Raw genomic sequence first — 72,089 nt, forward strand, 5'->3', positions numbered from 1 at the left:
TGTTGGATAGCCCTCTGAATGGCTAGGAGAGTTATCTCCGCCACTGCCACGGGATAGTAACTAATAGATCTAGTAGATGACATTGAGGGATGGATCCAGAGGAGAGGCCCATCCTGCCATAGGACCGCGGTGGGCTGTTTAAGGGTGTCGAGGACCCAAAGAGTAAGGTCTCCCGCAGGGTCCCAACGTTTTAGGGCAGCTTTACTAAGGGCATCGTTGACAATTGACAGTGCTTGTTTGGCCTCAGAGGTGAAGGTTCGGGGGGAAGCAAGATCCGGGTCTCCTTTAAGTATATTAAAGAGGGGCTGCAATGCAGCATTAGGAATGTTAAGGTAGTGCCTAATCCAATTGATATCCCCTAAAAGTTTTTGTAAGTCATTTAGAGTGGAGATAGCATTGATTTTTATTTGAATTTTTTGAGGTCTAATTTGAGTAGGGGCGACTATAGCCCCAAGATAAGAAACTACAGACGACAATTGCACCTTATTAGGTGCAATATGCAGCCCTGCCCCTTCCAGCACTTGTTGGAGTGTACTGTATAAGGCCAGGAGCCTCTCTGCTGTGGGGGCTGCACACAGTAGGTCGTCCATATAATGTAGGCACCTGCAGTCGGAATATCGGTCTCTAAGAGGTTTTAGTACTTGGGCTACATAGACTTGACACATGGTGGGGCTATTAGTCATACCCTGAGGCAAGACTGTCCACTCCCAACGCTTGTCCGGTTGTTCCTGGTTCTGGGTGGGGACAGTAAAAGCAAAACGTGGGGTATCCTTTTTGTCCAATGGAATGGAAAAGAAACAATCCTTAAGATCTATTACAATAACAGGCCATTGGTTGGGAAGTGCCGAAAGCAGAGGAAGACCACGTTGCACAGGGCCCATAGGCTGCATCTGTGCGTTGACTGCCCTAAGATCATGTAAGAGTCTCCATTGACCTAATTTTTTGCGGATGGCAAAAATAGGCGTATTCCATGGAGAGGTGGATGGGATCAAATGACCAGCGTTGACCTGCTCCAAGACCAGAGTGTTGACTGCCTCCAGTTTCTCCTGAGATAGGGGCCACTGTGGAACCCAGACGGGTACGTCCGTTAGCCACGAGATGGGTAAAGGCTCCACTGGTTTAGGAGGCGAAACAGTGACCCCTAGGAAAAACCCAGGCCAACTTTACTTGGTCTTTGTTTTGGCTCAATGGGGGAAGGGTGGCCCTGGAGCTGGACACCGAGTCCCTTGCCTGGGACGTAACCCATATTTTGTAGCATAGATCGTACTGCAGGGGAAGTGGTGACCAAAGCAACATCCATTTCTGCCAGGACGCCTCTCCCCCAAAGGGAAATGGGTAGAGGTAAAATGAATGGAGAAAACTGTCCTCTATGACCCTCGCTATCCTGCCATGACAACAAGGCTGCACTGATTTTTGGGAAATGAGCAAAACCAAGTCCTTGCAAGGTTTGTTCCGCCACATTTGTAGGCCATGTACTAGGCCAGTCCTTTGTTGCTATAATGGATTTGTCGGCTCCTGTGTCTAAAAGTCCCTTAATGTCCTTGCCATTAATCTGCAACACTAAAGTGGGACGTTTATTTAAAAGCATATGTAAGCCGGTAAAATTAATGCCAGAGGACCCAAAGTTACCAGTGCCGCGAACGTGGTTTTTAGCTGGGATTAAAGAGTGAAGACTGGGCAGTAATAACATTTGTGCGATACGGTCTCCAGGATTGATTACTAAAGGTCCCTGAGGGGCCTGAACCATGATCTTTACTTTACCAGTGAAATCAGAGTCAACTACCCCGGGGATCACAGCTAGCCCTCGGAGGGCGGCGGAGGACCGACCCAACACTAATCCAACCGAATCCGGGGGCAGAGGACCGGAGCAGTCGCTCTCCACTAATTGTACCCCCATCTCCGGAGTTAAGAGGAGAGGGGAGGTGGCGCGGAGGTCCAGGCCTGCGGACCCGTGAGTGGCACGGGCTGAGGGTGCACTGGGTGTAGCGCAGACACGGGAGGTGGAACCTGAGAGTAGATTTGATTTTGGGGGCTCCTCGCTGGGTTGGGGAGCCCCCTCTGGCCGTTTTTTGGCCCCTGGGCGCTACCTGTAAGTGGGTTGCCATCGATATCGAAAGCAGAACGGCATACCTCTGCCCTATGAGGGCCCTTGCGGCAACGGCGACAAGGCTCTATGCCTGAAGGCTGTGCCGTGGAATACCCATGGCTGAGATTGGGGCAATCGCGTTTTCTGTGACCCGGTTGATGACATTGGAAGCAAAGTCCTGAAGATATGGGGGGTCGGGTCGATTTAGATTTTGGACTGTTTTCTTTGACTTTTGCCAGCATCGCAGCTAGGCCCGCATTAGTAAGTGGCCCACCGGTATCTCTGCAGTATTTTAACCAGGAGTCCAGAGATTTATGTCTATATTGTCGAAGAATGTTTTTGCACTCTTTATTAGCCTGCTCAAAAATAATTTGTTTGACCAGTGGCTGAACGTCAACCTCGGAAGGGAAAATACGCGACGCAGCCTCAAGTATGCGAGCGACAAAATTAGCGAAGGGTTTGGCCGTGCCCTGAACGATCTTGGTGAGGTGGCTAGCTGAGTCACTTGGATTGGACGCCTGCCTCCACGCACGTTGGGCACAGTTGGAAATTTGCCTGTATACTTGTCTAGGGAATTGGGTCTGGTCAGCCTGATAAGGTCCACGCCCTAAAAGCATATCAGCATTCCACGTAGGGTGGCCGTCCTCAGCATTTTCATCTGCCTGGTCATGACAGCACTCTGTATTCATAGATTGCCACAAAAGAAAGCCGCCTGGACTTAAACAGGCCCGAGCCAATTGGGTCCAGTCGCTAGGTGTTAAAATGGACTGGCCGACTGATTCAAGGAGTGACAATGTGAATGGGGCTGTGGGTCCATAGTCATGGACCGCAGCCTTAAGTTGTTTTAATACTGTCATGTCCAATGGTTCGTGCCGGGCCTCTCGCGTGCCCAAAGCCAAAACAGGGTAAGCCTGAGCGGGGGCAGCGGGAGCGCCAGTTTGCAACTGTTTCCAGGCTTGTTGATGAAACTGTCTGCCTGAAAAAGGTGGCACATTTGGGACGTTTAATGGCCATGGCGGCACGGGTGTTAGATGGGGCTGAGGCACGCCTACATGACCGCCAGTAGGAGGCGCTGCGTCTTTAATCTGATGGGCGGGCACGACATCGATAGGAGGAGCCGTAGGCACTAGAGGGCGTAAACAGGCATCTTTTAACTTTTGCCGCAGCTGCGCATACGTAGGAGGCGGGGATTTAGGATCGCCGTCCCCTTCCCCCTCAGACTCAGAGGAGGCGGAGCCACATTCGGAGCCTGAGGCCAGTGAGGAAGTCTGGCATCCCGTGTCCTTAAATTGTATGAGGTCCCGGGCGCCGTCCGAGCTCTGAGAACGAACTTCCTCGAGAGCCTCGCGAACCGCCGTAAGAGTCGGGCGGTCCGCTCCCACCGACCTCTCCTCTTGGAGGCACGCCCGCAGTAGTTCCCATAAGGGGAGAACAACGGGGTCGATATCGGGTTCCTGGGGATCGTTAACTGTGCGCCGGAGATCCTTTCCTAATTTCTCCCAAGACTCAAGAGTTATTTGGCCCTCGTGGGTGAGCCACGGCGCAAAGAAATCAACACTTCCAAGGAACCTGACAAGTGTGGTCTTAGAAACCTTAATCCCTTTGCTACGCAATAATGCTTTTAACGGATTAAGCAACATTGAATGGCTAGATGAATTTCCCATTTTCAGTTTAAAGCGGGAAGACACGTCCGCTATCTTATTTTCAGTTTAAAGCGGGGGAACAAGTCTGCTATTCTTTCAGTTTAAAGCGGGGAAACAAGTCTGCTATTCTTTCAGTTTAAAGCGGGGAAACACGTCCGCTATCTTAGGGTGCGTCCACCCTCCAACCACGAGATATACCTCACTCGCGGGGCCCAGACGGTAAGACTGACCTCGCTTACCTTCTACTTACCGGGCAACGTAGAGGAAGCTCCCCGTACGGGCCACCAGCTGCTCGGCGCCGTCCTCGTCCAGCAAGAGACAGAGACCGAACACTTTGCACGGGGTTCCTTTATTGCTCGGCAAGCAGGAGATCCAGCTTCGATCTCTTCTGGGCAGGAACTTCCCTTACACCCGCGTAGCAAGGGTTTATATGCACAATACACGTCACAAATCAGGTGATAGGCTAGAAGCGCGGGGATAGGACAATCTCGTGGCAAGGCGGGAAGGAGCGAGCTAGAGCGGGAACTCCCTGAGATGAGGAAGAACCCGGAAGCAGGGAGTCGGCGCCATCTTAGGGGCACGGTTCCTCCGGTCTGGTTCCCTACAGTAAGGTATATTGAGGGTAAAGGGTGGTACCGCATTTCCACAGTGCTGGAAAAAAAAAAGCAGCAAAATTGGAATACAGATATACAGATATATGCCTGAGTAGGATCCTAGTGTATTTTCAAGACAGGAAATACCATCTGCTATGGTTTGGGCATAGTTTGAATATCTCCCAAACCTTGGTGTGTTCAAATTTAATACCCATTGTTGGCTATTAAAATGGTAAAAACTGGGGCCAGCGCTGTGGCACAGTGGGTTAACGCCCTGGTGTGAAGCGCTGGCATCCCATATGGGCGGCGGTTCGAGACCCAGCTGCTCCACTTCTGATCCAGCTCTCTGCTATGGCCTGAGAAAGCAGTAGAAGATGGCCCAAGCCCTTGGGCCCCTGCGCCTGCATGGGAGACCTGGAAGAAGCTCCTGGCGCCTGGCTTCGGATTTGCGCAGCTCCGGCCATTATGGCCAATTTGGGGGTGACCTCTCTCTCTCTCTCTGCCTCTCCTCTTTCTGTGTAACTCTGACTTTTAAATAAATAAATATATTTTTTAAAAAAGATAGTAAAAACTTAATCCAACTATGATGTTTAGAGATGGGTCCTCTGAGTAGTAATTAGATTCAGATAAGATCATTAGTGTGGAGCACCCATGAATGAATCCTGGTTGCTTTATAAGAAAAGGAGGGGGTGGGGAGAGAGAGAATGAGAACATAAAGAAACACGCATGCTCCCTGTCTCTTGCCATGTGAGTCTGCATTGCATTGAGACTCTGCCGTCAAAAAGTTCACCACCACATGAGATTTCTAGACCTTGCACCTCCAGAAACCCAAGTCAAAATATACCTCTATTCTTTATAAAGTTAGCCTATCTCAGGATTTTTTTAATTGTGGAAATGATAAATGAGGGCCAGTGCTGCGATGTAGCAGATAAACTGCTTCCTATGATGCCGGCATCCCATATTGGTGCCAGTTCAAGTCTTGGCTGCTTCATTTCCCATAGAGCTCCTTGATAATGCACCTAGGAAGGCAGTAGAAGATGGGCCAAGTCCTTGGGCACCTGCCACCCATGTGGGAGACCTGGAGGAATGTCCTGGCTCCTGGCTTCAGGCTGATCCAGCCCTGGTCACTGCAGCCATTTGGGGAGTGAACCAGCAGGCGGAATCAATCTCTCTCTCTCTCTCTCTCTCTCTTTTCCTCTCTCTCTCTGAAATCCTGCCTTTCAAATAAGTAAATAAGTCTTTAAAAAAGGAAATGAAAAATGGATTAATACATGATCCTAACGACACTTGATTTTACCCGTGGCTTCACATGCCCTCACATATCCTCTCTTGACGCAGCCAAACCTAAGCTCCAATCTGGTGTTTTTCCTGATAGTAAAATACATATTTAGTTTTTTTTAAAGATTTATTTATTTATTTGAAAGGCAGAGTTACAAAGAGGCAGAGGTGCGGGGGGTGGGGTGGGGGGGGCTTCCATCCACTGGTTCATTCCCTAGATGGCCACAATGGCTTGAGCTGGGCCAATCCGAAGCCAGGAGCCAGGCGCTTCTTCCAGGTCTCTCACGTGAGTGCAGGGGTCCAAGGATTTGGGCCATCTTCCACTGCTTTTCTGGGTCATAGCAGAGAGCAGGATTGGAAGTGGAGCAGCCAGGACTCAAACCGGTGCCCATATGGGATGCTGGCACTGCAGGACAGTGGCTTTACCTGCTATTCCACAGCTCCGGCTCCCAAAATCCATATTTTCTACTTCCCTTTGACCATCACCTGGGACAGCTGGCAGAATTTCACCACCTTCATGGCCCACTTGACTTCATGCAACACCCTACTCATCTCTTCCCCTGGCTCAAATCCTACCAACTTGTCCTCCTCCTTTCTTCTCAATCTCAGCTAAGAGGAACAGCTTCTGCCTAGTGAGCTAACGTTCAGAATTCAGAATCATGACAGACTCTCCCTGACCTTTTCTCATCATCCCTAACTTCCCTCCACGCAAATCTGTCTCTTTCTCACCTTCCGCAAACTCACAGCCCAAAGCAGTGCCTTGTCCATTCTTTTCTTTTGTTTACTGGGAGCTTTCCTATAAGAATATGTTCAGTAAGTGTTTAAGAATTAATCAATCAAAGTGCTAAACTGTGGAGCCTGTTCCTGATGGGGTCTTCTGCCTCTGTGGAGGAATGGCTAAGTGCTATAAATGCTCACCTAACTTGAGAATTCTCATGGGAAAATATCACTGATAGTGTGGTCGCAAAAGTCTGCTTCCTAGACCCTAGCTCCTCCACCTTGGGTGTGGAGATGCTCATAACAGGATGATGTATGATGCTTCCTGTACTGTACACCACACAGCTCCATCACCCCCATCCATTTGACCAGGTGGCATGCCACCTCCCTCAGTTCACCATGTACTCTGCAAATGTCTGCAGCTTGGGCCAGTGCTCTACTTCAAACAGTATCTGGTGGTAATACAGGCCAGCAAATACAACCAGAGGGCACCCACTGTCTGGTGTGCTAAGAACTCATAGACTGGAGAGGCAGTTAGAGCTAGAGACTGTATCTCAATTGTTTGAAAAGATGTGCCCACACCCAGACATTTTTTTTAAAATTATTTATTTATTTATTTGAGAGACATAAAGGTCTTCCATACACTGGTTCACCTCCCAGATGGCCACAATGGCCAGGGCTGGGCCAGACTGAAGCCAAGAGCCAGGAGTTTCTTCTGGGTCTCCCACGTGGGTGCAGGGGCCCAAGCACTTCACCATCCTTTACTGCTTTTCCCAGACCGTTAGCAAGGAGCTGGATAGGAAGTGGAGCAGTTGGGACATAAAGCAGCACCCACATGGGATTCCCGTGATGTAGGTCATGTCTTTTACCTACTACACTGCAAAGCCAGCCCCCTTTATACCCAGGTTTTTATATGTAGAGTTCTTGAAGTAATCAGCATCAGCATATCCCCTCTCCAGTTTCCCCCTCCTTGCAGCTGTACACTTCCTTTCACAGCTCAGGGCTACCCATAGCCCACCTCAACTATTACCACATCATTGGTGAGTGTCCATCATCAGTTAGTAACCATATCCACTGGCATAGCCCCATTTCAGAGGGGAGGGTCCACTGTCCACAAGGGAAGAAGTAACTCTTTCAAACAGGTATCAAGACAGCTCTCAGCTGGTACCCTGGCAAGGGTGTATTGAACTCTCAGGTAACCCAGACACACAGCACTCTAAGAGTTCATCAGTAATGTCAATGAGTGACACAGGAGAGTTAGCTAAACTCAGCCTGACAGTAGATTGGAGGGGGATATAAGAGCAGGTGAGGTGTGTAGCATGCCTTTGGTCCTTTCATCTAGTAGTCTGCCCCTCCTATCACCCTATAACTTCATTCTGGTAACAACTTTTCAGAGATTTACCAAACCGATTCACGTAAGCTGTCCAGGATCTCCACTACATTCCTCGCCCTCTCTCTTTCTGTTTCCTTCTCTGCCTGATGCTGCAGTGTAGACCCAGAACCCTGATTGTTAGTTTCTCTGGACTCTGTGGACTTGGTTTAGTACATGGTGTCTCTCATGGACTCTGGAAATTGCTCTCCCCCCAACTGTCCAGATGCTCCTCAATAACCAAGGTTATCTTGTCTGAAACCATTGCCTTTTATCTGACCAAATCCTCGTCTCCCAAAGGAAAGAGGAATGTTTTGTCAACCTTTTGGAATTTTAATCAATGCCTAGAGAAATTATGGAATGCAAGACTTCACTGCAAAACCTTGCTTAATTTGGGTGAGAGTTTAAGTTAACTTCTGTTATCAACTTGATAATCTTTGACTTTCCCAATAGTAGAGATTGACATGCTGTCAAACCTTAACACAGACAAGGTTTATTGGGGGCTTATGGTCAAGCACCAGGGGGCCGCACAATAGGAAGAGGTTCCACTGACTGGCTTTCTGAAGGAAGCTGAACAGGTTTTTATCAGGTTGAGGAGTATATGCACTTCAGTTTGCACATTTATCCAACAATTCACATTCAAAGATGTTAGTGTCAGTGCTATTAATCATAACAACAAAAGGGAAACAAGGAAGATATTGCTTAATAATGATACATGCATACTTTAGAAACACAGAGGGGTCTTCCATCCACTGGTTCACTCCCCAGATGGCTGCAACAGCTGGAGTTGAGCCAATCTGAAGCCAGGAGCCAGGAGCTTCTTCCTGGTCTCCCACATGAGTGCAGGGGCCCAAGCATTTGGGCCATCTTCTATTGCTTTCCCAGGCCATAGCAGAGAGCTGGATTGGAAGTGGAGGAGCCGGGACTCGAACCAGCCCCGATATGGGATGCCAGCACTGCAGGCGGTAGCTTTACCCACTACGCCACAGTGCCGGCCCCAGCTGGCACCTTCACTTCTAATCAGGCTTCCTGCTAATGTCCCTGGGGATGCAGTTAATGATGGTCTAAGTACTTGGATCCCTGCCACCAAATTGGAATCCTAGATGGAGTTCCAAGCTCCTGGCTTTGTCCTGGCCCAGCTCTAGCTGTTGTAGGCATTTTGGGAATAAGACAGATGGTGAAAAATCTCTCTCTCTGTTTGTGTGTGTCCCCATTTATCTTTGTCCCTCCACTTTTCAAATAAATCTTTTTTTAAAAAAAATGACACACACAGATCATTGTGGTTACCTTTGCAAAAGGCTTTATTTTGGAGGAATGTTGTAAAGGGAGAGACTGTAATTTATTTTGTTACAAATTTTTACACTACTATTAGCTTTGCCACTAAAATAGGTAAATAGGCCTAGAAATAGTAGTTGTATATTACTTAGTAAATACTAAGTGATGCAATGGGAAAATCCTGAAATCTAAATGATTTAACATAACAAAAATTTATTTATTTTTTGTGCATGTAAACACCAATGTAGGTTGGAAGAAGCCGTTTGTTATCAGGTGACCCAGGGACCCAGGTTGCTTCCATTATATGGCTCCTCACTTCACCATGGGTTCTCCTTGTTTGTTGCTGAATGGAAGGGAAAGCATGGACATGTCCAACTGGCTCTCTAGCACTTTGGCCTGGAGATTGAAAGGATGCATAGCATATTTCAGAGGCAAGGGTTAATCACATGACCCTCCCTAAATAGAAGTAGACTGGCAGTGTAGTCTCCCCAGGAGTCCAGGAAGGATAGCAAGACACCATGTGCATAAGTATTTAAAACCTGTTCCAGAAACATAGAAGGGTCACTTCCTGATTTAACATGTCTGAGCACCTGGACAGATACAAGTAAGCATGCGGAAAAAATAGCATTTTCCCTTGGGGCAAGTACAGACAAGAGTAAATGGAAAGCTGGAAAATTTTTTTTTTCTTCTTATTCAAAGTCAGCATGTCTGCCAAGGAATCATTTTCCACTTCTGAAAAGGACTCTAATAAAGATTATAAGGGATTTAGCCTCAGTCGACTTTGCCTACACGGTGATTTCCTTGGTCTTTCCTCATCTACCACTTAGGAGAGAAACTGATTTTTAAAAAAGATTTTATTTATTTATTTGAAGGTCAGAGTTATACAGAGAGAGGAGAGGCAGAGAGGCAGAAAGAGAGACAGAGAGAGACAGAGAGAGACAGAGAGAGAGAGAAGTCTTCCATTTGATGGTTCACTCCCCAATTGGCTGCCATGGCCGGAGCTGCGCCGATCCGAAGCCAGGAGCCAGGAGCTTCTTCTGGGTCTCCCACATCGGTGCAGGGGCCCAAGAACTTGGGCCATCTTCTACTGCTATCCCAGGCCATAGCAGAGAGCTGGATCAGAAGAGGAGTAGGTGGGACTAGAACCAGCGCCCATACAGGATGCCAGCGCTTCAGGCCAGGGATTTAACCCTCTGCGCCACAGCTCTGGCCCTGAGAAACTGATTTTTAACCACATAGGTAAACAGACTCATTGGCAGATGTGTTCTGTGGCCACTCCCAAAGAATTGATCCCATCAAAATTAACCCCATTAAAAACTTCAAATATCAGGATGGTTTCCAAAACCTCCCCTCTAGCCTTGGGGTGTTATAAACTGAGAAGCAGCAGACTCAGTGCCGAATCAAACTCCCCTCTCTAGTAGGTCTGAGAACACTTGGAAAGTGGGGTGGAGGCACCCAGAGGGATAAAAGGTCTCCAGGCTTTACTTCTGACACAATTAGTGGAAGAGGCTGTTGCGGCCAGAGATGAGGGATGGGAACCCTGGAAGCTGGAATCCTCTATGGCGGGGAGAAGGCAGGTAAGTCTGGGCTGTTGGCTCTTCTGGGCATGGTACAGATTCCAGACCAGGGCACAGTGGTGAAGACCGAGGGGGAAGGGTACTGAAAAGCAAGAAATTGCTGGGACTGGGACTGGACAAGTGTGTGCAGCATCAGCTCTGCTGGAACCCTAGGGCTAGGGACAGGAGCACTTCAGACAAACAAGGCCCTCAGAAAGTTCCAAGTTGTGCTTGATTCTCTAGTGTGTCTTCCTTCTTTAGGCCTGTTTTAAATACTTCAGTATGGGATCTTTCTTTTCAATCCCTCAGAGATATCATGGAGTGAAGAGAAGAGAATTAAGAGACAGAAGGGTGGCCTCAGGTTAGGGAGGAGTAGAACCGTGAAATGCAGTCCAGGGGTCTAGTCTCAGCTCTGTCACTCGCCAACCATGCAAACTTTGTGAATATTGTGAGTTCTCCATCTGCCAGGGAGTTTGATAAGTTCCCTTTTGTAGGATTGTTGGAACACATGTAATATACGTAAAGTACCTGGCAAAGTAGCTGGCAGATATTGGATCATTAATGCATGGTAGTTAAAGCTATGATTATATTCACACCAGAAGAGACTACTCTCATCTCCGGGAAGTTCTGGTTTATCCAGGAGATGTTAGAGAATATATAGTGCTCTAGGACAAAGAAAGCCAAATCAGCCAAAATGTTGCTAACCCTAAGTAAATTTCCCCCAACTAGAAAATGTTATTTAATATGGGGATAGCGATTTCACCAGAATTCCACTCTTATGGGTTTACATTAAGGACCAACAATTCCTTTGCCTCCTCCCCCCAAAACCCTATTTTCATTTATTTCACCACCAATTAAATCTAAACTTACCTTGGAGTTCAGCCAAATTGCATGCACAATAAACCAGTTAATAGAATAGCCTCTGGCTCCCCCAGCTCAGCACAAAGAATGCCAGCCCTGTGGCTTCTTGGTATCTCACCTCAAAGGAGTATCACTCTTATTTATCAGAAACTCCCTGCATACAACATGTATAAAACATCGGGTTCGTGCACTGTGTCCTGCTAGTACTGTGCTGCTTTCATTCCTACCCCTCTCTCTGTTTTTAGATTTTTATTTATGGGGTCTGTGTTGTGGGTCAGTGGATTAAAGCCACAGCCTGCAGTGCTGGCATACCACAAGGGTGCTTGTTTGAGTCCAGCTTGCTCCATTTCCAATATAGCTCCCTGCTAATGTGCTTGGAAAAACAGTGAAAAATGGCCCAAGTCTTTGGGCCCCTGCACCCACATGGCAGAAATGGAAGAAGCTCCTGGCTCCTGCCTGGCCCAGCCCTGGTCATTGCAGTCATTTGGGGAGTGAACCAGTGGATGGAAGATCTCTCTCTGTGTCCTTCCTTCTCTGTGTAACTCTCGATCTTAAATTAATAAATCTTTAAAATTTTTTACTTACATAAAAAGGAGATTGTGTGTGCAGGAGAGATTCCTCCATTCCTGGTTCACTCAATAAATACCCTCATAGCTACAGTTGGGCCAGGCTGAAGCCAGGAGCCAGTAACTCAGTTTGAGTCTCCCACATGGGTGGCAGATACCCAAGCACTTGAGCCATCACCAGCTGCCACACAGAATCTTCAATGGCAGGAAGCTAGAATCAATAGCAGAGCCAGGACTCAGACTCAGGCATTCTGATATGGACTGCAGGTTTCCCACACAGCATCTTAACCACTGTGCCAAACACCCACCCCAAGGTTCCCTCTATTTTACCAGAAATTCCAATGTAACGGTTGCAGAAACTTTCCCATTCCAAGTTTAGTCTCTCAACTATTCAGCTCAGCATCTGAAGGCTGGCACCTGCTTGCGATTATCACAGCCTCATCCAGCCCACCATGCAGCAAATATAAAGTGACCTCCCACAGAGGAACTAGCTATGTTCCAAACCACAAAGTGCTTTGGCTCAGGGAATTTACACTTGACTGCTCACATCTGAACCTCTTCTCTACCACTCCTTTTTTTATTTGTACATGTTGGCACACATCACACCATCTTCATTATGCAATAACTGATTTTAGTCTCTAAAAGTCTACAGGCAGGGGAAAGTTGTTTGTTATCATATCATCACTGTGAACACAGAGCCTTCCAAAGAGCAGATATTCAATTAATGATGGAAGTTAAGTCACTAAGGAAGGAATGTAATTTACTACCGTTTAATTTTATCTGCAGTCTCGAATTGGTTAATAGCAACCAGATAAATATCTTTGGATTTCACAAGAAGAAAGATAAAAGCTAATAAGACAAACTAAGAGTTGACTGTGTTTTGCTTTGCTTTATTTTAACACCTCAACTACATTTTGTGAGGTTCTTTCACACATTTCCAAGAAAACCCCCATTCCAAAGCCATGTTTTCTTTCTCTGAAATTGAAAAAAGACTGAAGGATTTTGAAAATGTATTACAGAATACCAAAATCATTACTATGAAGACTTATACAGCAAAAATTTTGTTACATGTCACTCATAAATGTAGATACTGAAACTACATAAGGATTATATTAAAAGAACATTTGAAAGGTACTAATGTACAACAAGAACACAAAAATCTTATTATGATCTATCTAGCCCCATTTCAGCCTCCCAATACTTAAAAAGGTGGGCAGCCTTCCCCCAAAACAAAGTGAAGAATCTGCCTCAGACCTCACAGGCGGCGGCCAGAGGAGCTGGGGCTAGCCCTAGAACTTCCACTGGCTATGGCCATAGTGCCAGACCTGGCTGCAGCTCTAGCTTGGCCTCTCCCTTCTTCATCTCTCAAAGCCTCCTCATAATGGAGTGGGAAGGCAGTAGGGACGGTATCATTGACCTTGGCCAAAAACTCCAGAACTTTCATCTTGCTGGTTTCAACATAAGCTCTAGGGCCCCACAGAAATTGGTAGCAAGGAGGATCACTGTTGGGCACCTGCTGATACTCCAGATATTCTTCCTGCACCAGATCTTGGGTAATGAGCTTTCGGGGCTCTCCAAAGATTAAGTGCTTCCTCCCATCATACACCCCCAAAATATTCAGGAATTCCCAGATCTTCTCCTCTGGGGCACAGTTGTTATTTAAGAAAATCACAGCCAGGAGGGGCATCAGAAGCCCGTTCCTGGGGAAGCCCCAGCAAGTGCTCTGGCTCCCATCATCATTGAGCTCTAACTTACTGACAACGGCATAGGAATTATTGCTGGGGTTGACTTCCTTCAGATCAAGGCCAAAGACCAACTCCAGGCGCTCAGAGGCTTTCCTAAGGATCTCCGGGAAGTGCTCCTGGTACCTTCTGTTGACCACCTTGAGCATTTCTGCCTTCATAATGGGCTCCTTCTTTCTATACTTCTCCAGGAGGAACTGCATCAGCATTCCTGCCTTCCTATTTATGGGATCTTTACCTGAGCCCTCACTGGAGGCTGAGGCCTGGAGAGGATTTTCTCTTTCCTCACCTTGGCTCTTGGCACCTTTATCAGATATTTTGAAGGAAACACCTGCCCCAGCAACGGTGGCGGGTGGGGCCCTCTGAGACTCCTGGGGGAAGCCAGAAGCAGGGGAACTTGGCGGAGTACCCCCCACAACAGAAGAGGACGAGGAAGATGACTTTGCTTCCTCTGCTGCGGTGGCCTGAGCGCCCTTGAGCTCCTGGGTTCCACTTCGGGCCTGGCGGCGTCTCTCACGGGCACGGAGCTTGCTCTTCTGACCCCGAGGCATGATGGCTGTGGTCAGGGACAGCAGGCAGACGTATGAGCAGGAAAGCAGGTGATGCAGACACCTGGGGGAGGGAGGATGAGATTCTGTGGGGACTTTCAGCAGAGAGAGAGACCGCTTTGGCATTTAGCAAACCGCCTCTGCAGGCTTTCTTGACAGCATGGCTCTAGGACCATTGGCCTCTTGTTCTGGGTCAACCTGGCCCCTGGAAACCCAGTGGGGGGGGAAGTTTTAGTATGTTTTGGGCTACAGCCTGTCAGTAGTGGCTGGGGCTGACAGAACGACTGGGTCCTTTCAGTTCATACACAGGCTTATCCTGTCTATTGTTTCCAGTGCTGCTGTGAAGCTGACAGCTCAAAACTCCCTGGAACCCATGGGAAGGAAATGAAGCTTGCCTCTGCTAACTACTTTTGCAGGTGGGACCTCTCTGTCCTGCGCTCCTTGGCCTTCAAGCCTCCACAAAGTCCTCATATTGTCTTTACGTTTAAGGCCCTGCCCCTCACACTTCTGCTGACAGTTGCTACATTTTCAGACCAAGGTTCACACTTCCCTTAGACCTGATACAAAGAAATGAGAGAGAATCGTAGCCTCACATCTCTGCTTTGGGCCTTCAGGGGCTGAGTGGAGGGATATGGCTAATCTCTTTGTTGCTCTGTCTGGGTAGGGACCTGGAGGTTTGGGGGAGCAGTTCCTTCAGTCTTCACTCATGGTCTGTTCTCTGACCTCTGGGAGGGCCTGAGGGCCCCCCAACCCCACTTCTAGACTTGAGAACATCTCATAGTAAGGCCCACACTCCACCCAACACCTGATGGATAAGGTAAGAACAGCTGTAACTGGCCACATTGCCCATATTCTCCAGAGACTGAAAGTGTGGCTGGCAGGTTGAGGCCCTATGTGTGTCTTTTAGTTTGACTCCTGGGAGGGCTTAAATTTTTCCCCTTGCTGACTCATCAGACCAAGACCCTCAGTTCCCTGTTATTACTGAAGAGGGACATTTCTAGCTGACTTCTATGCCTGGGGCCTCCCATGGCTGACACACAGCAACTCTCTGGGACTCATGATGAAATGGGGTGAGAATTCCCCCAATTCCCCAGGATTCTTTCTGTGAGTCCTAGCACAATCCAGAAATCCTCCCTCTACTGACTTGAGGGCTGCTGTATCAGAATAAGATTCTCACTTTGCTCAAGCTGATAGCCCAAAGATGAAGAAAGCCCGAGTCACATCCAGTCACCTCTGCCCTTTATAGGATGCCACTGTTCTGGAGTTGTTGGTCTCTTCAATGCTTTACTAAGGCAAGACTTCAGCTTCTTCCTCAGTCTACCTGAGTCTCCTAGTCTCAAACCAAGGCCCTCACATCTTTGAGACCCCAGGGCTGGGCATGAGAGGGTGATACAACTGGCTACCTCTGCCTGGAGTTTCCCAGGGCTGAAAGGAAATAGGACTTGGTGGACACCAATGGGTATATGTTCATTTCAATCTTCCCTCAATGTCCTCCTTGTCTTGATCTAGATAATGCCTGTTCACTGACACTAAGGTCCCTAACTCCCTACAAGTCCTTAGGAAGAAATGAAATTTTCTCATCTAGCCACAGCTGCCTGTGATCTCCCAAGGTTAACAATCAGGAAGGGATTCTGTGTTGGCCTCATAGTTATAGCATGGGTGGTTTCCTAAGTTCTCAGGGTCCTCTCCTTGACTCCTAGAACCACCTGGGAATCCTCCATCTCGTAACCTGAGGTTGCCCCCTTGATGACGTTCCTCAGCTGTCTTAGACTCTGTAGGAATAAATGAATGAGACTAGTAAGATTACCATGCCCAGACCTTCCAGGTCTTATGGTAGGATAAGATGTGTCACTACTTTCTGCAAGGGGCCCCTTCATACTCAGTATCACTACCTTGACTCCTGTTGGTCACTGGGCCTCCACCATATGCTGAATGTGGGCTCTCCCATTAAACCAAAGCCCTTGTGTCCCTGAGAAAACCTTGGAGGAAGTGAGGGGGCACACCTTAGCCTGAGAACTCTAACCTTGGCATCTCAGGGCTGAACACAGAAGAAAGACCTTGTGTGTTTCCCTTGTTCTGGAACAAATCCTCACACAGGATTTGTACTCTGACATCTGTCATGGCTAGGTGAGATTTTTCTATCTGCTGGACTTAGGGCAGATATCCCTTAAACCAAGGCCCTCATCTGCTGAAGACCATGAAGGCAGAAGTCAGGGGGCACCTGAGCCTGCTAGCTCTGATGTGGGTCTCCTGGGGTGGTATCAGGTGCAGCTCTCTTTATTGTGTAGTGAGTAACCTCCATTTCCTCATTAAGACTATTTATCTTGACTCTGGACCCTTTTGGGGACTCTATCCTCTGTTGTCCAGAGAGCGCCAGTCAAATGTCCTCATACTCCTTGAACCTGAGTTAACAGTAAGCTGCATCTGGGGTGGACTCCTAAACTACACTGTTCTGGAGTCCGTAATTCCTCCACTTCCTTGGAGGTTTTAGGACCCCTTCCTCTGCTGACCTGAGCCCACAAACTCAGGCTAAAGCCCTCTTCTTCCTGAGTAACTACAGGTTAAGTCAGAGTGCTTGAAATCTGGCTACTCTGTCTGGGGTCTCCCAGATCTGAAAGAGTAGCACTGCCCCATGTGGCTGCCTATTTAGAGGAAAGGTCTGTTCATTAACCTTCACTCCTTTACTCAAGACTCCTCCCTCTGTTAATAGGGCTTTTTCCCTTTAAATGATGGCCCTCCCCTCCTGAGATCCTCCAAGTGGAAATGCCAGGCTCCTCAGTCAGAACTCCCAGAGATGACCACAGGGGTGGGACTTTGTGATGCCTCTTCTGTTATGGGTATGGGATAGTCCCATCGACACACATTCAGGGACATGTCCTTGACTCCAGAGAAGTCCTCAGAATTCATTCTCTGCGGACCTTATGCCAGTCCTCTCACATGAGGGCCATAAGCTTCCAAGCAGAAGTGAGGGTCATGGCTGTCCAGCATCTCTGAAGGCTGGCAGCAGGGTGCAGGCGATAAGGGACCCCAGTCTTTTGTAGTTGGTGCTCACTTTGACATCTAGTGGAGCCTGAGACCCATCTCTCTACTGACCCCAACCCATCAGACTATAAAGCACCCCCCTCCTGAGGCCCTCCAAGTGGACACGACAGGCTCGTCAATCATAGCTTTGGCCTGAGAACTCCCAGGGATGACTACAGTGGAGGGACTTTGTGAGCCTTCCCTCCTTTATAAGGATTTACTTTATTTATTTGAAAGGTAGATCTACAGACAGAGGGGTCAGAGAGAAAGTGAGAATGTGCGTGTGTGTGCACCTGCGAGAGATCCAGCTTCCATATTCTGGTTCATTCCCCGAATGGCCGCAGGGACCAGGGCTGAGCCAGGCCAAAGCAAGAAGCTTGAAGCTTCATCTAACTCTCCCATGTGAGTGGCAGGGGTCTAAGTCCTTGGGCCATCTTCTGCAGCTTTTCCAGGCACATTATAAGGGCACTGGAGCAGAAGTGAAGCAGCGAGCAGCCGGGACTTGAGCCAGAGATCCTATGGGACGCCGGCTTTAGGCGTCACAAACAGCTTTACTCACTGCGTCACAACGCCTGCGGCAGAAGCGGCCCCCCCGCCCCGCTTTGTTATGGTTGTGGGATAATCCCATAAGCACATATTCAGTTTCCTCACTGGGACTCCAGATCTGTTTCAGAATTCACTCTCAACCCCCAGATGCCAGACCTCTCACACGCCAGTCCTTCACTTCCGTCTTCCAAGCCGAAGTGACGGTGAGCCATGCCCAGTTATGGCTGCCAGGGGTCTCTTAAGGCTGGCAGCAGAGGGCGAGGCGATAGGGTACCCGAGTCTTCTGGAGTCAGTGGTTCCTAGGGGCTCACTTTTATATCTAGTGGGTCCTGAGACCGTTCTCTCTACTGACTCAAGCCTGCCAGGCTAGACATGAAGCCTTCCCCTCCCGGGAATCTCCAAGCGGAAATGACAAGCCCCTCAGTCATAGCTTTGGCCTAAGAACTCCCAGCGATGACCCGCGGAGGGACTTTATGAGACCCGCTTTGTTATGGGTGTGGGATAGTTCCTTCAGCACCCATCAGGGTCCTCACCGTGGCTCCAGGCGAGTCCTCAGAATTCACTCTCCACCAACCTGATACCAGGGCTCACCCACGACAGTCCTCGTCTTCTGCCTTCCAAGCGGAAGTGAGGTTAACCCACATCCGTCTTCGGCTGCCTGGGACTTCCGGACTGGTCGCTAGGGTCGGTTACTAGGGAACTCCGATCTTCCGAAATTGGTGGTCCCTAGGTATTCACCTTGACATCTTGTGGAGCCTGTGACTCTGCCTTCTACCAGATCTGAGTCTGCCAGGCTCCACACAAGGCCCTCTTCTGAGCAGTGAAATCTGGGGCCTGAGCCTCGAAGCCTGAGAGCAGGGGCGGGGCTCTATGAGCCTCCCTGTTGTCGGCAAGAGGGTCTCTCGGCAGCCCTCAGGATCCTCCCCTTGCCTCTGGTTCAACCCAACTCTCTCTCCATAACTGGGGTTAGAACACATCAGACCCCGGTACTCCCCTTCCCTGAGACCTTCCAGACAGAAATGAAGGGTCCCTTAGCCTGGTGACTGTGTCTGGTGCCTCAAAACGAAGGAAAGGTTCTATGCGATCCCATCTGACTTTGGAGGTCCCTTATAAAACACAGGAGTCCTCACACTGATTCTTGTCACGGCCTGTCTCCTCCCTGTGCAAAACTGAGGTAGCCCCCATCTGACTGAGGCCTTCACCTCCCTGAGAGTCTTCCAACAGAAATCTGACACTTCTCTCTAGCGTATTCTAGGGCTGACAGCAAAAAGGACTATGTGGGGCCTCCTCTTTGGTGTGGGTGCTACCCTTATTCTACATTCGTGCTATCATGTTGACAAGTAAGAAGCCCTGTAATTCCACCCTCTTTATCTGAACCTGCTCCTCTCACATCAAGGTCTTGCCTTTCTGAGAATTCCAAGGTAGAGATCAGGGGAATCATCATGTGATCATAATCTGTTTGGGACTAGAAGTGACTGATAGACAAGGATAGGACATTATATGTCCCCTCCCTAATTCATGGGCCTCATATTTATGTCTATCAGAGCCTGGGAAGCCTTTCTGCACTGACCCTGCACTCCAACATGGGATGCAGGCATCCCAACTGGTGGTTCAACCCACTGTACAACACTCACCCCAAAATATTACTTAACAGGGAAAATTAGAGTTTGTTAGTTACACTTGGAACTGATTTGCTGTTCCATTTCCTGAAGTGTTGTATGCAACTTGCTGGATTAAAAAAAGAATTTGATAGGGTAAATGGTATCTTCTCTGGTCAAAATACTCATAGTAATAACAAACATTGTTTATGAGTCTCAGTGCACTCCATGTACTGTGCCAGGTGCGTTGCACACATTAACCACATTCCACGAGTACTAAAAGAGTGTATCAAACCTGCTTGACATATGCAGAGCCAGAGGCCCACAGAGTTTGGTAATGTTTCCAAGTTCACATAATTAGAGAGTAACAGGGCTGGGACAAGACTTCTGATGTCACTCACTCAAGACCCCATGATTTTCCACTCTTCCAAGACCAAGGCTGACCATGAGCTGCTTTATTCATTTTCTTTTACTTCCCTCAAATGAGTATTCTGTGCCATGTCTTCTGGATTGGAATACATAATCAGAGCAACAAGAATACCAAAGTAATTGAGAGGACAGAGATAATAGTGACAATATGATCATGTACATGTGCAAAATCAGGTAGCCTCAAAAGACTGGGATCACAAAATCATCTGACTCCACCCTTTTCTGTAGAAAATCTTTAAGGACTTATCCTTTGGTTGGCAAAGAGAAGGAATAGATCAGTGTGTTTTTCCTTCTGACAACAAAACATCTACCCTGGGCTCCCGGCCTTGTGATATAGTTTCCCAGCATCACATCACTTGTCAGACAGGGAGACCTTTTTTGTAAGGTTTGCTGAGTAAATGGTTAAGTTTTTTTTCAGAGATGTAAAGTTTTCTCAGAAGCCTTTAATCTAGGATGAGGTCCCTTATGAATAAAAACTGTGGAGACAACCATTCTAAAACACAGGGCTCATCCAGAGCTTTAAGAAGAATATCACCCAAGGCAGTACCAGTCTAGGGTGGATGTTTGGTGCAGCACATAAGTTGCTATTCAGAATGCCCACATACCATATTAGGGTTCCTGGTTCAAGTCCTGGCTCTGTTTCTGGTCCAGCTTCCTGCTAATGTACACTCTAGGAAGCAACAGGCAATGGCTCAAGTACTTGGGCTCCCTGCCATCCACGTAGGAGACCTGTATTGAGTTCCAGTCTTCTGGTTTCAGCCTGTCCTATCCCTGGCTGTTGAGGGCATTTGGAGAGTGATCAATGATTGGAAGATCAATCTCTATCTCTGTCTCTCTGCACCTCTCAAATAATACTGGTTTTTCTTTTTTAAAGATTTATTTATTTCTTTGAAAGGCAGAGTTGGAGAGAGGCAGAGGCAGAGGCAGAGAAAGATGTCTTCCATCTGCTGATTCACTCCCCAAATGGCCACAATGGCTAGAGCTGCACCAATCTGAAGTCAGGAGCCTGGAGCTTCTTCCTGGTTTCCCACGCGAGTGCATGGGCCATCTTCTACTGCTTTCCCAGGCCACAGCAGAGAGCTGAATCAGAAGTGGAGGAGCCAGGACTTGAACCAGCGCCCATATGGGATGCCGGCACTGCAGGTGGCAGTTTTACCCGCTATGCCACAGTGCCGGCCCTTTTTATTTATTTATTTTTATTTTTTAATAAAAAGAGTACTGGCTCAGTGGCTTCTCAATTTACAAACCCAAAAGAGTATCACTCTTATTTTCCAGAAACTCTCTAGAGACACTGTGCATTAAATATCTAACTGGTCCACTGTGTTCACTTGCACTGGGACAAGAGCACAGGACACTTTACATCTCTGCCCTAGCTGGAAATCCCCTCTAGTTTGGCCACAATTCCAAAGTAAACGTTAGGGGAAATTTTTCATTCTGAGCTTGATTTCTCAACTCTGAGACCCACCATCTCAATGTGTGGCCCCTGCTCAGCCTTCACCTTGACTCACTAGCCACAATGCAGCTAACTTAAAACTACATACCATCTAAGGATTTAGCTGCCCAAAGTTGCAAATGACTTTGCCTCAGGAAGTTTATACTAGATTTCTCATCTGGAACAACCCTTCCTTCTTCTCTCCTCTATGACCTTGATTTCGGATCATCATAACTCCCTGACAATCTTCTTTATAAGACAGTTGCTCTTAGACTCTAAAATTCTATTGGCAGAGATTGGATCTACTTAAGTTCTCCAGTACTAGTCAGAAGTCTTCCAAAGAACAGCTGTTCAATTAATATTTGGGCAATTAAAGTACATATAAAAATCAAATTATTAATTTCTCCCATATTCCTGAAAAAGCTAAGCCTATCCAGGTAACATATATACATCAATTTTCAATTTTACAGAGGACTTTTAGGACAATGACAGGATTCTGTGATTCTGTAATGGTATATACATGTTATTACATGTTAATCAAAACCCACAGAATGTAAAAACCCAAGAAAATCCTAATGTAGACAATGAACTTTGAGTGATAGTGAAGTGTCAGTGTAGTTTCATTCATTGCAGCAAACAGCACTCTGGTGGTGGGTGTAGACACAAGGAAATCTGTGGGTCTGTGGAGACAGAACATACATGGGAACTCTGTACTTTCTGCTTAATTCTGTTGTGTACTTAAAACTGCAGTAAGAAAAAAAGTTAGATTAAAAACAAGTGATGGGTGGCAGCTTCAAATCTTACTCCGGGAATTTAAAGGCTGAGTCAAAGTGCCTGAACTCTGTTTTCTCCTTTTTTCAGATTGGTGATTTCCCCTTAGTTCTCACTTGGTTTTCTTGATTTGACTTCTAATAGAGCCTAGGACTCCCCCCCCCCCTTTTTTTTTTAATCCAAACACCTGTCCTCATAAAAGATCTTCCCTAAGATCAAATAGGAGGAAGTGAGGGTAATTTTATCTGGTCACAACTAACCAGTCTCCCAAGAGTGTCAGCTGGGACAGACAGCCTTATGGATTGTCACACTAAGTGTCCTCACTCAGGATCCTAAATCTGACCTATAGGCAGGACTAATACATTTCCCTCTACTATGCTAGGACCACAATCCCCATCCCTGCCCACACACACACACACACACACATGCACAAAGATCCTCAGCTCTCTGTTACTCCTGAGAAGGGTATGAGGGTACCTGCACCTCACATTTATGCCTGAATCTCTCAGGGCTGATAACAGGGAGGAATCTATATGGCTCCCGCTTACAAGCAGTTGATGGTTCTTGTGTACCTCAGGGTCCTCACCTTTCTCAGCACACCTTGGAAATCCTCCCTCTTATGAACTTGAGACAGCCAGCCTCAGACCAATGTCTTCACCCTCCTATCTCCAAAGCAGAAATCAGAGTTAGCCACATTGTGTCAATGCTGTTTGAGAACTCTGTAGGCTGACATGACAGCAGGGTTGGGAGTCCATGAGCCACACTGCTCTCAGGGGGATGCTTCCCTCATTCCTCCTTCAATGCCCTAAGGTTGATATGTGTCAGAAACTGAGACTCTTCTCTGTACTGAACTGAGGTCATCCTCCTTATGGTAAATGAGTGGAGATGCTCAGGCTAGCAAGTCTTTCTGGCATGTTGCTCACTTTAGTTCTCTTAAATAGAGGTCTTCATCTTAGCTATTGCCCTTTGATTAAAAATTTTCTAGAAAATGTCACATCTCTAAAAAATTTTGACCAGTTTCCCCATGAGAAACTTTGCAGAGAATGGGTTTCTAACCCAGTAGTTATATAAGATGAGGAAGATATAATGCAAGGCAGGGGTCCAAGGACAGATGTACTGTCACATGAAGAACATGCTGATCCATTTATTCTTTTTACCAAATTCAACCTCTTATTTAGGGTTGAAGCACTTTTAAGTTTTTCAAAGCAAGGGGTTGTCCCCAAAGACAAAATGTGAGATCATGATCATTTGAGGTTATCTGATTTTGCATGTGTCACTGATCATACTGTCATCAAATATTATGACCTTTTCCCTTTAACTTACCTCTCAATCATTTTCGTATTTCTACTGATCTGGTTATGCAACCCAATCCTGTAGATTGTACCTGAAGTCCTTCTTTTTTATCACCTGAGACACATTTCGGAATAGTGAAATGAATGGTGAATCCAGGGACACAAAGTCAGCCCCTGGTTGGTAGGCACAGAATGGCATGGGCTTTATACTAATTCAGACCAGAGGTCTGTCCCAGCCTTATCACTTGCCGGTCATGTGAAATGGAGCACATTACCACACACTGAGTTTCAGGATTTCTACTTGTGAAGTGGATTTAAAAAACCCTTTCATGCAGGAAAGGTGGAATATATATCAGAATACACACACACACACACACACACACACACATATATATATATGGCATGTTTAAAACAACCCAGTCTATATTAATTAATTTATCCTCTGACATTACAATCTGGGATTTATTTTTCAAGCTGGGAGCTAGCACAAAGAAAACTGTCAAAATGTTACTTTAGCAAGGAAAGTCAATTCCGTAATACTTTCCCATTGCTTGGTAAATCATGCAATATCAGTGTGATATGCACTCTCTGAGTTGCTGTAACCCAAATTTCTTTTTTTTTTTTTTACATTTTTTTTGACAGGCAGAGTGGATAGTGAGAGAGAGAGAGACAGAGAGAAAGGTCTTCCTTTTTGCCATTGGTTCACCCTCCAATGGCCGCTGCAGCCAGCGCATCGTGCTGATCCGAAGCCAGGAGCCAGGTGCTTCTCCTGGTCTCCCATGGGGTGCAGGGCCCAAGCACTTGGGCCATCCTCCACTGCCTTCCCGGGCCATAGCAGAGAGCTGGCCTGGAAGAGGGGCAACCGGGATAGAATCCGGCACCCCAACTGGGACTAGAACCCAGCATGCCGGTGCCGCAAGGTGGAGGATTAGCCTGTTAAGCCACGGCGCTGGCCCTGTAACCCAAATTTCTAAAATGTCTTTCAAGGGCCCAAAATTTCTCTCCTCACCTTCCATCTAAACCATTTTCATTTTCATTCATTTAACCATAACCCCAAATCCACCTTGCCTGCAGTGTGTTAAATTATACCCAATATAAGCTAATCAAATTACCTTTTGATAGAAAAGCTTCTGGATCCCTCAACCCAGGTCAAAGAATGAAAGCGCAGTGGTTTCTGAGCATCATACCTTCCTTGAGGGTGTCATCTTGTTTTTCAAGAACTCCCTGAAGATGATATGCCTAGAATACCCAGTGTGTGCACTGTGTCTACTTGCACTGGGAAAACAACACAAGATACTTTCTACCCCTGGCCCAGGTGGAAATTCTCTCTGGTTTTCCTACAACCCCAAAGCAAATGTTAGGAATAATTTCGCATGCCAAACTTGGTCTCTCCACTCTGAGATGCACCATCTGAGGGCCACTCCCACAGTCAGCCCACCATGTAGCCTCCCTTACATTACCTCCCACAGAGGGACTTGTATCTCTCTAAGGCCTAAGAATGCCTTGAACAAGTGATTTACATTTGACTGCTGTCATCTGAAACCACCTCCCACCCTTCCTAACCCTTCTTTTCATTTGTCCTTTTGGTCTTAAGAGTAGATACCATCATTTTCCTTATGTGATAGCTACCTCTCAGCCTTATAATTTTATGGTCTGTTGCTAGGTCTTTTTTCTCAGGCCTCCTGTGAAGATCTCCAAGAGCAGATGCACAACTGGTTTGGGGGAATAAATAAACCTGTGAGCATGGGTTTTAATTTACTGTGATTTAATTCTATACTATCGAATAAGCCAGGTACATTGATTTATCTTTTAATTTTATAAAACAGAGTAAAGGAGTTTAGGAAACAAAATACTGAGTATCTGATGCTTTTTCTTTCTCAATTCCATTTATTTTACTGCTGATTTTTCATATTTTCAAGGAAATGCTTGTTTCAATTCTGTTATATTGCAGCAGATCACTAAAAAGATGAAGTTTTCTTAAAACTCTAACTTTTAAACTTGATAAATGAACATGACTTATACAATGCATAAACTTAGATTATAATATTGAATAAAAGGAACCTCTGAAAAATACCAAGAAAATATGATAAACCTCCAAATTACCCAAATAGAACAGGAACACACAAGAATTAGACACTGTGTTCCCTCAGGTTACATCAAGACCTCTACTGTTTGGAACAGTGACTGCTCTCTTTAACTACAAAGTGAAGAATTCGCCTCAACTTCATTAGGTGTGGGAGGAGCTGAACACGGCCCCGGTACATTCCATTTGCTATCACTAAATATCTCTGGCTTCAGCTCTCTCTTCTTCATCTCTCAATGCCTCTTCATACAAGGCTGGGAAGGCACTGGGTGCTGTGTCCTGGATCTTGGCCAAAAACTCCAGGACTCTCATCTTGCTGGTTTCAGCATGGGCTCTGGGACCCCAAAGGAATTCATAGCGTGCAGGATAACTGTTGGGCACCTGGCGGTACTCGAGGTATTTAAGCTTCACGAAATCTTGGGTGATGAGCTTCCTGGGCTCCCCAAATATGAAGTGTCTCTTCCCAGCATAGACCTTCATCTTATTCAGGAATTCCCATATCTTCTCCTCAGTGGCACAGTTGCCCTTTGTGAAGATCACACCCAAGAGATTCATCAGCAGACCAGTTTTGGGAAAACCCCTGCCACGATTCACTATCCCATTGTTGGGAAGATTCATTTTGCTGACGAGAACATAGGATCGCTTGGTAGAATCAACTTCCTTTAGGTCAACACCAAAAACCACTTCTATGTTGAAAGCAGCTCTTCTGAGAATCTCAAGGAAGTGTTTTTTGTAGTTTTTAGGGATAATCTTCAGCATATCCGCTTTCATAATAGGCTTTTTACTTTTGGACATGTACATTAGGAATTGTACCAATGTACCTGCCATCTTGGTTAGAGGGCCTCTGGGAGACTCCACAGTGGAGACTGGGGCCTGGGAAGAACTTTGCTTTCTCTTGGTTTTGCGGTTGGCTCTTGTGGATGATCTTGTGCAAGAAGCATCTACAGACGCTGTGGTGGGTAGGGCTCTCTGACGCCCCTTGAGAGCACCACGTGACACAGCAGCAGACTTTCTCTGAGTAGTAACTCTAAACTGAGGAGAAGATGAGGAAGGGCGTAGCTGTTTCTTGGCTGCAGGAGCCTCAGCACTCTGGAGGCCCTGAGTCTCACCTTTGGCCTGGCGGCTTCTCTCATGAGCTTGAAGCTTATTTTTCTGCCCCCGAGGCATGATGGCTGTAGTCAGAGACAGCAGGCTGGAAAGTAGGCAGGAAAGCAGGAGGTACAGGCACCTGGAGGCGACAGGATGAGAGGGTGAGGCCACTTTCAGCAGGGAGAGGCCACCTTGGCTTTAAGAAGGCGTCTGCAGGTTTCTGTGAAAGTACAGCTCTAGTTCTGATAAGCCTGTCCTCTAAGAACCCTGTGGAAACATTAAAGTGTGCCTTAGGCTACAACCTGTCAGTCTGGCTAGTGTGTCCTGGGGCTGAGAGCAAAGGAGGCAGATCTACACATTGTAGAATTCCTTCTGCCTTGGGGTAGGGGAGTCCTCCCAGTTCATATTCAGGGCCACTGTATCTACTCCTGGGGCCCCCTCTCCTGTGCTGCACTAAATTTGACATCTCCAATCAACATCCTTAGCTCTTTGGGGCTTCCTATTAGGATGTAACGGGGTACCTCAGCCCACTACCACTTCCAGGAGGATATTCAATGCCAAGTGCTCTGTGGAAGCCTTCTCTGTCATGTGCTTACTGGAGTCCTGAGTTCTCATTCAGGGCCCTCACCAAAGCTATACTCAGGAGCTGGGGCATTTGTCACTGTTGACCTGATGCCCCTCCCCTCAGACAAAAGTAATATTACCAAGAGGAAAGGAGTGTTCACATACACCTGACTTCCAGGCTTGCACTCTTATGGCTATAAGTAGTAGTTGGGGAGACTCCTCTTTTGTGAGGGTGAATATTATCTTCAGTTCTCATTAAGGATCCTCACCCTGACTCCTTTTACGTAAAGACTGTGGTCTGTCTTCCTTCTGCAGGATTCAGGCATACAATTAGGCCAACATTCTTGGAACTCTTCAGGAAGAAAGGGGCCACCTTGCCCTTACAGTTATTCTGGGTTTCCTTATGAATAAGAGAAGAGGTAGAATTTATGGGACCTCACTTATTAGAGTTGATGTTCTCCTTAGTCCTCACTCAAGTCTCCAAACTTAACTCTAGTAGCACTTGGGATACCTCCCCCCAATAACCTGAGTCTTAGAGCCTCAGAACTGGGCTCCATTCACGGAAGTCAGGGGCCCCTGCCTTTGCCTGGAATCCCACAGAAGGGAGTATAGTATGTGTTGCTACCTCTACTGGGGTAAGAGTACCTCATCAGCACTCAGAGCCTTCATTTGGAGTCCATTGAGGACCTATGTTACCTCCACTTGCTGAATTGGATCTACTCTCTTAGACCAATGCCCTCTCCTTCCTGAGACTTTCAGGCAGAATTAAGCCTGACAGCCTCCTGGGGCCTCTCGGGGTCTCCTCGCAGTGTGAAGCTTAACAGAAACCTTTTGGTTATAAGAGTGGAATGTTCTCCTCAGTACCTACTCAAAGTCCTCATCTTGACTCCAGATGGTACTGGAACTCACCCTTGGCCAACAGGACACTCCACCTCTCATTCACCCTATGATCCTCGCCTTCCAAGCAGAAGTGATGATGAGTCACATCTCATCATGGCTGCCTGGGCCTCTGAGGGCTGACAGCAGAGGTGGACTACAGGGTCAGTGGTCCCTATGTGCTTACCCTGACATCTAGCAGAGCCTGAAGCTCCTTCCTGCATTGACCCGAGGTCACCAGCCTCCACACAAAGCTCGCCCATCCTCAAATCCCTAGAGAGGAAATATAGGTCCCAGTCTCATGGCTGACAGCAGGGGTGGGGCTCAAAGAGCTTCCCTTTATAGAGGAGAGGACCTCTTGACAGCACTCACCTGCTGCCTACTCAAGCCAAGACAACTCTCTCTCCATAACAGGGCCAAGGCACATTATTCCCCTCCCTGAGACCTTCCAGTCAGAAGTGAGGGGTCCTCAGGCTGGTGACCGTGTCTGGTGCCTCAAAACAGCGGATGGTTTCTGTGGAGCCTGTGATTCCCCCCTATGGTGACCCAAGTCCACCAGTCCCCAAACGAATCACTGCCCTCAGTCCCTAGTGCAGAAGTCTAGGTATACTACAAATGATGAACATTTCCTGAGGCCTCACAGTCCTAGAAACAGGATTGGGGATGTTGTTGGCCCTCTGTTTGGGGGACAGGTCCTCTTATTATCACTAGTGGTCCTTACCTTGACTTCAGTTCAGATCAAGACTCCTCACTTGGAAGACCTGAGGCTGCCGTAAGACAATGTCCCGCCTTTCCTTAGGTACTCCTGGTGGAAATGAGGATATCTTAGAGTTAAGCTCTGCCTGGAGCCTCTCAGGGTTAAGAACACAGACAAGGCTCTGTAAAGTCAATTTATTTGTGAGTTTACTGATCTCTTCTTTCCTCACTCAAGAACCTCAGCATACTTCTGGATAGTCCTTGAACTCCACTGCCCCTGACATAACTCTGCTCAGGTCAAGGTCCTCTCTGTCCTGATACTTCCCAGGTGGAAGTTAGGGTGAGCCTAGATGAGGAATACTGGACTCTTGCAAGGGCTGACAGCTGAGTCAGGTTTCTGTGGGCCATCACTCCCCTGGTTCCCTATTCCTCATTCAAGGTCTTCATCTTGATAATTACCAGACCTTGGGATCCTCCCTCTACTGAACTGAGGTCTACCTTCCTTAGGCCAAGTTTCTCACTTCTCTGAGAACTTTGAAGGGAGGATGCCCAGTCTGCCTGTCCTGCTTGGGGAATTCTAAGATTGAGAGTGTGTTTGGTCAGGTTTCTAAATTACTCCCTCTATTTTGTTTCTTCAATACTAATTCATTAGGGAGTTCTCATTTTTGCTACTGTCTCTTGGATTAAAGGCTTCCTGGGAGTTGCCCCTACTTCAAATGGTGCAGGTACACATCCTAGGTCTGATGTGAGATGAGGAAACTGCAACAGAAGGCAGGGGCCCCAAACATGTCTGGATTGGCAGAGAAAAATGATGTTGCTCTATCCCTCTTTAAAGTATGATGTTTCTCAAGCATTTTTGCTTATTTTATTTGCTTGAAAGGGAAAGAGAGCAAGAATAGGGAAAGAAGAGACAGAAAAAAAGAGAGCGGGTGATGTCCTATTCTCTGGTGTCTCCCCAAATGCCTGTGACCACCTGAGCTGAGCCAGGCAGAAGCTTGTAACTCAATCCTAGGTTTCCCATGTGGGTGGTAGGAACCCAACTACTTGAGCCAACTAGCTTTTGCTTCCCATTAATGTACATTAGCATGAATCTGGGATTAGGATCACAGACAGGACTCGAATCCAGGCACTCTGATATGGGACGTGGGTGTTCCAAGCACCATCTTAACCACTGTGCCATAATGCCCATCCTATCCTTTGCAATAGCCAATGTTAATCTCTTATGTGACTTCTGTGTTTCATCATAATGGAACAGGTGCATAAGACACTTTCCACACTTAGCCCGGGTGGAGATTCTCTCTGGTTTTCCTACAATCCCAAAGCAAATGTTAGGAAAAATTTACCACTCCAGGTTTGATCTGTCCTCTCAGAAGTACCATCTGAAGGTCTGACCCTTGTTCACCACTCTCACAATCTCAGCCATCACACTCTGAAGCCTTGCTTATATTACCTCCCACTAAGGAACTTGCAGTTCCTTAAGGCTCCAAACTGTTTTATCTCAGGGCATTTACACTTGATTGCTTTAATCTGAACTACCTCCTTTCCTCATCTGTTGTTTAGGTCAGAGAGTATTTAATCACTTAGTTTTATAAGATAGCTGCTCCTAGACTCTAAAATCGACAGGGTTTTGATTATTTTGGAAGGAGGAGGAAACCTTCAAAATACTAACATATATCTTTCATTACTAACATAAATCTTTCAAATTGCTGATACTCATTTAATTATTGAAGAAAAAACAAGAGAGTAAGTATGAAAATCTTAGTATGAAAATCCTAAAATATTAGGATTGAAGTTCTTCTACATTCTTGGATAATCTAAATAAACCAAGTGGATAACCTTTAATTTTACAACAAGAAGGACTAGAGGAAATTAGAAAACAAAGAATTGATAATTTTAAAAATATGTATTGATTATAAAGGCAATTTACAAAGAAAGACAGAAAGACACACACACACACAGAGAGAGAGAGAGAGAGAGAGAGAGAGAGAGAGAGAGAGATTGAGATTTTGCATCCTCTGGTTCACTCCCCAAATGGCCTTAATGGCCATGGCCAGGGCTTGGCCAGACTGAAGCCAGGAGCCTGGAATTCCACGTGAGTCTCCCATGTGTGTAGCAGGGGTCCAAGTTTGTGGGACAGCTTCTGCTGTTTTCTCAGGTGCATTACCAGGGAGCTAGATCCAAAGTGGAGCAACTGGGATAGGAACTGGTATCCATATGGGACACCAGTGTCACAGGTGACTTAACCCACTGCATCTTTTTTTTTATTTTTTGACAGGCAGAGTGGATAGTGAGAGAGAGAGACAGAGAGAAAGGTCTTCCTTTTTGCCATTGGTTCACCCTCCAATGGCTGCTGCGGCCGGCACATCTCGCTGATCCGAAGGCAGGAGCCAGGTGCTTCTCCTGGTCTCTCATGCGGGTGCAGGGCCCAAGGACTTGGGCCATCCTCCACTGCCTTCCTGGGCCATAGCAGAGAGCTGGCCTGGAAGAGGGGCAACCGGGACAGAATCCAGTGCCCCAACCGGGACTAGAACCTGGTGTGACGGCACTGCAAGGTGGAGGATTAGCCTGTTAAGCCACGGCGCCGGCCAACCCACTGCATCTTAATTCTGGCCTCAATAATTGAAAACTGCTTCAAAAAAATTTAGGAGCTGGCACAGTGGGGTAGCAGATGAAGCCATGGCCTCCAACGCTGGCATCTCATATGGGTACCAGTTTGTGTCCCAACTGCTCCACTTTCACTATAGCTCCCTGATAATGGCCTGGGGAAAGCAAAGGAAGATGGGCCAAGTATTGAGCTTCTGTCACCCACATAGGAGACCCAAATGAAGCTCCTGGCTCCTTGCTTTGGCTTGGCCCAACACTGTCCATTGTGGCCATCTGGAAGTGAAACAACAGATGGAAGATGGATCTTGATTTTTCTAGCTCTGACTTTCAAAATAAATAAATCACTATAAAAGTTTTTTTTTTTAATTTTTGGGGAGGGGTGCACTTTGAATTCTGGCTGCTCCATTTCCAATCCAGCTCTCTGCTAATGCACATGAACAGTTAGAAAAGGATAGCCCAAAAGTGTGAGTCCCTGCCACCCACATGGGAGATTCAAACAGAGTTCCTGAATCCTGGCTTTGGCCTGGTCCATCCCTGGCAGTTGCTGCCATTTGTTAGCAGACAGATGATTACTCTCTGTCTCTCCCTCTCTCCTGTTGGTTTACCTTTTAATAAACAAATCTTAAAAAATAAAATGGGACTATAAATATGTAAAATTTTCATGTATCAGTTAAAAATAAAATAAAATGAACAGAACTTAGAGGAAAGAAAAGCCTGCTTGAAGAAAGAGAAACAGAGAATGAAACAATGGTTACCAGAGGGAGGCATGGGCGAGAATGCAGAGATGTAGGTCAAAGTTTGCCAAATTGTAGTTATGTAGGCTCAATAAGTCTATAAATCTAATGTACAGAAAGAGGACCATAGTTCATAACACTGTATGGTATACTAGACATTTTCTAACAGGAATTTTATATGTTTTATGACAAAAACGATAACTATATATTAAACTGCTTACCTATAGTAATCATTTCACTATACATATAATAACACATGCCATATACCTTAAATTTCTATAAAAACATTTATATTTATATATGGAAAACATAAATGTGCAATTTAAGCTATTCATAAATGCAGATACTGAAATGAAATAACCTATTAAAAGAAATGTACATTAAAAGTACTAATTAAAAAACATAAATCTTCAAGTACAGCACAAACAAAAAGAAGACATAATGTGCTCCTCCCAGCTTGATCTGGGCCCTCCTTAAAATGCTTTTAAAAAATTTAACAGACATATTAGAAATGAAGAATATGTCAAATAAAAAATACAGTGGAAAGCCTTAGTAACAGACTCAGTGAGGTAGAAGAAAGAATAACTGAGCCAGGAAACAAGTCTTTAAAAGAAGAAGAAGAAAAAACTAGAAAAACTAAAAATAATGGTCAGAATCTCTGAAGTATCATCAAATGACCAAATATATGAGTCCTAGGAGTTCCTGAAAGTATGGAAAAAAGAATGACTTAGAAAATTTATTCAGTGAAATAACAGTAGAAAATTTCCCCAATCTGGATAAAGATATGGACATCCAAATACAGACATGATAAGAAAATATCTTCTCCATGATACATTACAGTCAAACTTTCAAAAGTAGAAAGTCAAGATCCTAAAATGTACAAGAGAGAAATGCCAGATTATCTTTAAAGGGTCTCTAATTAGACTGACAACAAATTTCTCAAGAGAAACCTTATAGGCTGGGGGGAGAAAAGAGAGATATAGTCCAAATCCCAAAAGAAAACTATCAACTCAGAATACATTACTCAGTGAAGCTCTCATTTACAAATGAAGATGAAATAAAGACCTTCCAAGACAGGCAAAAACTGAACGAATTTGTCACCACTTGACCTGCCTTACAAATTATACTTAAGGAGGTACAACACAGAAACAGAGAAAGAAAATCTGCATTATGAAAGAATATTAAGGCAGAAAACCTCCTAGTAAAAGCACAAAGGAGATCCAAAACAAACAATAGGAATATTTCTGGAAAAAAGGCAGGACCAAGTCATTAATTATTGAATGTAAATGGACTAAATTCTCCAATTAAAAGATACAGACTGGATGAATGGATTAAAAAACAAAACCTATCTATATGCTACCTACAAGAAACACACTTCACCAAAAAAGATAAACAGAGATTGGAAGTGAAAGGATGGAAAAAGATAATCCATGCAACTGGAAATTAGAAATAAGCATAAGTAGCTATTTTCATATAGAAAAAAATACTTTTTTTTGTTTATTGGCCACTGTTTTTAATTTTTTAAAGATTTATTATTTTTATTTGAAAGGCACATTCACAGGATAAGGGGGGAGGGAGAGACAGAGAGAGATCCATCCTCTATCTTCTGTTTCATTCCCTAAATGACTTCAGTGTCTAGGGCTGGGCCAGGCTGGAGCTAGGAGCTTCTTGTGGGTCTCCCACGTAATGTAGAGGCCCAAGCACTTGGGCCATCCTCAGCTGCTTTCCCAGGCACATCAGCAGGGAGCTGGATCAGAAGTAGAGCAGCTGGGATTCAAATTGTAGCCCTTTTTAAGAAAATTTAAGAAATTGTAGCCTTTTTAAGAAAAAAAAACTGTTAAAAGAGACAAAGTTATTATGTAATGATTAAAGGATCAATACAACAGGGAAAATGTGGCTATAATAAGTGTATATATACCTAATGTTAGGATATCTGGCTATTTAAAACAAATGTCAATGGATCTAAAGAGAGGCATACAATTAAATACAGTAATACTTGGGGACTTCAACACCCTACTTTCATCAATGAACACATTAGCCAGACAAAATCCAACAAAGAAAAACAGAGCTAATCTACACTATCAACCAAATGGATCTATTGCTATCTACAGAACATTTCATTCCACAGCTACAGAATATTCATTCCTTTCACCAGTGCACGGAAAATTCTCTAGGATAGATCATATATTAGGACATAAAAAAAGTTCAACAAATTAAAAAATTGAAATTATCCCAAGTATCCATTCTGACCACAGTGGAATAAAGCTGGAAATTAACAATTTAAGAAACCTTGAAAATATGCAAACACACGGAGACTGAACAACATGCTCCTGAATGAACAGTGATTCGTACAATAAATCAGAAGGGCTATCAAAACATTCCTTGAAATGAATGAAAATGTCAATACAACATGTCAAAACTTGTGGAATATGGCAAAAACAGTCTTAAGAGGAAAATTTATAGCAATCAGTACCTACATCAAAAAAATTGGAAAGGTAACAAACAGATGATCTAACAATGAGTCTCAAGGACTCAGAAAAATAGGATCAAATCAAACCCAAAATTAGTAAGAGGGAAGAAGTAATAAAAATTTGAGAGGGGCCAATACTACCTAGTCAAATGCAGCAACACATCAAAGTGATCATCCACCTGGACCAACAGAGATTTATCCCAGGGATACAGGGATGTTTCAACATATGCACATCAATAAATGTGATACATCATATTAACCAAGTGAAGATAAAAACCTGTTATTATATCAAGAGATCAAGAGAAAGCATTTGATAAATACAACATCATTTTCAATAAAAATCTTTTTAAAAACTGGGTATAGAAGGAACATACCTCAACACAATCAAGGCAATATATGACAAGCCCAAAGCCAGCATCATACAGAATAGGGAAAAGCTGAAAGCACTTTCACTAAGATCTGGAACCAGACAAGGATGCTCACTCTGACGACTTCTATTCAATATAGTTCTGGAAGTTTTAGCTAGAGCCATTAGGCAAGAAAAAGAAATCAAATGGATACAAATTGGTAGGGAGGAAGTCAAATTATCCCCGTTTGCAGATGAGATGAGCCTATATATAGGTGAACTAAAAGCTTCCACTAAGAGACTATCAGAATACATAGAGAATCTGGCAAAACTGCAGGATACAAAATCAACAAATACATCAATAGCATGCATATACACTAATAACACTATAGCTGAGAAAGAAATTGTAAGATCAGCCCCATTCACACTAGCTACATAAAAAACCTTGGGATAAATTTAAGCAGGGATGTGAAAGATATCTACAGTGAAAATTACAAAACATTAAGAATAGAAGATGACACACAAAAATGGTACAATCTTTCATATTCATGGATTGAAAGAATTAATATAATAAAAATGTCCATACTATCCAAACTAATTTACAGATTCAATATGATCCCAATCAAAACACCACATTCTTCTCAGATCTAGAAAACAAATCCTTTTTTAAATATTTACTTTATTTATTTGAAAGAGAGTTACAGAGAGAGTAGAGACAGAGAGAGAGGTCTTCCATCCGCTGGTTCACTCCCCAGATGGCTGCAATGGCCGGAGCTGCGCTGATCTGAAGCCAGGAGCCAGGAGCTTCTTCTGGGTCTCCTACACGGGTGCAGGGGCCCAAGCACTTGGGCCATCTTCCACTGCTTTCCCAGGCCATAGCAGAGAGGTGGATTGGAAGAGGAGCAGCCAGGACTAGAACCAGCGCCCATATGGGATGCTGGCGCTTCAGGCCAGGGCTTTAACCCACTGCGCCACAGTGCCAGCCCCGAAAAAAATCTTAAAACTCATATGAAAACACATGAAGTCCCAAATATCCAAAGCAATCTTGAACAATAAAAATAAAGCTGGAGGGACCACAATACCAGATTTCAAGACATACCACAGGACTGTTAGAATAAGAACAGACTGGGTACTTGCACAAAAACAGACCTGTGGACCAATGGAACAGAATAGAAACTGCAGAAATTAATTCATGTATCTATAACCAACTAATCTTTGACAAATGAGCTAAAATCACTCCCTGGATAAAGAACAGACTTCAACAAATGGTGTTGAGAAATTTGCCTTTCCACATGTAACAGGATGAAATAAGACCCCTTACCTTATACCTTATATAAAAATTAACTCACAATGGATCAAGGATTTAAACTTAGGACCTGAAACCATCTACTATTTAGAGGAAAACATATAATAAATAGTGCAAGAAATTTGACTAGGCAAAAAACTTCCTGGGTAAGACTCTAGAAGTTCATGCAATAAAATACAGACAAATGGGATTACATCAGGCTAAGCATCTTCTGCACTACCAAGCAACCATTCAACAAAGTGAAGAGGTAACCAACAGAACAGGAGAAAACTTTTTCTAACTATGCATGTGATAAGCAATTAATATCCAGAATGTATAAGGAGCTCAACAAACTCAATGACAACAATGCAAACAACCCAGTTAAGCAATGGGTAAAGGACACGAACAGTCATTTTTCGAAGAATGAAATATAAATGGCCCACAGATACATGAAAAAATGCTTAGGATCACTAACCATCAGGGAAATGCAAATAAAAACCAAAATGGGTTTCTCCTCACCCCTGCAGAATCGCTATCATCCAAAAATCAAAAAATAACAAATGCTGGCAAAGATGTGTGGAAAAAAGTTACCCTTATACTCTGTTGGTAGGGATGTAAACTGGTATAACTGTTATGTAGACAGTATAGCAATTACTCAGAAATTTATACATAGACCTACCATATGACCCAGCCATCCCACTCCTGGGAATATACCGAATGGAAATGAAATCAGCATATGAAAGAATTACCTGTACCCCAATGTTAATATCAGCTCAATTCACAATAGCTGACATATGGAATCAACCTAGATGTCCACCAACTGATGACTAGATAAAGAAAATGTTGTAGATATACATTATGGGTAGTATTCAGCCAAAAAATTTGAAAGCCTGTCTTTGGCCACGAAATGGATGCAATTGGGGACCATTATGCTTAGTGAAATATGGCAGACCCCAAAAATAATATTCCATATTTTCTCTGATTTGTGGAATAAATTCCAAAAATAATTTAATATATATGAGTGAAATTGACAACTTGTTATTTGATTATTTTTATAGCCCCTGTATATACTCTTTCTTAACAGTGGTCTTTCTAATTTTAACTTGTTGAACCCTTTATTTAGTTCAATGTTATGCCTGTGACTATAAATTTAAAATGTTATTTCTAAAATTAAAATAGGAAGGAAGGAAGGGAGAGTAAGGGAAATAGCATTACACAGAACTGTATCTACTAACTACATGAAATCCATTATCTGTATTAATAAAAACAGTTTATTAGAAATAATATAAATAAGATGAACCAGTCTTAAAAATTTCCTTTGGAGTGCTACATCCCTACTAACTCTTGACCAGTTTCCCTTCTGCTAACCTTTCAGAAAAGGGGTCACTATACTATGAGCGCTATGACCTAGGGAAGCTAAAGTTCATGTAGGGTGCCCAGGATAGGCGGAGAATACGACTTTTTAAAAAGTACTTATGTGCTTTTTCCTTTGCCACAGCCAGATCTAGAACCTCACGTAACTTCTATGCTGGTTTACTCACTTATAAAGAAGTGCCAAAAACGTCTCCTCTGCCCGATGCACCACTCGGCTCGTCCCGGTTTGTTGCCTCTGCTCCGCTCCGCACGGCACGGCACGGCACGGCACGGCACGCCACGCCGTTATGTTACGTTGCCCCACACGTCACGTCACGTCACGCCACGTCGTTACGTTACGTCGCCCCACATGTCACGTCACGTCACGCCACGCCACGCCGTTATGTTACGTTGCCCCACACGTCACGTCACACCACGCCACGCCACGCCGTTATGTTACGTTGCCCCACACGTCACGTCACGTCACGCCACGTCGTTACGTTACGTCGCCCCACACGTCACGTCACGTTTCGCTGCCCCTTAAGTCCCGCCACATTATGGCTGCTGCGCCTGTCCCGTCACGTCTTTGCGCCTAACGTCACGTTACCTTCTGCCTCCTCTCGGCTTCTCTGTCCGATGTATCACGTCACACACACACACAAAAGTAAGTAAATAAATGCAAGTGGCGAGTCAGATGAATTTTTTTAAAAAACATTTATTTGAGAGGCAGAGGCAGAGAGAGATCGAGAAATAGAGCTCTTCCATCTGCTGGTTTACTCCTCAGACGGCTGACGCTGGGCCAGGCTGGAGCCAGGAGCTTCATCTGGGTCCCCAACCTGGGCGCAGGGGCCCGATTCTTTTTTTATCGCTTGTGACACATTTTCGAGTACCGAAAAGGAAACCGAGATAAGAGACTCAGGGTATACCTCAGGTAGTGTGGGCTAGGGGCCAGCGCTGTGGTGTAGTAGGGAATCCCATTTGGGCGCTGGTTCGAGTCCCGGCTGCTCCACTTCTGATCCAGCTTTCTACTATGGCCTAGGAAAGCTGTAGAGGATGGCCCAAGAGTTTGGGCCCCTGCACCCACGTGGGGGACCGGGAAGAAGCTCCTGGCTCCTGGCTTTGGATCGGCACAGCTCCGGCCTTTTCTGCCATTTGGGGAGTGAACCAACGGACAGAAGACCTCTCTCTCTGTCTCTTTCTCTCTCTCTCACTGACTGTAACTCTACCTCTCAAATAAATAAATAAATCTTAAAAAAAAAAGTGTGGGCTTTAGATCAGTGTTCTAGTCCCATCCCTGTCACTTTCTGGTTCTGTGAAGTTGGGCGCATTACCAAATTCTGTGTACCTCAGGCTCTCCACTGTGAGGTGAGTTTGAGTAGGTCTGCCTTATAGGACTGGTATAATATATGTAATGCCTACAAAGCATCTGCAGCTGTACTTGTGCTTCTAATGAGACACTAGGGAGTGGCAGGTGTTACTACGATTTTCACCTGCAACATTACCATCCTTCCAGCTGGGATTTATTTTCATCCAGATGTGAGCGACCATGAAGCAGTCTTGGACCAAAAAGCCATAGCAACAACAACCCTTGGTGGAGAGAGGTATACAGTTTCATTAGATGTACTAAGTGATAATGAGGAGAAAAATTCTGATGCTCTACCACACAGTAAAGTAACCTCTAGTTTAGGGACCATAATGTTAGTGTGCTATATACTTCTCTACAAAAATGAAAACTAGGAGGCCAGCATTGTTGTGTAGCAGGTTAAGTTGCGATCGAGTTGCTGGCACCCCATATAAGAGTGCTGGTTCTAGTTCTGGCTGCTGTAATTCCATCCCAGCTTCTTGCTATTTTACCTGGGAAGGCAATGGAGGATGGCCCAAGTACTTTGGCCCCTGCCACCCATGTGGGAGACCAGGATGGAGTTTCCTGGTTTCTATCTTCAGCCTGGCCCAACCCCAACCATTGCAACCATTTGGGGAGTAAACCAGCAGATGGAATGTTTCTCCCTCTGTCATTCTGCCTTTCAGATAAGTCAATAAATAATTAAATCTTTAAAAACAAAGAAAAAAGCCAGGAGATAGGATTTTGAGTGTCTCTGCTACAAAGAAATGATAAATGTTTGAGATCAGTGTGGTTGATTTAAACATTACACTACATGATATACACACATATCAAAATACATGTTGCCCCATAAGCATGTCCAGTATTTATGTAGCTTAAGGACATTGTCCAATTATTTTTAAAACCCCTATTCAGCCAAAATGCTGCTCAGCAGTGAAAAAAGTATTTCCCTCCGTCTCCTTTTAACTTATTTATGAAGTAGAGTCTCTCACCCTCTACCATAATGACTTTTCCCAGCATCTGTAATTACATGAGCAGAAGCTATCTTCTTTGACTAAACATCTCCTGTACAGAGTCTGAATATTTTCAAGCTCAGTGGTTTGGATAAAATAAGAACTATGGACAAGAAGTTTCATTCACAACCATTTAATTTTTCACACATTCTTGAATATAATAATATAATCTAGGTAGAATTTTTTTTAATTTTGTGAGAAGACTAAATGAAATAAAGCCAACCAAGAACTGATCACTTTTTACTTTTTTCCCCTCTCTCTTCTAATCTCAAATATTTTCCTGTGAATTTTTTCACATTTCCTGATCTCTAATGCCATGTTATCTTTTTCTGGACCACCAAAGTGGTTTACAGATTTACAATTTGTGTTTCACAAAAACAAAACTAAACCTGATGAACAGCAGTAAATGTGTGATCTATATCATGTGTAAACTTATATTCAGACTCTAAATAAACCTTCTTAAAGGAACAGCAGTTGAAAAACATACACACAAGATTAGTCAAAAAATTATTCATGCATAAGAAAGGTAACAGTTAACAGCCCTTTATAATCACAAAGTGAAGAATCTGCCTCAGACTGCACTATGGGTGAGAGCTGCTGTCAGCCTTGGCCCTGGGACCCTGACCAGCCTTGGTAGTAGCAGACGTGGCTGCAGCTCTGGCTCGGGCTTTCTCTGCCTCATCGTTCAGAGCCTCTTCATAAAGGGTTGGGAAGGCTGTGGGGTCAGTATTATTGACCCTGGCTAGAAACTCCAAGACTTTCATCTTGCTTGTTTCAGCATGGGCTCTGGGACCCCAAAGGAATTGGTAGCGAGGAGGATCACTGTTGGGCACCTGCTGGTACTCCAGGTATTCTTCCTGCACCAGATCTTTGGTGATGAGCTTTCGGGGCTCTCCAAAGATTAAGTGCTTCTTCCCATCATATACCCCCAAAACATTCAGGAATTCCCAAATCTCCTCCTCAGAGGCACAGTTTTCATTTAAGAATATCACACCCAAGAGTGGCATCAGAAGCCCATTCCTGGGGAAGCCCCAGACACTACTTTGGCGCCCATCACTGGAGACCTCTAGTTTAGGGACAAGGGTATAGAGTTGACCTTTGGGTTTGTTTTCCTGCAACTCAAGGCCAAATAGCAGCTCTAGGCGCTCAGAGGCTTTCTTAAGGATCTCAGGGAAGTGCTGCCTGAACTGTCTGCTGATAATCTTTAGCAACTCTACCCTCTTAATGGGCTCTTTCAATTTATACTTGTATAGCAGGAACTGCATCAACAATCCTGCCTTTCTACTTAAAGGATCTCTGCTTGCACTCTCATGGGAGGCTGAGGCCTGGAGAGGATTTTTACTTTCCTCACCTTGGCTCTTGGCACCTTTACTAGATCTTTTGCGAGAAACATGGCCCCTACGAGTGGTGGCAGTGGGTGGGGCCCTCTGAAGTCCCTGGGATAAACCAGAGGCAGAGGAACTGGGGGAAGCAGCCCCCACATCAGCAGAGGAAGTAGAGGGTAACTCTGCTTCCTCTGCTGCGGTGGCCTGAGCACCCCTGGGCTCCTGGGTTCCACTTCGGGCCTGGCGGCGTCTCTCACGGGCACGCAGCTTGCTCTTCTGGCCCCGAGGCATGATGGCTGTGGTCAGGGACAGCAGGCAGACGTATGAGCAGGAAAGCAGGTGATGTAGACACCTGGGGGAGGGAGGATGAGATTCTGTGAGGACTTTTCAGCAGAGAGAGAGAACTTTGGCTTCAACCAAAACCCTTTTTCAGGTTGTCTGTGAGGGTGCTGCTCTAGGGATCCACAGAACTCCTGTTCTGTTCAGCCTGTCCCCAAGATTCCACAGAGGAATATTAGAATTGCAAGAATGAGTCTCGGCTGTGTCCTGTCAGTCTCACTTAGGTGTACTGGGGATGGCAGGAGGTACTCGCAGGCTTCCTGTCTCCTTTTGTTTGGGGATTTCTGAGTTCACCATCAGGGTCATCATCTTAACTCTCAGCAGGTCTAGTGCCACCCCTTCTGCTACTCTTGCAGTTGCTGCTATAGAACTCTGTGAGAGCCATGAGAAGGAACTGAAAGGGTGTCTCAATCTACTTCCCTGACAGGGGACACCCAGTTCTAAGAGTTCAATGGAGTCCTTTCCATCTTGGGCTCATTGGGGTCCTCAGGATTCATTTAGGGTCCTCACCTTCAGTTGTCACCAATTCCTTTCTCCTAAGTGGTCACCACACTTTCTGGTGAAGGATTGCAACTCCTTTCAATCTGAAATAAAGAAGCACTCAACTTGAGGGGATACTCAAGCTGAAAGTCCTTTCCTAAGCTTTCTAGGGGTAAAAATTCCCTGGAAAGCAGCAGCACAATTTATCATGCCAGCATGCCCATGTCTTCTAGGTTTGACAACAGGGACACTTCCCTTTTCTTTCCCAGGGTTTTGGTGGGGGGGATAAGGGAGTGGTGTTTATCACTAAGAGTCAAAGCCTTGACTCCTGCAAGGGACTGAGCCAGCCTGCTGAATTGAGCCTACTCTACTAGACCAAGGTCTTCATATCCCTGAGACCATCTCTGGCAGAAATGAGAGGGCATCTCAGTTTTGTTCTGAGCCTCCTATTGCTCACAGCAGATGCAGGCCTTGGGCGTAGCCCTCAATTCCTTTAGTGCCTGGAGTGGAAGCCAGGCTACTCCATAGTTGGTTTACTTTGCCCAGTAAAGGGGCACTATTCAGTATGCCCCCCTCCAACCTATTGTCACAACAATAGTTTTCAGGAGCCTTACATTTAATTTACTTACAGCCTAGGTCTCTGACATTCATAGAATCAGCGCTACCTGCTAAGACCAAGTTCCCCCTACCCCACCCACCAGACTTGCTGGGCCAAACAGGCTAGCTGACTTCCAGGGCTTTCCTGGATTTCTGAGTGCCAGTCCCCGAGATTCGTAGATTCAGCGCTACACCATTACCACCGAGAACCCAGCTGCCCCCTCCCCCCACCAGACTTTCTGGGCCGATCTCAGACGGGCAGATAGCCAGGGTCTTTCAGGGTCTCTGAAGGCTGGTCCCCGACATTCATCGAATCAGCATTACACCAGTTAAGACCAAGGTCCCCCCTCCCCCACCCACCAGACTTTCCAGGCCAAACTCAGGCTGAAAAACCTTTAGAGACTTCCAGGGTCTCTCAGGGCTGCACTGCAGCTTAGGAAAGGCAGAATGGTCTCCTAAGCTCCCATTGAGGTGCCTCACCTTGTTTCCAAACCATTCAAAATTCACTCTCTGCAGAACCCACGCGGAGCCTCTCGACCGGCGTTCCAAGCTTTCCGAGCGGAAGCGAGCTAAGCCGCATCCGGCTATGGCTGCCTGAGACTTCCGGACTGATGGGCGGAGAGGCACTAGGGGACTCCAGTCTTCCGGTTATCGGTGGTCCTTGGGTGCTCAGCTTGACATCTAGCGGAGCCTGTGACTCTTCCCTCTACTGGCCAGAGTCCGATATGCTGCACATAAAGCCTTGCCCATACTGAGTCCAGCGAGATGGAATCTCGGGCTTAAGCCTCACAGCCTGATAGCAGGGGTGTGGTCTGTGAGCCTTCTGCTTTGCAGAGCGGACCTCACAACCGCACTCAGGGTCCTCCTCTTGCCTCTGATTCAAGCCAGAAACAACTTTGTTTCCACAACTGCGGCTACCATCTTCAGACAAAGGTATTTCACTTCCTGGGATCACATAAGTAGAATGAAGGGGCTCCTTAGTGGTAGGTTTTTTGAAGTCCTCCAGGGCTGAAAATGGCATGGAACTCAATTTGGCAACCTCTGCTGGTGAGGTGGTGGATACCCCTCATTAGCACTTAGGGCCCTTACCTTGAGTCCTGTTAAGGCCTGGACTTTGTCTCTGCAAATATTGAGCCCTGCCCACTATTTCAAGGCCTTCATTTCTGTGAGGCACTCCAGACAAATTGACAAAGTTCTTTCATCTCACAGTTCTTCCCAGACTATCCCAGGACAGATAGCACTGAGGAAATATATGGAGCTTCTCTGTTCAGTGATAACTGGTTCTCTGATTCTTCTTCAGGGTCCTCATCTTGACACCGGATCATTCTTGGATACTCCACTACTTGCTGACCTGAAGTTGCTCCCATCAGATCAAGGTACTGAACTTTTGGGGATCACTGAATTTGAAGTCACAATGAACTATATTCGGCCAGGTCTATTCTGGACCTTGAGGTTCTAACAGTCAGAATGGGACTTTGTGGGAACCCCATAGTTCTGGCTGGGTCCTTCCATCATCCTCGTTTTTGATTCTCACCTCTGTATCTATCAGAGACTGGGATACCACCATCTACTGGCCTAAGGTTGTCTTTCTTGGACCAAGAGCCTGAAGATGAACTGAGGAGATGCACAGCCTAACAGCTCTGTCTGGAGCTCTCTAGTTCTGACAGCAAAGGGAAACTGGCTTATGCATGACCTTCTATATTCTTGAATAGTGGTGCCCCAAATTGTCTGACTTTGTGGTCTTCTTGGCTCCTCTTTAACTAAAGGCTTCCAGGGAAGTGGTGCCTCTCTGTAAATGCAATCAACTTTTCTTCTGCAAACTTTCCAGAGAAGGGGGTGCCTGTACCAGAAGTGGTATAAGATGGGAAAGCTGAAGCACAAAGCAGCAGACCCAGAACAGTTGGTGGGCTGTTAGAGAAGTAAAAAACATGCTGACCTTTTCCTTCTTGCCAGTCTTAGAGTCTCATGTCAGTTGTGTTCTGATAGATATATTTTCTATAGAGAAGGGACTGTATAGGATTATTTTGGAAGCCCCTGATATTTTGAGATTTCTTGGCATTGCATGTGTAGATGATCCTATTGTCACCAAGCATTATCATTTTTTTTAAATTCATGCCTCTCATTTATTTTGCCATTAATATTATTCTGGGATTGTATTGTGACCCAGGATGTATGAGCACAGACTCCCCATTTTTATTGTCTAAAATAACATTTTCAAGAAGAAAGAAATAATTGAATTAAGAGACACAGAGTCAAACTCAGATTGGAAAGATTAGGACAGTGTGGGCTTTAGATTAATCTAGACTAAGAATCTGGTTCTACTCCTGTAATTTACCAGCTATGGGAACTCAAGCATGTTAAGAATTCTGTGAATTCCAAGGAGTGGGATGGCTGGGTTGTATGGTAAGGTTATGTTCAGGTTTCTGAGGAATCTCCAGACTGACTTCCATAGTGGCTTAACCAGTTTGCATTCCCACCAGCAGTGGGTTAGTGTCCCTTTTTCCCCACATCCTCTCCAGCATCTGTTGTTGGCAGATTTCTGAATGTGAGCCATTCTCACCGGGGTGAGGTGAAACCTCATTGTGGTTTTGATTTGCATTTCTCTGATTGCTAGTGATCTTGAACATTTTTTCATGTGTCTGTTGGCCATTTGGATTTCCTCTTTTGAAAAATGTCTATTGAGGTCCTTGGCCCATCTCTTAAGTGGGTTGTTTGTTTTGTTGTTGTGGATTTTCTTGATTTCTTTGTAGATTCTGGTTATCAACCCTTTATCTGTAGTATAGTTTGCAAATATTTTTTCCCATTCTGTTGGTTGCCTCTTCACTTTCCTGACTGTTTCTTTTGCAGTACAGAAACTTCTCAATTTGATGCAATCCCAAATGTTAATTTTGGTTTTGACTGCCTGTGCTTCTGGGGTCTTTTCCAAGAAGTCTTTGCCTGTACCTATATTTTGCAGGGTTTCTCCAATGCTCTCTAATAATTTGATGGTTTCGGGTCATAGATTTAAGTCTTTAATCCATGTTGAGTGAATTTTTGTGTAAGGTGAAAGATAGGGGTCTTGCTTCAAGCTTCTGCACGTGGAAATCCAATTTTCCCAGCACCATTTATTGAATAGACTGTCCTTATTCCAGGGATTAGTTTTGGATCTTTGATCAAATATAAGTTGGCTGTAGATGTTTGGATTGATTTCTGGTGTTTCTATTCTGTTCCATTGGTCTATCCATCTGTTTCTGTACCAGTACCATGCTGTTTTGATAATAACTGCCCTGTAGTATGTCCTGAAATCTGGAGCTTTAGGCTCTGTGTTTGTGAGGTGGGTTTGATAATTTCTGTTTTGTAGGGCTGGTAGAATATGGCTAAAGTGTGTAAAGTGCCTGGCCCAGTGCCTGGTCACTATTGAGATTTCAGCATGGTGATTATTACTACAATTAATTTGAACCCCAATGATATTATCCATCCAAGTGGGATTCATTTTTCGTTTAATCCAGCAGGAGCCATAGCATATGCAGCATTCTAGAACAAAGAAAGCTCCATGAGGGACTAGCATTGTGGCATAGCTGATTAAGCCACTGCCTGTGACCCAGGCATCCCACATGAGTGCTGGTTTGAATCCCAGCTTCTCTGCTTCTGATAAAGCTCCCTGCTAATGTGCCTGGGAAAGAAGAAGATAGTCCAAATACTTGGGTCACTGCCACCCATGTGGGAGACCCAGATGGAGTTGCAGGCTCCTGGCTTTGGCCTGGCCCAGCCCCTGCCGTTGTGGCCATTTTGAAAGTGAACCAGTAGATAGACGATCTCTCTGGTCTCTATGTCTCTCCCTCTTTCTCTGTAACTCTGCCTTTCAAATAAATAAATAAATCTTTAAAAAGAAAAAGCCCAGTAAGCCAAATTCAGATTAGCAAGGAAAACTAATATTTTTCCATTACATAATAAATTACTCAATGTAAGATAGAATTCCCCAGGTGAATGCAATGCAAGCTCCTAAAATTTATGTTAAGGACCAACAATTTCCCCTTTTCCCAGTGGCTGTTACGTCGAAATCACATTTATTTTTATTGACTTAAACAGTACCAAAAGCCTAGAACTTGCTTGCAGCTTGCCAGATTGTACATGATAACCTAGTTTGAGTATCCTTTTAATGTAATACACTGTGACTCTCCAAGCCCAGTGAAAAGTACCCAGTGACTCATTAACACCTCATCTTAAGGGATTGAAGCTCCCTAGATGTGATGCATGGTTTATGCACTGTGTTCACCTGCACTGGGATGAGAGCACATGATACTTTCCAACACTGCCCCAAGTAGGGATTTTCTCTGGTTTGCCCACAATCTCAAAATTTTTTAAAAAAAGTAGTTTCTCATTCCAGACTTGGTCTCTCCACTCTGAGATGCACTATCTGAGGACCTGATCCCTACTCACCAGTCCCACAGCCTCAGCCAGCCCTGCATGCAGCCTCACTTATAATACCTGCTACTGAGGGACTTAAAGTTTCTCAAGACACCAACATCTTTGCTGTCAGATCATTTTTATTTAATACTTTAATTGGGAACCTTCCCTTTCTTATCCCTTGCCATTTTTAACCCTGTCCTGTAGGTCTGAGAAATAATTTCACCATATTTTATATGAGCTGCTCTCAACCAGTGATGTTTTATGGACAGTGGATTAGTCATTTTTTTCCCTTAACATCCCCAGCATGAACATGGATTCTTTCAAATAGCATATGGTTGATTAATATGGGGGAACATAATAGTGAACAAGAGGTCTAAATTATTACAATTTAATTGATCCTACATTTTTGAATAAATCAAATCCAGCTCTATGTTTTCAAACTTTACATAAAAAAGGAATAAGGCAAATCAAGGATTGACCACCTGCTTTTGCTTTAGATTTTCTCTGTCTCGTGATCCTAGTGATTTGAATATGATGTTCTTTCACACTTCCAAGAAAATACTTATTCCAATTGTGTGTTGTCTTGTATGGGTCACAGGTAAAAGAGATTAAGGATTTCATATTGGTTTTACAGCATGCCAAAACTATTATTTAAATTTTATTTAGTGTTTGTTTATTAGAGAGAGGGAAGAGAGAGAGAAAAAAAAAGAGAGAGAGAGAGGACTGTCATCCACTGGTTCACTCCCCAAATGTCTGCAATAGCCAGGGCTGGACCAGGCAGAAACTAGGAGTCTGAAACTGCTTCTGGTTATCCAATGTGGAGCCATCACCTACTGCCTCCCAAGGTGCACCTTAGCAGGAAGCTAGACTCAAGAGTGTTGCCAGGACCCAAACTCAGGTGTTCCAGTACAGGATGCAGACATCCCAAGTGGCATCTTAATCATTACACCGAACACTCTCTCCCCAAAACTCTTATTCTTAAATCTGGTAAGCAGCAATAAACATGTAACACATGTCATTCAAAAGCTTTGATTCTGAAGTTCAGTATTACATGAGAAGCAATAACATTTGAAAAGTACTGATTCTTAACTAAATAAGTCTGTAAGTTATCCATATAGAACAGGAACACAAAGAGAATATTGTATTGCACACTCTCTGTCCTTAACCTGACATTCTACTGCCCAACAAATTGATTGCTCACTTCAAACACAAAGTGAAAAATATTCCTCGGACCTCATTAACAGTAGGAGTACTGGCTGGCTTTGGCCTGGAACTCAGATGGCCTTTGCAATAGTGCCAAGTAGTCCCTGGCTGCAACTCTGGCTCAGGTGCTGTCTTCCTCATCCCTCAAAGTTCTTCATAAGGAGATGGGAAGGCAATGTGAATGGTATTAGGGATCTTGCCCCAAACTCCAGGACTTTCACTTGAGGTTTCATTGTGAGCTCTGAGAATTTATAGGGAGGAAGACCACTGTTGGACACCTGCTGGTACTCTAGGTACTTTTCCTGCACCGGATCTCCGGAGATAACTTTATGGGCTCCCAAAAGGTGAAATATTTCTTCCCAGAATACATATCCATTAAATTCAGCTCTTCCAAGACTGTTTTCTCAGTCATGTAATTGCCTTTCTTTTCTTTTTTTTTGGACAGGCAGAGTGGACAGTGAGAGAGAGAGACAGAGAGAAAGGTCTTCCTTTTGCCGTTAGTTCACCCCCCAATGGCCGCTGTGGCCGGCACATCGCGCTGATCCGAAGCCAGGAGCCAGGTGCTTCTCCTGGTCTCCCATGTGGGTGCAGGGCCCAAGGACTTGGGCCATCCTCCACTGCACTCCCAGGCCACAGCAGAGAGCTGGCCTGGAAGAGGGGCAACCAGGACAGAATCTGGCGCCCTGACCTGGACTAGAACCCGTTGTGCTGGCACCGCAAGGTGGAGGATTAGCCTATTGAGCCGTGGCGCCGGCCGTAATTGCCTTTCATAACAGATCCAGGACAGTTACCAGGAAGCTGCCCTTGGCCATGTCCTTTTCATAACTCAACCCCTCATCATAGGGAAGGTTCAGTTTTCTGAGAAGGATATAAGCATGCTCTGTGTCTTTTGCCTCAGTTCCGAAGATTGCTGCATATGCTCAGAGACACTCCTGAGGATCTCAGAAAGTTCTCCTTATACTCTTTGATGACATTCTTCAGGATATTTGTTTTTGTGGTGGTTCTTTCCTTTACCTGAGCACTGGTAAATTCACCAGCCGAACCACTCTGTAGTCTGGAAGGAATCTGGGCAAATTCTCAGTGTCTAGCAAAGCCTGCATGGTTCTCTGACTTCCCTCTTCTTGAGCTCTGAGTCCGCGTCTGATATGCTTGACGAAGTGCCTCTGGACGCTTCTGTTTGGGATCAGTGGGTCTGAAGGCGTTGCTCACTGGTACAGTGCTATTTCTGACACAAAGGCAGGACGTGTTACATTGGTGTTAGTAGGCAGAAGTGTGTATAGGAGGCATAGCCAGATGGGACCACAGCCTAAGGAAGAGGAGGATGTGAGTGGCTTTAGCTGGCCAACTCAATTTTGCTGGCTGAAAAAGACCACTTCCACTATACCTTTTCAAGGGATTAGTGGTCCAGGGCTTCACAGATCTCCTGTCTTGTCCCATAAGTTCTTGAAGGAGAGCGAGATATGGCTTTTCATGGTGTAGCCAGCCAACCATGTTGGAGACTTCCTAGGGCTCACAGTAGGGCAGGCATATTTGGTTTACATGGCACCCCCTCTGTATAGGGTGGTTGATCCCCTCAGCTCTCATTCGGGGTATTGTGTGACTCCAGATAGGTCTTGAAACACTTCCTTTACTGACCTGAGGTCATGTCCTCCAGATCAACACCATCACTTCTCTGAGACACTTAGGAAGAAGTGAGAGATATCTCATGTGGCCACCACTCTCTGGGTTCCCCCCAGGGTTTATATAGTAGGGGTTGTGACTACATAGGGAACCCTCTATTTGGGGGTGGCTAATCCCCTCACACTTCACTCTGAGACCTTACCTTTATTACTGGCAGTCTGGAGTTCCTACCTCTGCCGAACTGGGGTCTTTAGAGGAAGGACCTCACCTCTTCTAGTGCCCTGAGGAGAAAATTACACAGGGCACGCAAAAAACCACAGGGACTGTTTTCTATATATATGGGATGCCTGGCAAACCTATCTCAGAAGAAGGTGAGGGGCTTCAGCTTGAATCTCTGCCTAGGTCTCCCAGATCTCACAGTGGGTACAGAGATGGCTTAAGCAGGGTTGAATACATTTTAGCTTTTTTTTTAATTTTGTTTTCACTGAGTCCCAAGACTTCAACACGGAATATTTTGTGGATGTTCCTGGAAGATCCTCAGCTCCTGTTTTTCTGAATGTTTTCAGTGAAAGTGCAGTGGCTCTCGGAGGGGACAGCAGTACAAGCCAGGGACATTTTCAAAACAAAATGTCTGTTTTAATGCCTATAAAGATATCTAAAGTTCAAGGACATCTCCTTTAAGCATCTTGATATATCAACTTGTCAGAGGCTTTCCCGAAAATTCAATTTAGAGTCTCTGGGCCACAACTACATCCAAAACTTGGCTTGAGATGCCTGATCATTGAGAGACACAGCCTAAGGGTGATGTTAAATATGTGTTAACCTAGAATTCCCAAAGAATTATTTTGTAGTAGAGCAACAGAATGGAAAGTCAATACATGTTTTCTCAGTGCCAAGGCCTCCAAGGGGAAAAACAGACTAGATCTAGCCAAACTGTAGGGGACTGATAAAAACAAATGTATGAGTACAGGGCAAGCTCCAGTGAAGAATGAGAATGTTTGGAAGCCACAGGGGAAATACTATCTTATGAACTGGCTTTATATAGTGGGAGTGGCAATGGAATGTGATAATGTGGAAGCTACACAAGTGCTGTAGTTTATCCAAATGGTACAGGATACTGTGTCTTTCAAAATACCTTATTTTGGGCTCCTCTGGATGTTGGGACTGATTGTGATTGACTGTGATTGATATTCTTTCTGCCTTTATTACAATGATTACTTCAGTAGCAGAGGATACACATAACATCTATCTGGGAAGGGCCAAGGCAGGAAATGGGAACAGGGCCTCAGGGCAATGAACTAGAAGTGCCTGTGCCTGTAGAAGCCTAGAGGGATGCAATGGAAAATAAGTCCATTTTCTTCTGTATAGTTAAGTAAATTAAAAACTAAAGCAGTTTCCTGGGTAAAGCTGTCACACAAACTGAGCCATTGTCTTATGGTTTGGACTTAAAGTGCACAAGTAATTAAAAGTGTGCAGGTAATTAGAAGTGTGTTGTTCTGGTTAAACCACTTTCTTACATGCTATATTTCAAAGCATTATCAAATACAAGTGCAGTGAGATTATGGCTCAAGATAATCGACATCTAAAAAAAACAGCTTATAAGTAACATATTTAGAGCTATATTTATTGTCCCTCCTAGGTAATTTTTGTATTCATTAGTGTCTTCATTTCACAGTGGAACAAAACTCATGAATATCATTTATATATTGTTTTAGTTACGTTCTAGCTAATTAACAAAGATGCTAAACATAACCATTTCTGAAACTTGTGCTTTGTGCATATATATTTTAGCAGTGCTTCTTCAATGAGCTTTTAGAATTTTAACATTTCTCTCTATAGTATTTGGACATGTGTATGTTTAAAAATGTTATAAAATTTATTTATCATAGTTTGGAAACAGAGTTGTCCAATTTTGCTAAAAGCTTTTTTCAGTTGAAAAGATGCAGGGTAGCCATTGACAGTGGGGAGCAACTTCAGGTTTTATAAGTATATGCAACCACATCCTGTTGTTTCATTATAGAACAAGAAACCAGGGCTGGTGCTGTGGTGTAGAGGGGTAAAGCCACTGCCTGCAATTCCAGAACCCTATATATGTGCCAATTCATGTCCCAGTTGCTTCTCTTCTAATCCAATTCCCTGAGAAAAGCAGCGGAGGATGGCCCATGTGTTTATGCCCCTGCCACCCACATGGGAGACCTGGAATAAGCTCCTGGTTCCTGGCGTTGGCCTGGCCCAACCCTGTTGTGACCATCTGGGGAATGAAGTAGTGGGTAGAAGATTCTCAATCTCTCTCTCTCTCCCTCCGTCCCTCCCTCCTTCTCTCCCTCTCTCTCTCTGTTTTTGTAATTCCGACTTTCAAACAAATAAATGTTAAAAAAAAAAAAAACAAGAAAACCAGAACAAAATGAAAACATCTCAATGCTTAAGGGGATTTATGTTTTCTAAAATGCTAGTTTTGTTTTAGAAATTTATTTTTATATTTCTTCTTACTGGAGTTTCAAGTTTATAATAAAAAGCTTTTTCAAAAATATTACTGTTCATTGTTTAAAATGATCATTAAAGAGAGATGGGAAAATAAGAATAACATAAATAAAAGCAACAAAAATAGCAGTATAATCACTACTCAGAGACATCTGCTATTATCAAACTATTTTTGTTTGTTTTTTTTTTGGGTGTTGGGCAATTTTGGAAGACTTTAAAAAAAGCTCAGCTTGGTATATGCAGACCACCTAGTAACAATGACAGAATCCTACCATTTAGTTCTTTTCAGTTTGCAGATGGGTAAAGAAACTCAGCCTCAAGAAAAGAATACAGCTCTTTAAATTATTCCTCCCTAGTTTTCTTCATTGAATGCCTATACACTGCTTTGATTATTGCAAGCTTTGCGTAAGCTATTTACAATGATGTTTCCTTTAAGAAAGGACCCTAGGGAGAAAATAGCAAAAAAAAAAAAATTCAAGAGCAAGAATAAACGAAACAGAAATCCACCATTAAAATTTGAACTTCAGACTTTGTCAGTGATTGACAGAAAATCCAATGTGGAATCTAGTTTTTATCAAACTGTAACATCCATTAAATACATAATGGCCAGGTGACCTGCATAGATCACATATTTATTTAATGTGTTGCACTTGATGTTACATTTCTTTTTTAGAAAAAATTATTTATTTTGAAAGTCAGAGTTGCAGTGAGAGAGGGGGAGAGAGGGAGAGAGAGGAAGAAAGGGAGAGAGGGAGAGAGAGAGAAAGATCCTCTATCCCGATTCATTCCCTAGATGGCCACAACTGCCAGAGCTGGGTCAAGGTGAAGCCAGGAGCCAGGAGATTCTTTCAGGTCTCCCACATGGATGCAGGGGCCCAAGCACTTGCACCATCTTCCGCTACTTTCCCAGGCCATTAGCAGGGAGCTGGATTGGAAGTGGAGCCCATATGGATTGGACCGGTGCCCATATTGTATGCAGGTGTTGCAGGCAGTGGCTTTACCTGCTAGGCCACAACACTGGCCCCTGTTACATTTCTGACATATGGAAGTCTAGGTCTATTGTGAAAGGAGATATGGGGCTGTAGGTTCTGGGTTGTATAAACGTTTATATGAGTCCAAATTGGTATAACTAAGGCTTCCCTGGCTTTAAGTTACTGTCTGAAGATAACATTGTGTCAGCTATCTAGAAAACAAACTGTAGTCCACAATCCTTTTTTTTTTCTTTATGAATTTATTTTTTTATTTGGAAAGCAGAGTTATATATACATAGCGAGAGGGAGAGACAGGGAGAGAGAGAGATTTCCCATCTGCTGGTTCATACCCCAAATGACCACTACTACCGGGGCTTGGCCAGACCAAAACTAGGAGCCTAAAACTCAATACAGGTCTCCCACGTGAATGGCAGAAGCCCAAGTACTTGGGCCATCTGCTGCCGCTTTCCCAGGTGCATTAGCAGGGAACTGGATCAGAAGTGGAGCAACTAGGACACTAACCAGCATTCATATGGGATGCTGGCATTGAGGGCTGGGGCCTAACCTGCTGTGCCATAATGTCAGCTCCACAGTCTTTCTTTTAATGGAGAAAATCACTAGATGTCTAAAAATCCAGAGCAGTATCAAATGATCAACAAAAGATACAAGCCATTAAAACATAAATTTATAAGTTGTTAAAATGAAAGAAGTTCTGTCTTACAGTACAGTAGAAAAATTTGTAATTTTAGAGCTCATTTATGTGTCTGGAGTACATAGCCATACTCCAGAAAGAGTGACACAAATGATGTAGGGAAAATGTCCATTTGTTTCTGTGTGTATTCAAGGGAGTAGAATGTGAAATGGAAACACTGCAAATGGGCAAAACAGTAGAGAGCTGGGAAGATGGTAGGTTCTTTCAAGTCCCTCAGCATTGGCTATGGGAGACCAATGGATAACAGATTGTGTGTCCTTAAAAAAACAGTGGTTTCTGCCCTGCTCTGGCAATAACCATTACCCTGAGAGTTTATTAAGAATACAGATTTTGGGGCCAGCACTGTGGCATAGTGGGTAAAGCTGCTGCCTGCAGTGCCGGCACCCCCTGTGGGTGCTGGTTTGAGTCCTGGCTGCTCCACTTCCAATCTAGCTTTCTGCTATGGCCTGGGAAAGCAGTGGAAGATGGGGCCCCTGCACCCACATGGGAGACCTGGAAGAAGCTCCTGGCTCTTGGCTTTGGATCAGCGCAGCTCCAGCTGTTGTAACCATTTTGGGAATGAACCAGTGGATGGAAGACCATTCTCTCTGTCTTTGCCTCTGCCTCTGTAACTCTGCCTTTCAAATAAATAAATCTAAAAAAAAAAAAAAAAGAGAGAGAGAGAGAGAGTACAGATTTTCAGCTCTTTTCCAACAGGGGTCCTGTGATCTAGATTTTAAAAAGAAGCCTCAAATGATTCTGATTAGAAGCCAAATTTGAAGCCATTCTGTCGTCCATACTGATATTTTGTTAGCACTTCATTAAAAAGTGTCAAAGTCTTAGAAACTATGGTTTTCCCGGATGATAAAACTATACTTTACACTTAAATTCAAACATACTAATCAGAAGGTCATAGAAAATCCTAGTATTTCTATAAAAATGGTGGCCATTTTTCTTTTCTTTTTTTTTTAGATTTATTTATTTATTTGAAAGGCAGAATTTGAGAGAGAGAGAGAGAGAGAGAGAGATTGATCTTCCATCAGAGAAAGAGAGAGAGAGAGAAAGAGAGAGATCTTCCATCTGCTAATTCACTCCCCATATGGCTGCAACAGCTGGAATGGGGCTCATCTGAAGCCAGGAGCTTCTTCAGGGTCTCCCACTTGGTTATAGGGGCCCAAGCACTTGGGTCGTATTTTGCTGCTTTTCTAGGCGCATTATGAGGGAGCTGGATTAGAAATGAAGCAGCTGGGATCTGAACTGGCACCCATATGGGATGCCAGCGCTGAAGGGGGCAGCTTTACCCACTACACCATAGCACTGGCCCCTTGGTGATAATTTTCAATTGCTGAGCTATTCTTCAGTAATGAGCCTCAAACTTGCCAGTTGTGTCAGGATGAATGAAATAAGACTAGCTCAAAATGTTAGGCACTAGTAGTATTTATAATTTTTGGTAGGGAAGAATAAAAATTGGTTTCAGGTCACATATGATATTCTTTTCCATTCATTTTTAAGGCTTCTCTGTATAATTTATTAATTTCTTTCCAGTTCTGTACTACAGGTTATATATATAGGTTACGCTTAAGCTGTCGCTTAATTATTCAATATACCTTTTCTTGTTTCTCAAATGAATTTGCAAGAGAAACCTAGACTTTCAGTTCCTTAATGTCCAGAGCATTTGATTAAATGTTGTAAATGCAGAAGACCGTCAATAATGACTTATTCAATAGACTTTTAAAAATCATTGAAGTTTTGCTGTTGAGGGAAGTATATATACTGTACACTATTTAATTCGGTAGTGATTAGCCATATTTGGCTATTTAAATAAATAAAAATCAAATAAAAATTGAAATTCTCTTCTTTAGAATTCAGTTGTACTACACACATTTCAAGTGTTTATTAGTCATATATAGGTTATATATATAGGTTACATTTAAGCTGTCATTTAATTATTCAATACACCTTTTTCTTGTTTCTCAAATGAATTTCTCAAATGAAAAAGTGGTACCTCCTTCCATCCCTCCATTCTTCTTCTCCTGCCTCCCTTCCATCTTTCCATCAGTTATTCACTATTTTAATATGTATATATTGGATTCCTTCTAATGAGCCAGAGCACTTACATTATAGCTATACTGGTGTATAAAGTGTAATTAATTATCCCTGCCCTCAAGGAGTTGATGGTCTAGCCTAATAAACTATTTAGTATGTACAGTGACTAAACAGCACATTTTTAATAGAAAAATGCTTAGGTATTTAATACTTGTAATATATAGGGAATTTACATATGTTAACCACACTAACCTTTTCAATAAACTGCAATGTAAATCTCCATATTACCGATGAGAATATTAAGTTATCAAAGTTTTGATATAACTAGTACCAAGACCATATTGATATACAATTGGTAAACATTTGGACTGTCATCCTCTAGAAAGGTTCTTGTGTATCCAAAATATGGAGCACATGTGGTTAAGTTTTTGGGTATGTTTGGTTTTTGTTCTTCTTTATTCAAACTTTCATCTCAACCATTATCACTAACACCATGTGTTAGTAAAAACATGACGTGCTATAAAAGTATCCAACTCCTATCACTAAGAAGTTTATAAGCTACTGTGGAAATAAAAACACAGATAATAACACAAGATGATAAATGTTTTTTTGCAAATAATTATAAGAACAAAAGGAAGGGGCCTGCACTGTGACATAATAGGCTAAGCTGCTGCCTGTGGTGCCTGCATCCCATATGGGTGCTGGTTCATGTCCTGGCTGCTCCTCTTCCAGTCCAGCTCTCTGTTTATGGCCGGGGAAAGCAGTGGAAGATGAACCACATGCTTGGGCCCCTGCCACTCGTGTGGGAGACCCAGAAGAAGCTCTTGGCTCCTGGCTTTGGATTGGCCCAGATCCGGCCACTGCTACCATTTGGGGAATGAACCAGCTGATGGAAGACCTTTCCCTCTCTCTTTCCCTCTGCCTCTCAAATAAATAAAATCTTAGGGAAAAAAAAACAAATGGGAGCATACAGTTATCTCAAATAGCCTAGGGGTGATTAGGGAAAGTTTCAATGAGAAAGTGGCACTTACTTTGGGAAACTGCAAGAAAGTCTTTCCTAGAACTTGCCACAAGTAAAAAGTCACTCTTCTTTGATGGTTATAATGACAGGTGAATTGGCTGTCAAATCCTTGATCTTGGTTTGCAGCCCTGGAGACTACTTGAGACATGTGCTTCTCTCAAACCGTCCAATATAGAAACTAGTTTCTATTTATTTATTTGTTTTTAATCAATAGACTTTATTTCTGAGAAGTATTTTACATTTACAGAAAATTTAAAGTACAGAGAGTTTTCATATCCCATATCCTTGATAGTTTCCACCATTACTAATGTCTTGCATTGATGTGCTGCATTTATTACAACTGATGAACTAATATTGATAAATATTATTAAGCAAAAGTTATAGTTTACCTAAGGAAACTCTGTTAGTTGCATGAATGTGTGATGGCATGTATTTATGATTACAATATTAACAGGACACTTTCAGTGCTCAACAATTCTGTACTTTATTTATCCCTCCCTTCAATTCCTAGTTTATTGAGAATTGTTTTGTTTTTAAAGTCATGAATGAGTGTTGAAATTTGTCAAATTTTTTTTATGTCTCTACTGATATGTTTGTAGGATTTTTTTGTCTTTAGCTTGAGATATAATAGATTGCATTGATTGGTTATCAAATATTGAACTGACCTTACGTACCTGGAATAAATCCCATTTGGTCATGGTGTATAGTTCTTTTTTCTGTTTTTAAAATTTGATTTGCTAATATTTTCCTGAGGATTTTTGCACCTATATACAAACATTGAAAATATTAGCTAGGGGCTGGCACTGTGGCACAGTGGGTTAAAGCCCTGGCCTGAAGCGCCGGCATCCCATATGGGTGCTGGTTCTAGTCCCGGCTGCTCCTCTTCTGATCCAGCTCTCTGCTATGGCCTTGGAAAGCAATAGAAGATGGCCCAAGTCCTTGGGCTCCTGCACCCGTGTGGGAGACCTAGAGGAAGCTCCTGGCTTCGGATTGGAAGAGCTCCGGCCGTTGTAGACAACTGGGGGAGTGAACCAGTGGATGGAAGACCTTTCTCTCTGTCTCTACGTCTCTCTGTAACTCTTTCAAATAAATAAAATAAATCTTAAAAAAAAAGAAAATATTAGCCAGCAATTTTCTTCTCTTGTGATTTCTGCCTGATTTTGTTTTAAGATAGTGTTACCCTCAGAGAATGAGTTAGAAGGTATTTACCCTGCTTCTACTTTGTGGAACATTTTGGAGAGAAATCAGATCCTTTTTTCATTGATATTCAGTGAAATTCACTGGTGAAGCCATCTGTGAACTTATGCTTTGTATTTGAAAGGTCATTAATTGTTAATTTACTTTCTAAAAGGTAAAGGCCTATTTATTTACTTCTCCTTGTCTGAATTTTGACAGATTGTGTGCTTCAAACAATTGGTCAATTTAGATAACTCTAAATTATCAAATTTGTGAGCATAGAGTAGTTCAAAATTTCCTTTTATTAGCCTTTTAATATCTATAGAAACAGTAATGACAGCTCTTCTGTCATTTCTGATATTAGTACTTTGTGTTTTCTCTATTCTCCTTGGCTAACATGACTAGAAGTTTATCAATTTTATTGATATTTTCAAAATGTCAACTTTTGGTTTTATTGATTTTCTCTATTGTTTTCCTATTTTAATTTCAATTACTTCTGCCAGGATTTTTATTATTTCTTTTTTTCTGCTTATTTTGGACTTAATTTGCCTTCTTTTTATAGTTTCCTAAGGTCGAAGTTTACATTATTAATTTTAGATCATTTTTCTTTTATAATATATGCATTCAATGATATAAATTATCTTCTAGGTATTGCTTTTCTGCATCTCGCTAGCATAAGTTTTGTTTTAATTGCCATTTAATTCAAAATATTTTCTGAATTTCTGATGAGAACTGTTTGGCTCATGAATTACTTAAAAGTGTGTTATTTAATTTTCAAATATTTTGGGATTTCCAAACTACCTTTATATTACTGATTTCTAGTTTAATTCAGTTGTGGTCCAATGACTTACTTAATTATGTCAATTTTTTGAAACCTGTTATTTTGTGGTCCATAATGTGGTCTATATTACTGAGTATTCCATATCAGTTGGGGGAACGTGTAGTCTCTTCTTGGATCAATTATTTTACAGATGTCAGTTAGATCATCTGACTGATTGAGTTCAACAATATCCTTACTGATTTTCTGTCTATTGGAACTCTCAATTACTGATAGAGGGGTGTATTTCAATGCTCTCTTCTTAGGTGTATGTACATTAAGGATTGTTATGTGCTATTGGAAAGTTGACACATTTATCATTATGTAATGCACCTCTTTATCTTTAAAAAGCTTTCTTCCATAGAAGGCTTGTTTGCCTAAATTTAATGTAGCTACTTCTGGGGCTGGCAACATGGTCTAGCCAGTAAAGCTGCCACTTGTGACACCTGCCTCCCATATGGGTACGGATTTATATCCCAGCTCCTTCACTTCAGATCCAGCTTGCTGCAAATGGCCTTCAAAACACAGTGGAAGATGGACCAAGTGTTTGGGCCCCTGCCACCTGTGTGGGAGACCTGGATGAAGCTCCTGGCTCCTGGAAGTGGAGCAGCTGGGACTCAAACAGGTGCCCATATGGGATGCTGGTGCTGCAGGCCGGGGCTTTAACCTGCTGTGCCACAGCACTGGCCCACTGCATCTTTATATTTAAAGTGAATTTCTGGTAGAAAACATCTAGTTGAATTTTGTTTATTTCATCCATTGTTATAATCTCTTTGTTTTGTAATTTATTTATTTATTTATTTTTATTTGTAAGACAGAATGACAAGCCAGCGCCGCGGCTCAATAGGCTAATCCTCCGCCTTGTGGAGCCAGCACACAGGGTTCTAGTCCTGGTCGGGGCACCGATCCTGTCCCGGTTGCCTCTCTTCCAGGCCAGCTCTCTGCTATGGCCCGGGAGTGCAGTGGAGGATGGCCCAAGACCTTGGGCCCTGCACCTGCACGGGAGACCAAGAGAAGCACCTGGCTCCTGGCTTCGGATCAGCACGATGCACAGGCCTTAGCATGCCGGCCGCGGCAGCCATTGGAGGGTGAACCAACAGCAAAAGGAAGACCTTTCTCTCTGTCTCTCTCTCTCTCACTGTCCACTCTGCCTGTCAAAAATAATAATAATAAAAGACAGAATGACAGAGAGGCAGAGATCTTCCATTCACTGGTTTACTCCTTGAATGCCCATGATAGCCAAGGCTATGCCAGGGCAAATCCAGGAGCCAGAAACTCAATCTGGGTTTCTCACATGGGTGGCAGGGATCCAAGTACTTGAGCCATCATCTGCTGCCTCCTACGATGTGCATTATCAGGAAGCTGGAATTAGAATCAGAGCTGGGACTCAAACTCTTTTGATAATTTTTGCAAGACACCTGTTGTTGACAGATTGCCTCAATTTTTGTTTGTCTGAGAGTGCATTTTTTTTCTTCTTTATATTTTAAGAAATTTTTTTTCTGGATATAAAATTCTAGGTCATTTTTTTTCTTTAAATAATTTAAATATTTCACTGTTCTTGCTGCCATGGTCTCTGAAGAAAGCTATGATTTAATTCTTATGATTGTTCCTCTGTAGTTAAGGCATTATTTACTCTGACTCCTTTCAAGTTTTTTTCTTTTTATGAAAGTTCTTCTAAAAGTTTGTGGGAAATCCATATTATGCAAAACTGTGTGGAATTTAGAAGTTTTTACACCAAAATAAACTTACCTTTTAATTTTATTTGATTTTCTGCAATTTGAGTATGAAATACTTAGATATAGCTGGCGCCATGGCTTAACAGGCTAATCCTCTGCCTTGCAGCGCCGGCACACCGGGTTCTAGTCCCGGTTGGGGTGCCGGATTCTATCCCAGTTGCCCCTCTTCCAGGCCAGCTCTCTGCTATGGCCCAGGAAGGCAGTGGAGGATGGCCCAAGTGCTTGGGCCCTGCACCCGCATGGGAGACCAGGAGAAGCACCTGGCTCCTGGCTTCGGATCGGCATGATGCGCCGGCTGCAGTGGCCATTGGAGGGTGAACCAATGGCAAAAAGGAAGACCTTCCTCTCTGTCTCTCTCTCTATCCACTCTGCCTGTAAAAAAAAAAAGAAAGAAAGAAATACTTAGATATAGGTATTTTTGTGTTTATGCTGCATGTTGTAGTCTCAGCTTGTTGGATCTGTGGTTTAATAACTATTTTTTTAAAAGATTTATTTATTTATTTGAAAGTCAAAGTTACACAGAGACAGAAGGAGAGGCGGAGAGAGAGGTCTTCCATCTGCTGGCTCACTCCCCAGTTGGCTGCAACGGCCTGAGCTGCGCTGATCCACAGCCAGGAGCCAGGAGCTTCTTCTGGTTGGGCCATCTTCCACTGCTTTCCCAGGCCATGGCAGAGAGCTGGATCAGAAGTGGAGCCCATATGGGATGCAGGCACTGCAGGCAGCATCTTTATCAGCTACGCCACAATGCTGGCTCCTTAATATCTAATTTTAATTTGAGAAAATTCTCAGCCATTATTACATCAAATTTTTTTTGTTACTTGCGCTCTTTCCTTCTAGTAGTCACATTGCATGTATGCTACCCCTTTTATAAGTGTTTCACGGTTTTTGGATATTCTATTCTCTCTTTGTCATTCTTTTTATCTCTTTGAAATTCAGCTTTGGAAGTTTCTAAATGATGTGCCTTCAGTTCACTAATTGTTCAACATACATTTTATTGATGAGCCCCTCTGTATTAGTTTGCTTTTCATTACTATAACAAAATAACTGAAGCAGCCTAATTTTATGAAGACAAGAGGTTTATTTTGGCTCATGGTTCCAGAGATATATAGTTCAAGATTGAGCAGGCCACATTTACTTGCCCTCTTTTGCTGATATGCTTGCTAGCTGATTGTTGAAGTGGCACAGAGCATCACATGATGAAAGGGGACATATGTGTCTGTCATTATGTATAGCCTCTCTTTTGTTATAAAGCCACTAGGCTTCAATCATGGGAACTGCACCGTAGCAACCTAGTTAAATCTAATCACTCTCCAAAGGTCCACCTGTAAAAGGCATAGTAGGATTAAGTTTCTACCATCAGTATCATTAATATGAGACTTTGAGGTTTAAACTCCTGTGTGAGTTCAGAGGCCAAATCATGTTCAAACAATAGCACCCTCAAAGATAATCTTCATTTCTGTCACAATGGTTTTGCCTTCTAGCATTTACTTTTGTTTTTTTTTCTTAGAGTTTCCTTCTTTCTGCCCATATTACCTATCTATTTTCGTGTACTGTCTACTTTTTTCCATTACAACCCTTACCATATTAATCATTATTTTATTTTAAATTCCCAATATGATAATTATAAAATCTCTGTCATATCTGAGTCTGGTTCTGATTTTTTTTCCATTCATGCTGTGCTTTTTGCAAAATTTACTTATTTATTTAAAAGACAGAGTTACAGAGAGAGGGAGAGACAGAGAGACAGAGATCTTCCATCCAATGGTTTACTCGCCAAATGGCCACATCAGCTAGGACTGAGCCAGGCCTAATCCAGGACTGCAGAACTCCATGTGAGTCTCCCATGTAGGTGGCAGGGGCCCAAGCACTTGGGACATCTTCTGCTGCCTTCCCAAGTGCATTAGCAGGGAGCTGGATCAGAAGTGGGGCAGCCAGGACACGAACTGGAGCCTATATGGGATGCTGGCGTTGCAGGCAGTGGCTTAATTCATTATACCATGATGCTGGACGCACACACTGTGCATTTTTATCTTTTAATATATTTTGAAATTTCTTATTGCAAACCAGACGTGATGTTGTGGTTAAAAGGAACTGGGGCAGACAGGCCTTTAGTATGAAGTTTATGTTTATCTGGGCAGGAGTTAGCTGTGATTACTATTTGCTGTAACTGTGGTATCAGAGGCTAAATTTTCCTCTAGTGTCCTTATTTTTACTCCATTATTGTATTTGTGATTTCTAGCAAATCCTTAAATACAGCCTGAGGCATCCAGTTCTTTTAGCTGTAATCCTGTTATTACACTTGAGTCCTATTGATGTGGTGGTAAGCTGTGGGGGAGGAGAAGCATTCTATGGTTCTATGAGAACAGCTACATCTTGTAGTGCACCTGAATTAAATATTTCCATTTCCTCATATGAAATGCTAGAGAGGGCTGGAGTTGGATATTTCCTTTCCCTCTTGTCTATTAGGCTTTGGTAGAACTTCACTTGGTTAAGCCCTAGGAAAATAGTTTCCCTTGAGGGCAGGAATTGTTAAGCAGAACAGAGAGCTCTGAGGGTGTTTAAAAAATGTCACTTTTCCCAGCTGGCATTGTTGCATAACTGGTTAACCTGCCAACTGCAATAACTGCATCCCACATGGACATTGGTTCCAGTCCCAGCTGCTCCACTTCCAATCCAACTCCTTGATAATGGGCCTAGCAAAGACGAAGTGGTACACCTGTTTGGACCCCTGTCACCCATGTGGGAGACCTGGATGAAGCTCTTAGCTCCTGGCTTTGGCCTGGCTACTCCTGGCCTTTGGGGAGTGAACCAGCAGATGGAAGATATTCTCTCTCTGCCTTTCAAATAAATAAATAAATATTTTTAAGTGTCACTTTCCCACTTCTTCTGTCTGAAATATAAGGGTATTTTTTTCTGATTGTTTTCAAAAAAAAAAGTTTGCCATGGGACCTTAGTTCTATGGTGGCTCTAAGATGAATTATTGGTTCCCAGTTTATTCAGCTTTTTTCTTGTGAGGAAAGAAGTGAGTTCTTTTTTTTTTTTTTTTTGGACAGGCAGAGTGGACAGTGAGAGAGAGAGAGAGACAGAGAGAAAGATCTTCCTTTTGCTGTTGGTTCACCCTCCATCGCGCTGATCAGAAGCCAGGAGCCGGGTGCTTCTCCTGGTCTCCTGTGTGGGTGCAGGGCCCAAGGACTTGGGCCATCCTCCACTGCACTCCCGGGCCACAGCAGAGAGCTGGCCTGGAAGAGGAGCAACCGGGACAGAATCCGGCACCCCGACCGGGACTAGAACCCGGGGCGCTGGTGCTGCGAGTGGAGGATTAACCTATTGAGCTGTGGCTCTGGCCCAGAAGTGAGTACTTTCAAACTCTTCATATGTTGGGCCAGAAACTGGACGTCAAAATAATTTCTTTTTTAAGAGCAGAATTTTTACTTTGATTTAAAATGGTTTTAAAATGCAACCTTCCTTTCTATTTGGTCTTAAGTTTTTATTATGATTATTATAATTTACCTCTCAAATGTACTGTTGAGCAACTTCAAGCCTGGTACTGTTGAACTCTAGGTTGCCAGCCATTGCACATCTCAGTTTGTGAAGAATGTTTTACTTAAGGCCATGCTGAATTACTTTGAATATTCTCTAGCAAACAAACACAACACTCATGAATTGACAGCATCAACTTTCTCTATCACTGGGGACAAATGGAGGAGATTTTAGTTTCCAATCAGTTTGTTCTTAATTGTGACCAGTCAGTACTTAATGGAGTATTGAATGTGTTTCCATTTGAAATCACAATGCTCTGATTCTGGCATGGAACAGAAAATCATTTTCCAGCCTTATCTTTTCAACCCTATTATGTAAACATGTTTTATCACATGGCCAGAGGTGCTGCTCTGGAGTGAATGGTATCTGCCCAGAATTTGTATGCTTGTTAAGAAGTTTCAGGTTGGTGGGATTTAGAGGAAAATGACTATAGTGTTTCCATTTACTGTCTTCTCTCCTACTCTGTCAAATTGTCCTTTCCAACCCAGCAACATGATCATGTGAATGAATGTTTCATTGTTTTGTAGCCAATGCTGGCTATTATAATTTAATTCAAATTGAAGACTTAATTTAAAGATGTTTTGAATCTAATCTCCTTATCTTCAGGTCAGGCTTTAGTGGAAGTCTTGAATGTTGGGTTCAAGCTGGGGGCTACAGAGTAGACTCAGATACCTCTTTCCTCTTTGTTTTTGAATTCTAATGATCTATTACTGCTTTTCTGACTAGGACTGGCAGTTTGAAATGTCCTGAATGTAGTAGCTCCCTAATACTGATCTACTCATTGAACAAACATGCAGGTTATTTGAGGGTCTCTAAGAAGCCTATCCAGTGTGATGCTCCTTGACAGAAGTGACCACCAAGTAGTGGAGCATCCGATAGTTTCTTGCTGCTGGGACTGCCTGTCAGCAGCTCCCATTGATTGGGTTATTGGAAAATTTGCTCTAACTAGATGATCTTGGAAGTGACCACTGGAAATTCGCACACTTTTTGCATATTAGCTAACTGTTGGACAGAGGAAGATGTAGGAAGACAAAGAAGATAAGAAGAAATAATAAGAACTAATTAAGTGGCTGGATTTTCCACCTTCAAGCATGTTTCTGTAGCACTTTGCACATAGTGGCTACTGATAAAGGAATCTTAGCAGCTTGACTGCTAATTCCAAATTGTGCTTAAATTTCTTATTCTCTTCTAAATTAGCAGACATTAGAATAAAGAGTTGAAAATCAGCTTTACAGCTTATTTATTTTTTTCTAGTTCAGCAACTATTCACTAAATATGTCTAGCCACCTTGAGAAATGCAAAGAATTGTAATACAAAATCTCACCCTACAAAAAAGTTTAAATGTTGTCTTTTCTGTCCTTTGATGTATTTTGTTTTTACCAGATAGCAAAATAAATCACACTGTGTAATCCGAGGTCTCTGGAGAAACAGAACCAATAGAATGAATGGATGGGGAGACAGATGATAGATAGGATGGGGTTTGAATAGGAGCATAATTATGCAAATTGCTCACAAAATTATGAAGGCTGAGAAATGCCAAGATATGCCTTTTGCATGTCAGAGAACCAGGAAAGCTGGTGGTGTAATTTAGAGTAGGGGATGGAACCTGGTATTATAAATCCTAGAATCTGAAGGCCCTAAAACCTGGAGCTTTGATTTCTGATGGCAGAAGAAGATAGATGTCCGAGCTCCTGATGAGAGAGTGAATTTGTCCTTCCTCTGCCTTTTTGTCCTATTCAAGCCCTAAACAGATTGGCTGGTGCCTGTCCGCATTGGTGAGGGCAGATTTTATTTACTCAGTGTACTGTTTAAAATGCTAATGTCTTTAGAAAACACACTAGCAGACACAGCCAGAAGTGTTTTGCCACCTATTTGAGAATCACTTAACCCAGTCAAGTTGACACATAAAACTAATCAACACAGACACCAATGAGCCTAACTCCATTATATTTTATTATCTACCTCCTTGCTGTTACTGTTTCCCCCACTTCTGTCATTAAGGAAATTCAGGAATAACTTCTGACATTATGTTAACCTGAAATGTAAATAGTGAAACAGACCTCCAGAAAAGTTTTATTTTGGCTATATCGTATCACCGAGAGCCCAAACTGATGTTTTTAAAATTTCTAAATGGCATATTCCTTCTCCATGATGTTCATGAATTTTCAGTGACTACTTTTTATCATTTATGTCCTATATAAATTTTGAAAATAAACTGCTGATCAAACTGCTAATTACATTTCAAAAGTGAAGATAATGGGGTGGGCTTTGTGGTATAGTAAGTTAAGCCACTGCTTGGAATATCCACATCCTATATTGGAGTGCCAGTTCAAGTCCTGGTTACTCTGCTTCTGATCCAGTTTTGTGCTAATGAATCCTGGGAGGCAGCAGATGATAGCTCAAATACTTGGGTCCTTAAAACCCACTTGGGAGAGACACAGAGGGAGTTCCAGGTCCCTGACTTTAGCCTAGCCTAGCCCTGGCTCTTGTGGGCATTTGTGGAGTGAACTAGCAGATGGAAGACCTCTCTCTGTCTTTTGTTCTGCCTTTCAAATAAATAAAAACAAATAAATAAACATAAAAATCTAAAAGACGAATATAAAAGAGGTATAGCAAGCTAGGTGAAATAAAGGTCCATTTAGTACCTGGATTTTAATTTTAGTAAGATATTTTTTCTCAGCTATTCTAGTTTAATTGATCTAACCTTTCCTGTAAGTTACTATGAACAAGGTATATTTATACTTAAGGGAGAGAGGCCTGATAGTCTATTCCTCAGCATATGGTAACCACCTCCTTTTAAACAATATATATACTGCCTGTAGATGTCACTATACCCATATAATTCTCAGTGGTGCAGCAACATTCCCCCGCAACCCTTCGCCCACTCCAGCTGTCAGAGTTACAGGGATGAATATTTGAAAGGATGTTGAATTTCTGTTTTCTAAACAGAGAATTGAAAGACAAGACTTCTCGAATTAGAAAATATAAAATTGCAAATCAGGCAGTAAAACAGATACACACGCACACACACACACACAGAAGGAGTACTTTTAAAAGGTGGATAATTACATTTCCCATGTTTGTTTCATTAGTCAATTGGATAGCCTTTCAGGTTACAAAAAACTAAAAGAAATAAAGAAAAGCAGATCTAACCAGCAGTTGTTGTGTGCCTGTATTACTTCTCTTTTCTTTATAAATGATTTCCAAAAAAAGCTTAGCTTACAGATAAACAAAAATTTCCTTCAACCACTCTTCTCGTAAGATCTTACAGGAGTTAAATATATTTCTTGTTTTGAAAAAAAAAAGAAGAAAGTGAAAATGCTACTTTTATAGATTAATTATTGATAGAATAAATATAAATAAATAAGATACCTGGCTTTAAGAATAATGTTTTGCTTTGGCAGCCTTTTTGCCTGCAAGCTGAAATTGGCTAAAGCTCAAAAACTAGGCATGAAGAATTTGTTGTTTTTTTCCACTCAATTGTTGACACGCAGGATAGGATGCTATATACAAAATTCATGGTAACAGGAATTTCAGAGAGTCTATGAGCTCAATTAAAATACCTGAAGTAGAATATGAATGTTAACAGAGCAGGAGATCAATGGGCATGGGTGCTAATTTTGGCATTTTCCCTTCTTACACTAAACTATAAAACTATGGGTCCAGTTTTTGTTTATTGGGAAGCCATGACACTTCCATTGATTTGAGCCTAAGACCCATTTTATTACAGCTTGTGGCATGTGGGAAGAAAAGGATATTCAGAAATGACGTAGGTGATTTAAAATGTACAGGGGTAGGGAACATTCAGACTGTGGACCATACAAGACCCACAAAATTATTTGGTCTGGCCCTGCCAAGGCAACCACAGGTGGGACTCAAAATTCAGTGTGTCTACAGCAGGCTAATTTTTAATTTGATGATTTTGTATGGCCTGCAAATGATGTGTCAGATATCCAAATGGGCCTTGTCAGGAAAAAAAAGCTTCCCCACCCAGGAGGGTTCTTACCCTAACCGCAAAAATATAGACCTCACCCAGTGAGAGAAATAAAACCAGAGGTGTAGCAGTAAATAATCTCAGGTTTTCAAAGGCAAAGAAAGTTGGATAAAAGGAGCTCCAGTTAATTAAAAACAGCTTTGGGGGAAGGAAAGTACATGTCCAGGTTATACTCTGATTGATGCTGGTTGCTAAAGGTCAAGACTCAAAAAATTCCACTGGATCAACAGGATCACAGAGACATATCCTTCTATATACAGGTTCAGAAGACAGGAAAAAGCAAGTAAACCATGCAGTTGAAGTGCAATCAGTGAGAAAGTAGCAAAATAAACATATAAGTTAATAAGGTGTGCACATGGAAAGTCTGAAATAAATCCTATCCAAGGGTATGAATTTGGGAAAAATTCAGTAGAATTGAGGCATATCTGGTACATAATTGAAGCTGGATGTAGCCACTGCCAATGCTAAGAAGGTCTTGCTTTGTATCTATGTGTGAACATGCTTCACATTCCTTGTTAGTAACTCTGAGGACCAAAACAGAGTCCTGTAACACCTAGAAAATCATTGACACCTAGTGGATACTCAGAACAATTAGTTGATTAAATAAATGAAGGTAGGTGATATATAGTGGTAAAACAGACAAGCTTTGGGTACTTCTTGGATGCTGTCAATGAAAAATAATAGCATGTCAAAAAGTATTTTGAATTTCTTGATTTAAAAATTATGAAAATGTTGATACTATTGTTAGACACTTGAAATGTACTAAGGGAGATTCAGTTTTTAAGCAGAAACTTTATTTCCTTTGAGGACATGTGGAGATGGTTCATGTTTGATAGAGGAATATGTAATAAACCAGCTTCAAATTTGATTGGTGGGAAGTATAAGACGAAAGAAAATGAATGGGCTGTAGAAACCAATTTGAAATTTCTCAATGGAAAAGAGACATTTAAAGCTTCTGAATGGATAAATCCCTGAAGGGAATGTATATAAAGTATTATGTATATAATGAAGGTCAAGAACTAAAGATTTGGGATCTCTTGAGTCAACAGGTAGAAGAAGAAAGAGGAATCAGAGTCAACAGAAAAGCAAATAGTGTTTTTAAGCTGAGAAAAGAAAACTGTTAAAATGGCAACCATGCTGCAAGGATGAACATATAGTGAAGGAATTTAGATGAATAAATAAAAAATAGAAAACAACAAAAATGTTTATCAAGGTTTTCTAGAGAAGTCTAGTCACCTGAGAGGGCTGCTTAACTATGATACAGCATATGGATGACTGCTCCCTGGTATTCAGAGAAAAGTTTAGTAAGAAAACTGAAGCTAAAGTAACTTCATATGTGGACAGATGGGAGAAATAAGGAGGTTACAGTGCTCAAAATATTTATCCATGATTTTTATATTAAGGGAAAGTAAACACTTATTTAGTTTAAAATATTTTATACCTCATTTTTGGGGTATAAAATGAGTTGAAGGATGTTGTGGGTTGTTGCTGTTGAATTCTCCACAATGTTGCAGTGGGTTCGTTTCTGAGAAGAGCAGCGTGGTGGGGGCAAGAGGCGCAGAGTCAACACACAGACCCCGGGAGTCGGGTGAGAGCAGGCTTGTGGCGAGCAGCCGGCAGACTCGTTTATTACAGTTGGTACAACAGCTTATATAGCCAAGACCAGCCAATCTGGTCAAGGGGCGGTCTATACCCCAACCAATCACAGCCTGTTGCCAGGCAGTTTCCAGAGCCATCCAATCACAGCCTGTCGCCAGGCAGTTTCAAATCCATCCAATCACAGCCTGTCGCCAGGCAGTTTCCAGAGCCATCCAATCACAGCCTGTCGCCAGGCAGTTTCAAATCCATCCAATCACAGCCTGTCGCCAGGCAGTTTCCAGAGCCAGGTGGGTTTCAAAGCCATTCCTGACTAACTGACGCTCACTTGCCAGTGGCCATCTTGGCATGGCCTTCTCATTCCACTACAGTGGGTTTTTTCTTTTTCTTTTTAATTTTTATTATAAGGAGGACAGATTTCATGTACTTCATAGATAACAGTTATAAGAAGATAATCTTTTTTTTTTTCTGTGTGGTTTTTGAAAATTATACACACAGACTGAAATTGATCTGAAATTATAGTTACATAAACTTCTTTCAAGGATTCAATTATAAGAATTCCTAACTAGCCACAACATGCCAGTTCATTGACTTGACTCTTAAAATGATTATTAGTGCATGGAATAGGAACCAGGAGTCCTCCTGAATCCTACCTAGTTCAAGTTCTCCCAGTCTGTGTTTGATAATCATGAAAAGATATTGTGCCTTGTTAGATAATGATTTATTTCTTTTCAAAATGAGGCAATGCTCCTTGTTCTAAATGATTCCTTAGGTCTCTTTTAGTCAAACATGTTGTGTGCTATGCTTCTACATAAAAAAAAATAGGACTACATTAAAAAAAATAGGACTAGCTTCCATGAGTTAGTTCTTTTCTGTTTGCTTGACTATATTTATCTTCACAAAAAGTACAAGGCCATTTTACAAATTCTGAGATACACACTTCAATTTATCTGTATGAGATATTTAGAAGCCAAATGCTTAAGTGTATTTTAAACCCCATGTGAACACCAGCTGGTCCTAAGTCTCTTCTTTATTTTGTCAAGTAACATTGAACTTTTTTTTCAGTAGATGCCCTAGTAGCTTGGAATACATTCACAACAGGTCACTATTGCCAGGAGAATGATCAAATTTAACTTCTTAGGAATGTTAGATCATTGTTGTTTTATTTTCTTTTTGTACATTTTTAAGTTCTGCAAAACCAAGAATTGAAAGAAGTCAAACAGGTTTCTTTCACAGTGTGTTTTGTAGCAGCAAAGGGCATCACGGTCAAATGAGGGTGCTCAAGATAACAGAGACAGAGAGAAGGGAATGAAGGACTGAGAAGTAAAAGGAGAGTGAGGAGAGAAAAAGCTAGCTTAATTTCATCTTCATTTGAGCAGCTTCTTGGGACAAAACACCTTGTCCAGGAGTTAGTTATTAAGAATGAACACAAGACAGGTTTGTTTCCAGTTGAGAGTATTGAACCCTTACACTTTTGGAACTCATATCCTGATTATTTTTTGGGAAAAGGAGAGTTATAAGTTATTCTCAACCTAAAATTTCCCTTCAAAGTATTTAAGCAAAAATTTCAAGAAAGCATCTATCTTCCAAACTAACTCTTTTCTAGAACCATGTAAAGAGATATTTAGGGCAAATGCAGTTTACTGAACTTGGTGGGATAGGATGGTTATCTGTATATCTAACCCATATGACGGGAATACTTAAGTTATTTGAGTTGACTCTAACATGTAGCCAGAATTTTTAAGATATATTTAAAAAAGAGAAAATATTTGAATAACAAAGTCAACAGCAGAACACTCTTATCCCCAATCTATAAAACTCATTGAGAATTATACAAAAATGGATTCAAAAGCACTAAGTCAAGAAGTAAGTCACCTTAGAAAACAGAATTGTGCCCCTGCACTACTTCTTGATGTTAAAACTCACTCTAATTGCTTGAAAAAATATGAGGCTGCAATTATCTAATGACCCTGGGGGATACAGCAAATAGTAACATCTCTGTGATTTAAAAATAAGAAAACAAACTAAGCACTACCAGAATTGTATCCAACACATGTTTAAAGGTCCATTTTCTTGATACAAGATATATTCAGTTCTTTCTCATACATCTTACATGTTCTTTTGAAAGGTTCAATTGTTTTCTGTCCCTAAGAAGCTTTAGCTTGGTGAATGGAGGCAGGATTGTCAAATCTGCCAAGTCTGGAACTTAGGATAAGGAAACAAAGGTTGAGCCAGTGCATAATATTAGGCTATCCTCTCAGCCTCACTTGGGGTTTCAGAATTGTAGCT

The 72,089-nt window shown here is 43.2% G+C and overlaps 3 protein-coding genes across 3 annotated transcripts; all 3 read right to left on the bottom strand.

Moving 5' to 3' along the window:
- Positions 1-13,199: 13,199 nt before the first annotated feature.
- On the bottom strand, positions 13,200-14,237 carry LOC133753459 (melanoma-associated antigen B4-like). Its single transcript, XM_062184095.1, has one exon. It carries the CDS (start codon positions 14,235-14,237, stop codon positions 13,200-13,202), a length of 1,038 nt encoding a protein of 345 aa, XP_062040079.1.
- Positions 14,238-25,601: 11,364 nt separating this feature from the next.
- Positions 25,602-26,573, bottom strand: MAGEB3 (MAGE family member B3). The gene has a single exon (XM_062183132.1). The coding sequence runs from the start codon at positions 26,571-26,573 to the stop codon at positions 25,602-25,604; it is 972 nt and encodes a 323-aa protein (XP_062039116.1).
- A 13,786-nt stretch (positions 26,574-40,359) lies between these two features.
- Positions 40,360-41,394, bottom strand: LOC133752844 (melanoma-associated antigen B2-like). Its single transcript, XM_062183133.1, has one exon. It carries the CDS (start codon positions 41,392-41,394, stop codon positions 40,360-40,362), a length of 1,035 nt encoding a protein of 344 aa, XP_062039117.1.
- Between the last annotated feature and the right edge of the window lie 30,695 nt (positions 41,395-72,089).

Source organism: Lepus europaeus, chromosome X, assembly GCF_033115175.1.
Source record: "Lepus europaeus isolate LE1 chromosome X, mLepTim1.pri, whole genome shotgun sequence".
NCBI classification, from domain to species: domain Eukaryota; kingdom Metazoa; phylum Chordata; class Mammalia; order Lagomorpha; family Leporidae; genus Lepus; species Lepus europaeus.

Bases quoted from the DNA above. Each gene is read 5' to 3' on its own strand.
- LOC133753459 (XM_062184095.1), bottom strand. From the start codon at position 14,237: ATGCCTCGGGGTCAGAAGAGCAAGCTCCGTGCCCGTGAGAGACGCCGC.
- LOC133752844 (XM_062183133.1), bottom strand. From the start codon at position 41,394: ATGCCTCGGGGCCAGAAGAGCAAGCTGCGTGCCCGTGAGAGACGCCGC.
- MAGEB3 (XM_062183132.1), bottom strand. From the start codon at position 26,573: ATGCCTCGGGGGCAGAAAAATAAGCTTCAAGCTCATGAGAGAAGCCGC.